This window comes from Lissotriton vulgaris, chromosome 11 (assembly GCF_964263255.1).
Source record: "Lissotriton vulgaris chromosome 11, aLisVul1.2, whole genome shotgun sequence".
NCBI classification, from domain to species: Eukaryota; Metazoa; Chordata; class Amphibia; order Caudata; family Salamandridae; genus Lissotriton; species Lissotriton vulgaris.
The window spans coordinates 706,864,387-706,933,875 of record NC_141699.1 but is presented as its reverse complement, the minus strand read 5'-3'; the positions used below and the strand labels follow the sequence as shown (position 1 = coordinate 706,933,875).

The window sequence follows — 69,489 nt, the reverse complement described above, 5'->3', positions numbered from 1 at the left end:
CTCCCTCTACGCCGGAACCAGCGCCAAACTCCAGAAGAGACTCCAGCGGATCCAGAACCCCTCAGCACGACTCATCCTGGACATCCCCCGTCGCAGCCACATCTCCGGACACCTGAGAGACCTGCACTGGCTCCCGGTCAACAAGAGAATCACCTTCCGACTCCTCACCCACGCACACAAAGCCCTACACAACCAAGGCCCAAGATACCTCAACAGCCGCCTCAACTTCTACCTTCCCAAACGCCATCTTCGATCGACCGGCCACGCCCTCGCCGCCGTCCCCCGCATCCGAAGAGCCACCACAGGGGGACGGTCCTTCTCCTACCTCGCCGCCAAGACATGGAACTCCCTCCCGACCCACCTCCGCCTGACCCAGGACCACCTTGCCTTCAGGAAGCAACTCAAGACCTGGCTGTTCGAGCAGTAGCGGACCCCCCTCCCCCAGCGCCTTGAGACCCTCTGGGTGAGTAGTGCGCTATATAAATGCTTTGATTGATTGATTGATTGAGAGCCCCATGAGGGGCATGAGACCTCCTTTCTATTAAAGGATGGCCTCTCGATATATATGACACAGCACCTAGATGGCTGCAGTGCAATGATTCCACCTAGAGGAGAGAGAAAAAGAGCCAAAAGGTTGAAAAGCATATGCAACAGGATTTAAAATTGGGAACTCAGATCCACAGTGTAAGTACAGTAGTTCAATGTTGAGTGCACTCAGAAATAATGGTGTAAGACTAAAGGACTATTAAGTGAGACGAAAGTTTATTAAAGCAAGATGACTGAGCAGGCACTCTTATTTAAAACTCAGCAACACATAATGGCACATTCGAATAATGCCATGGTCTTTAAAATCAATGTCTAATAGAGTGTGGTTTAGTCATCAGACATGTTCACGTGGTATGTTCGCCGTCATGTGGTGTAGCACAGAGCACGTTGAGGTGCAGTATCAACCTACACCAAGGTGAGCAGAACAATATCCCTTGGGCAAATAGGAGGGTTCCAGAGAAACTGATAGACACCTTGATGGAAGGGAAAGAAAAGGGTGACCAAGGCCATATCTTAGAAAATACACAGGCAGAATTCACAAAAATTAGTATGTAATGGTCAGTGACTATCTGGATTTGTGGTCCAAAAAAGCACACTCTAGGAGTGGGTGCGTTGTTTCTCAGGAAGTTGTGCAGCATTGTTATGCACAAACATTCTTAAAATGATGCTGTATGGATAAGGATAGTAATGACCCCAGTTATTATAGATCGCAGCAAGAAAGCGCATGTTTGGCAGTGAAAAGTATTTAATGGGTGTGGTCACCAACAGTATCGGAAATTAAATAGAGACGACAACCACATGCTTGCCAAGGAGTTGTAAACCCTATGAGAGGTATTAGCCTTCCTCACAAATGCATACCAGTCACTAATACATATGCCCTCTTGTGGCGGCAGGGACCTAAGTCGCCAACATGCTACTGCACAGGTGTAAACTTGCTAAGTAGTGCTAGCTGCTAAAGAAACTAACCATTATCAGAAATGGGGTGACCCAAAAAGTCAAAGACCTGGGTATTTAACGCTATTCAAATACAATGGTCTTCAACCATTATTTTCACTAGAATCAAATAAATCAATACATACTAAAAAATTCACTTAGTTATGGGATATGTCTCACAGATCAACCCTGTACATTCAATGTATTATAATTCATACGGAATAAAGAAAAAGCAACAGCAATCATTACAAATTCAAGGGCAATTTTAATTCATTGCATTTATCACTATCTCTCGGTAAGAGAGTTTTTTTTCGGTTGCCCAAAGCTAGCGTGCATAAGATAAGAAATGTAAAGTGCTTAATAGAAAGGAAGGAGGAAAAAGGACATACAAATATATTTACAAATTTATATACACAATCCATCGATTGACACAATACAATGTTTTTTTGTGTGACCTGACCTGTGATATAGGTTCTATACACAATTTTCATTAAATGGAGACATTGCTTCCAAAATTATATTGCACCAAGCCGCCTACAAACAGGTGATAACCATTTGGTTCGCGGGAATGGTACATTGGCCACACAAAGAAATTGTGACTAATTGACTCAACTGCAAGGGAACAACCTGGACAAAACTGCATTGTAGGGGAGGGCTGCTGCCAGGAGGCTGCACAGGTATGCACCGGAAGGGAGCCAAATCTGAATTGCATATAAAGCTTTCTGTCCTGCGGGATCGTAATAGCCTCCAGATAATGTTCATAGACGCCTAACAGTTTAAATTCCATGAAATCCAATGTAAGGCGGCCCGAAGACGAGTAACAAACAGAAGTCTGAGCCACCCAATTCCAATATTGTTTCTTAATCAGATCTTTACTAAGCAATAATGCTGGGTCTTTTATGTCCCATGTTCTCTCCAGCCCTATCGTAGAAAAAAGGACTTCACCTTAGAGAGACAATCACATTTTTTGAAACAGTCAAGAGCACTAAATTCAGCAAGTGCAGCAGCATATGGGAGCAACTGGATTTTAAATGCAACCAAAAGAGAAGAGGGCGTAGCATAGCTTTGGCCACAATTGAGGATCGACCCATATCCAGTCTTAGTGGGTGAAGAGAGGTACTCTGGGAAAGTGAGCATAAAGCTCTCAAAAATGTATTCTCAGTCGCAAGAAGACCATCCAGTTTTTTGAAGCCCCAAAGTTCGGCACGTGCAGTCACTTAAAGCACCTACCTGGAAGCTGATCGTGTTCCCCTTTAAAGTTAAAACCTGGGTTGCCACCTGCACAGTGAAAGTCAGACCTTCAACTTCAAACAGCCAGTCTGTCTTTCCCCAATGTGCTGCCTCCAGGGCAGGCACAGCTTAGTGGCTGCATTAGTGGAAGCACGTTCATTATGAGTGATCACACTGTCCTGGTCTGTGCCTCTGCACACTCAGTTAAAGGTGCCCTGTGGCAACGGCTAGGGCAGTGCATCCAATCTATAATCTGTGCCTTTTATTTGACTTCAAGAAAACAAATGTGATTATGTCAACTCTCTTTGCAAAAATGTGCAAACTAATCTTATGATATATCGTTACATACCTCAGTGGTCTGTGAAGTGGTGGTTCAAACAGTTTAACCTGATGAAGTTAAATTGGTGTTAGTAAAAATGTTTAAAAACATATACTTTTCCTCTTTTTAAATGGTGTATTCTGTTTTTTGTAACATCTCTACACCTCCAGCCACCATTTTAAATGAGTGACATAGATTTTGCTTTGCAAGGCTGATTTGTTTGGCAGTAACCGGAAAAAAAGTTGAGCTGCAATGTATTATTTTCACATAGAAATCACCTTTCTACGCCCCCTCCCCCCGCAGAACCTGAATCAGTCGGTCTTAAGGTTCTTCTGTGAATGGGCTGTGCAGTGAGAGCCCTCTTCCTTGTCTATAGTCAGATAGTAGCGCAATTCTTTCTCTGCTTCCTGACGATTTCCTGTCATTTGTTCAATTTAATATCTCTGACCCACTTATTGAGTCTTCAAGGAGGTGCCAAGGTGCCGAGTGCCTTCCGCAAGTTTCTCTCTATACACGGCTGTTCCAGAAGTGAATCATGCCTCCCACAGAGCTAGATCGACTTTGTTTGTGTCGATACATAACGTTTTCACAGTGTCCCTTGCCGGACATGGTAGACTTGGGAACCAAAAGCATACCTGGCAAAAATTCTCAAACCATGCCCGCTCTTTCCTCCCCCCTCTGTGTTCCAATCAATTAATTTTCTCTCCCCCCCCCTTCCTTTCTGTCTATGTACTCCCTCTTTGATTGCTCTCCATCCCTCTTTCTCTCTCTGTCTTGAAGCCCCTGTTCCTTCTGCCGTTATCCTTAGGGAGGTGGGGAAAGTGATAGAAACCGCAGCAGCAGCCCTGGGCTTTCCAAAATGTCCTCCGGTGGCTTAAACCTTCCATAATGGAATAAAAGCCCTGCCTGGCCCTGTTTGTGAGGTTGTATTGTATCCACGCTGTGCAGAACCAGAGACAATGCATGCGCCCTCCTCCTTTGTGACAACGAAGACATGAGATGATGGGAATGGGTGGATCATTCCCCGTGTGTTTAAAAATGCAAGTATTCAAAATATTATTATCATCAAGCCAACAATTCACTACTCTGTATTAATATCAGACCACATCTCACTATTTGGGTCGTGTTCTGGACAGTGGTCGAAGTGCGGGGGGGGGGGGGGGTAAGGGAACTGTGGGCGGAGAATCAGATGGCAGAAATTGCCCAAGGATTGGATAAGTGGGCGGAGCCAGAGGTGTGGCCAGAATGCGCAAACATCCCAATTTCTAGCGTCTGTTTGGCATTTCACTGCCCAGTTTAATCAACCAATGGATACACATTATTATTTACAGTTATAATGAGTTATTGATATTAAAATACATTCACAAAGTGGGATATGCTTCTAATCCCAGACTGTCCCAAATACAATAAAATGTGAAAGCACAAGCCATTTGTCTCAGAGCCATGGAGTTTCTGTCATCAGCACTTCTCTCTTTCTGCACAATAGCAGTTCAAACATGAATGGCAAAATATCCTAGTTAGCAAATTTAGTCAACACTGTGGCATAATTGTGTCCCCCTTTGCTGCATAATTAATTCCAGTGGCCCCACAGCTGGCAGCACATGTTTAAAGTGCTTGTGTATGAAGCAGGGAGACTGTGAAGTTTGCGAACTTAGTTTGCTGTGTGTGCAAATCCTGCATTGCCATCCCTGGTGAGTTGCAGCTACCACTGCTGAAACAAGGCCAATTAAAGTACCTATAGTGGAGGTAGACTGGCCTCAAGGGCAGGGCCGGCCTTAGCACTGGTGGCGCCCTGTGCATTAATGTTTGTTAGTGCCCTCCAATGACCATCTCTGCCATGGATTCCCTCACTACCACACTTTAACATTGCCTCTCAAGTCTCCATAACCACACTCTCTCGGATGCATTTAATTTGATTTACAAGGCCACTCATACCATTGTTGGGTGTCAGAGCACTTTACATCGCACACATTACACAGAGACAATCAATATGTGTGTAAATCACTGTATAGAAAATGTTACATAAGACTAAGGACTACAAGGTGTAGGAGTCACATGACAACCATACTAGTAGGCTGTATGGTTTAATAGTGGTCTGGAGAAACACAAATTAAGAATTTAAAACGTAATACCATGGTTGGGGGTTCTCTTTAATATTCAGAATTGGTTACTGTCCAAAAGAACACTTTTTGCAACATTAGGATAATCAAAGACTGGGGGAAAAACATAACGCTATAATTTATACCTTGCAGTTTGTATGTGGCTTTTAGATGACAGTTAATAGGTCACTGTTCTATGTTAGGTTTTTTTGATTTCAAGAAGATTTTATTGAGAGAGATAATGATCCAAGTAATAAAAACCAAATACAAAAGAGGTGATACAATCTGACATAAGTAAAAAAGAAAGGGATAATATACATCACTCAAGAAGTAGGTAAAATAGATGTAACTAAATTGAAAGAGTCAATCAATGCAAATTTGAGAATATGAACCAATATAGGCTGTCAGTGATCAAAAGCAAAACGCATCACTCTCTAAATTGAGGATGGGGACAAGGGAGGAAGTAGAAAAAAAGAAAGAAAAAAGGAAAGACAGGAGAAAGACCAAGCATAAAGAAAGAAAGGGAAGAGAGGACAGGAAAGCTGAAGGAAGAGAAAAAAAGAAGGATTCCCACATGAGCGACCCACTGTACCAGAAAGAAACAAACAACAATTAGACAGACGAATCAACAGGGAATTGAGGTACTAACCCTTTCGAGGAGAGTTCCATAAAGTCATCCAAGGGTTTCCAAACCCCTTTAGAGATGGAAGGCGATAGGTGTGCTAGATCAACTGAGGTGTGGGCACTGCGTAAGAAGGAAACCCAAGCCCACCACGTATGGTAAGAGACAGACGAAAAGGATTTCCATTCCATAAGAATGATTTTAACCGCTACAGTTAAGAGAAGATCTAACAGTTGTAGGTCTATCGGGTCTAAAGGAAGAGGAGTAGGAGCAGCCAAGGGGCCTAGTAAGACTATAGGAAAGGAAAGTTGGAGATCAATATTAAAAATAAGGGATAAATGTTGCTGAATAAGGTCCCAGAAAGATTTAAGTAAGGAGCAATGATAAAACATATGTGGAAAATCACCACACACCAAGCCGCAGCTCCAACAAAGGTCGTCGTCTTTAAGGTTGAGCGAATTAAGACGCGCAGGCGTCCAATGGAGGAGATTGATCGAGAAAAATTTAGATTGCATTAGGGAAGGAGCTATTTTATTACGGAGGGCCAATTTACCAATGGATTGCCAAGCTTCGGATGAGATATGATCTGTGATGTTGTGATCAAAATGGCGCGACCATTTTTGTTGTGCAACCGTCTGATCAGGAAGCGAAGTGGAAGACAAAAACTTATACATTTTGGATGCAACATGGCCAGCTTTGAGCCAAATGTGGAAAAGCGAAGTGGTGGAGGAGGAGGGATGAAGACGAGTTTTAGAAACAGCAACCTTGATTTTAAGAAAGGTATAGAAGTCAAGATTTGTTAAAGAGTGTTCATGTGCCAAGGTAGAAAAAGGTAACGGATCACCAGAAACACTATATAAATGTTGGACAAGAGAGATTCCCTTTGCAGCCCAGTAGGACATGAGGGCAGGCGAAATAGTAATCTTGATTTTGGAATTTCTCCAGATAGAAGACCACCTAGTTTTATGTAAAGGAATTGCCATCTTTCTATCTACTTTCTTAATTGCAGTAATTGTATCAATAATGATAGAGCGGGAAAACAGAATATGCAAAGTGGACGTAGTACAGAAAGAGGCAAGTGGTAAAGGTGATGCTAATTCCTGTTCTATGAGTATCCAAGAGGGGACATGACGAGTTGGAGGAGAGAACCAAAAAGCACCTTGAGAGGCCAAGAAAGCAATCTGGTATCTCTCCCAGTCCGGAAAGTTACATCCACCCATATCACAAGGTCGACGTAAATATTTATATGCTAAACGAGCCCGTTTACCATTCCATAAAAACTTAGAAGTAAGAGCATCAATTTCTCGAAAAAAGGAATCAGACAATTTAAGCGGCAACATGGATGAGACGAAATTGATAACCGGCGTGATCATCATTTTAAGGGTTTGTAAACGACCCCACCAAGAAATATGTTTTGGAGACCATGTATCCAGAAGACGACGTACTTTGGTAATAGTCTGAGATTCATTATAAACAACGGTGGCATGCAGAGTAGAACAGAAATAAATTCCCAGATATTTGAGATGTGAAGACTGCCATTTAAAACCAGCCAAACCCATATGAGCAGGAAAGCAATAGGCATTTAAAGGGAACATCTCCGTCTTATCTTTGTTTAGAGTATATCCCGATACTGTTGAGAACAAGGAAATGGTGTCAGAAATAGCAGGGATGGCCAAGGCGATATCATCTGAAAAAATGAGAACATCGTCAGCGTATGCGGCAGTCTTGAGACAGTGAGAACCAAAAGAGAAACCCTTAATATTAGGATGTAAATCAATCAACCGAAGAAGAGGATCAATAGATAGTAAAAATAAGAGTGGGGATAGGGGACACCCCTGTCTTGTGCCCTGACAAAGATTAAAAAATGAAGACGTAGCGCCATTGACTCTAATGTTAGCCTTAGGTTGGGAATATAAAGACATTACCATATTAATGAAAGAATCTCCAAGGTTATGAGCACAGAGGACAGCTCGAAGGAATGGCCAAGAAACCTTATCGAAGGCCTTTTCTGCATCAAGGGCCAAGGCGGCGGCCGGAAGTTGGGACCGTTTGGCAGCGCCGATAATATGACAGAAAGTGCGGATATTGTCCCTTGCCAGACGGCCCTTAACAAAGCCAGTTTGGGAGGGATGTACAAGGAGGGGAATAAACGATTCTAAACGCTTAGCCAGGATTTTAGCAAAAATCTTTGCTTCCATGTTTAGGAGCGAAATAGGCCGGAAGTTTTTAGGATCCGAATGGTCCTTCCCTTCTTTCGGAATCACAACTATGGTGGCTTCAGCAGCCGTGTTCTATGTTAGGTTTTTAACTTATAAACTGCAAGTAACAAATTAATCTCTCTGACAAAAGCAGCAGCCCACTGATCTATTTATATTATGTGCACTTTGTGGTCTGCATGGTACATGTTCTTTGCAGCAGGCACATTAACCCTCTGAGCTACCTTTCAAGGAGTCAAAATTTCCACTAGACAAAATTCCGATCTCTCTCTAGGAGGAACATTAATCACCAGAGTCATAATGACATTTTTATTGTTGCCGAAAATTGCTAGAGGCCAGGAAGGAAGCAGTAAGTGCTTTTAAAACCATAATATTCTTCCTAACATATTGCCTCCACCCAAAGTCAGCACCCTGTGCAGTCACACCGGTTGCACCGCCCTAGAGGTGGCCCTTCTCAAGGGTCCTGTGACCTCAGTGACAGAGTCACTGTTGTTCTAGGGTGTGCTGCTTCATAGGCCTGCCCGCAAGACTGGAGGTGAACTTCAGTATGTATTGTGGTGGACAAGCCTTGAAGGTTAACCTACACTTGTCATGCTAGGGTCCACCTGCTGGTGCTAAGACACCAGGGCTTCTAAGGTCTTGCAAAGCCTTCTAAGCTCTAGCACGGGATTGTGCTCTCTCAAGAGAGTGCTCTGGTGGGCTGGGTATTAAGGCTGAACCTGGTTCCCCAGTGCCAATTTCAGCAGCTCTGGCCATTGCGCCACATCCTCAACCCCCCTGAACACCATACTGCTCAACTGAGAAAGACTCACAATGCCTTTAACTACAACCCAATTGTTGCCGGCTATAAACACCTGGATGCGGCTCAATTTAAACTATGCACTAGACAAGAGCAATATGCGGCCTACAGTTACAAGTAACAAGATCCTGGAAAAAAACACGCATAGGGAATGCAAAATTTAGCAAACCATGTGAAATGTAAGCAGGAACAACATGGTTACCTTATCGCTTTTACACTCACTATTCAGCAATCAGTGAGTGCTTTTGCCTGAAAGGTTAAGGACATGACTACAGGGCAGTGAATGGACCCATTTTAATGTCCATTGTTTATACCCTTACAAAACGTAAGCAGTATGGTAAAAAGATCACATCCCTGGACACATTTTGTTTTCCAATCCACACATTGCAGTACCTCCAGGATTGGTGCACTAGTTGTAATCCAAGGGAAAACAAAGACAAGAAAACAAATATAGCGCTTCACTGGCAAACTCTGTAAAAGTGGCGCTAATGTGTTTTGGTGGGAATAAAATCAATCTAGCCAGTTTACTACCACTCTGTCTTACATTATTTGGATATTTTTCATATTTTTAACCTGTTATTATCGATGCTGCACTTTGGAATTAAAATGTCAGAAAAATACGACATTTCTTGCAAAAGTGTTTTTCTTTTTTGGATCCATTTCACAGGGGAGCAAATAAAAGAAAGGAGAGGAAAGCAGAGTGGAAACCCCGTCTTGAAGTCACTTTTTTTAAAGGGAAGAACTGCTGGACAGAAAGAGAGGGAAGAAGGGAAGAAGGAAAGAGTGGGGGGCAGCTGAAGAGGCAGAGCAGAAATGGACATTGCCTTTGTCTTTTCTGGGCAAGAAAGAAACGACAGAGCCCTTCTCAGGCCCGGACTGGCCATAGCGGGCACCGGGCAATACCCTGGTGCGCTGCACGGGTGTGGGCCAGTTTGGGTCCCTGGGGGCCGTTTTTGTTACAGGGCCGTTTTTGCAGCATAGCTGCAAAATCGGCCCTGTATCAAAATCGGCCGAAAACCGACCCTGGCAAAGAGCTCAGCGGCACCTCCAACTGCACCCGAGTGGGGGGCAAGCCGAGAACTTTGCCAGGGCCGGTTGTGGTTCCCAGTCCAGCCCTGGTCCTTCTACTTCTCGCCCCGCCCGTCATGAACACCAAGCTTTATTTATAGGCAATGGCGATTTCTTCAGTCCAAGGACGCATTTTCAAAATGAAAAAGTAGGGGAACGGAATCCTTGGAATTAAAGAAGGAGGGGCACGCCGTGCCCTGCCGATCACACCCACTTCGTCCACTAGTTATGGAGCTTATTCATATTAACATTTTTTCGCAGAGAGCTACATAAAAGATAAATCATAGATAGATAACAAATAAGGGATTGAACAAGAAGCCTCAAAGTCAAAGTAATGTTCAGAGAATACTTCAGCGCTCATTTCGAGACGCCCATACAAATTACTGTTAATTCCCTGTGTGTGGAATTTCATTACCAGGAAAGAATGGGGTTATACGTTGTGGCAAAATAGTAGGAATTGGTGATTCTTGCATCTTTTTCTTCTTTACTTCTTGACTCTCTTTTTACACTGGAAGTTAGTGCACTTGCAAGCAGAAAACTCAAGAACTTCAGGTAAATGGCAGAAGTCCGGCCATACAACCTTCTCAGACGTTGCCTGATAAAAAACAGTGCTTTATTGGATAAACGGGCTGATGTCACAAGTGTGACCATATTAAGAACCCATTGACACTAATTGACTTCAATGTTCTGGCTTGTCCGGTTCATTACAATAGGCCAACTCAGTCATAATAGGTTCCGTCTTTATTGGTATAAGTGAGGAAATGCAAGCAGTGGGACGTCTGCTGTTTCCCACATATTCTGGAACTCTCTTTCACAATATTATTGGAAATTTCTGTTTTTTGATCCAATGTTTTGCATTTGCAGGTCACTCGATATAAGAATAAGTGATAGCATTTAAATCACCCAGGCCTCAATTGGGTGTCTAGCTTTAAGCATTATCTTGGGTTGACAGGTTGGTTTCTTTAGGTGCTGTTAGGTCAACTCCATGGAGGAGTGTGGCTCAATGGTTAGAGCGGCAGACCCTGATGCAGAGTTTTGGCCAGGGACCAGGGTTCGATTCCTGCCTCAGCGGGGTCTCTGGCTCAATTTCCTCGGACCTGTTAATTCTCGCCTCGGTGCCTAGTCTAATCACGGGCCCCATGCTGCAACTCTGGGCAATAGCTTGCTTAGCATCCACACCGGCCCCAACAGCGCTAAGGATGCCTGGCTTCACCCTGGGGGTGCCCAGGAGTGGACACTTCACAGGGAAAGTCAGGAGGGGTTCCACAGCAGTATGAGTATCAGCGCCAGGAAGCCGAATAGGCGACACCGCAAGGTGACGTCTGGTGACAGTGCGCTCTATAAGTACCATGACATTTACATTTACTCTGGTGCAAATACTGCTGCTGCTCACAAACCGAATCTTGGAATCTACCAAATTCCAAGATTTTCTTTGGGCTCTCCACTGTTTTTATGAAGTATAAATGCAGAAAGTAGGACATTTACTTTACCAAGTGAATTTACCTAGAGTACCCTTCTCCAGAATCACATTGCATTTTGTATAAGACAGAATTTGTAGAGGTGGAAAACCCCATATCCAAAAGCTATACCTTTTTGGGTACTTTTGAAAAAGACTTAGCTTTCATTCATCTCCAGTTTTTTTGTTGAGTGAATCATGATAATTACATTGTATATCATGGTTATTTATTGCTTTGGTTTTTCTGAGCTTTTGGATAAACATAAACTACAAACACCATTTAAGTGACAGAAAAAAACTTTTGGACTTACCAGTATACTATTTTTGAAGCTTTGTATTTTATGCAAAAAGATGAAAACTATGTTATTCCATTCTCTTTTCCTCACTCGTATTCACCAATGTTTTTATCTCAACAATTAGTTTATTTGGCTGGCCCTACAGAAAGCTCAAAAAATTACCTCCGCCGAATTCTGAAATTTGTTAATTCCTTGATACTTTAGAGCTTCCTCGGGGCTCCCATTCATTCCACACCTGCTTCCTTCACATTTGCAACTAGGTATAAATTACGTAAAATAGGACATGCCTGTATTGTTAAGCTAAGGGAAAATCCAAGCCGTCCCAGCTATTTTCTTTGGCACAGCTCCTTCCACTCAAAATGATTCTCTGACAAAGTGAGATGCATTAAACAAAGAAAGAATTGGATGTCTGTGCCCCTGCAAAGAGCCAGATGCTGTCTGGATGTTTTTTGATTATTTTCTTAGGCTAAGGAAAAATTCTAACAATGCCTAACTCCTTGCTGGGGCACAGAGGTCCGTGTCTGTGTCCCATACAGAAACTGGGATATTTTGATTTTTTCTAACCCTCACCTGGTTCTTTTTTGGGGTTCAGGCACACACTTTGCTGCTCTCACAATGCTTCTTTTACGTTAAAAAAAATGTAGTAAGTAAAAGCATGGTGTCAATACAAAGTACAAGTACAGGTCAAGAAGGAAACATTAACAATCAAGTGAAACAATATGTCAAAAGCAATAAAAACTAAGTAAAACTAAAAATGGGCATTAAAGTAAAACAGAGAGTATACAATGGTCATAAATATAAAACAGTGCAATAGTGGGAAGGTAAAATAGAGTAATAAAGAAATAAGGAACATCAAGGGTGATTAAGGGGGTTTAAGGACTTCTTGTTGGGCAGGCCGCAAATGAAAGGAGCGTTTAGCACAAATATCAAGGTAAAGCGTAAATGGAAGCCATAATTCCATACATTTTGTTACCATATGAATAGGGAAAACAAAAGCAGTATCCAATCTATGATTGTGACAGACACTGTACCACCATGCTTTAAAGGAAATATTAGAAAAATCTTTCCAATTGGCTGTAATCTGCTGAAACGCAACAGCCAGCAACAAATTAATAATTCTAACATTAAGTGATACATCCTCCCGCAAGAGGAAAGACTACCCAGGAAAATGTGAGTGTAAGAGAAAGGAATGTGAGTGTGAAAAATGTCATTAATTTGGGACCAGACCTGTATCCAGAAATCATGATCAACCTTACATGAGAATAACATATGAAATAGAGTAGCGTGTGGGGAAGAGCAAGTCCAGCAGAGGTCCAGAGTTGTGGAAAATCTCTTAATAAGGTCAGACGGTGTGAGGAGAAGTCTATTATAAATGAAAAATAGGGATTGTGTCAGGGTTGCTGCTCTGGATGATTTGTGAATTTTGGTCCAAATCTTAGTCCATAAAGACGTCGACCAAGATGTGGCAAAGTCACATTCCCAACGTTCTTCCACTTTAGTTTTAGACCTAATGGATTCTGTGAGATGAAGGTACTTGTAGATAGCAGAAGCTTTAGATGTGATTCTCAAGAAGGAATGAAGTTGTGAGGTAGAGGTAAGAGGTGTGGAGGGAGCACAAGATTGCGAGAGTCGAAACAATGGACAATACCGCCTCCTTAAGTAAAAGGTATTTGCGGGCAAAGGAGACAGGCAAGTCAAAAGATTGGCAGAGCGTTAAAAAAGGTATGAATGTATAGTTAGAGAATAATTGAGATACCCATATTAACCCTTTTTGCCTCCATGACTTCCAGTAAAAGGATTTATTATTAATGAAAATGTGTAGATTATGCCAAATGGTGGAACTAAGGAAATCAGCCACTGTGATAATGGGAGGAGGGGTAGAAGATAAAAGCAATTTGGTGGTGAATCTGTGCAAGGGAGAGGAAATTGAAGGTGGTTTGCGGGAGAAAGATAAATATTCAGCAAAAGAAAATGGGGAGAGTGAAAGACGCACAACCGTGACCCATAGAGGGGAAGGATCGGCAGGATCCTGTTACCAAAAAGAAGCTTGTTGCAAAAGAAATGCTTTCTGGTAGGCCGGAAAATCTGGAAAATTAACTCCGCCTTCTAATTTTGGTCGTATTAGTCTGCTAAGAGACATCCGAGACTTCTTACCATTCCAAAGAAAGGAGGATAGGATGGAGTTAATTTTCTTGAAAATTTTTCAGGGGATGGGCACTGGGATGTTGGAAATCGTGTAGAGAATTATAGGGGACAACATCATCTTGATGGTGTTGAGGCGACCCCACCAAGACAAATAAAGAGGATGCCATCTGGATGTTAAATCAGATATTTTCTGGATGCATTTGTTTAGGCATAAAGAAACTGTGTCTGAAATTGAGGGGGTAACGTGTAATCCTAAGTACTTAATGTGGGAAGAGCTCCAAATAAAGTTGGAAGCACTAAAAACAGGTTTGAAAGTAAACTTTGTTAAGGGCAGGATTTCACATTTGTCGTTGTTAAGTTTATAACCGGAAATTAGGGAATATTCACATACTACATCAAGAAAAGCAGGTATGGATTCACAAGGGTTTGATATAAAAAGTAAAATATTGTCAGCGTAAGCAGCCAGTTTGATATGAGAGTGCAAGGTTTGAAAGCCATGAATGCTAGGATGCTGACGAACTTTGGAGAGGAATCGCTCTAAAGCTAAGTTAAAAAGGAACGGGGACAGAGGGCATCCTAGACGGACACCTCTTCCTAGGTCAAAAAAGGAGGAAACTAAACCATTGGCGCAGACTGCTGAACATGGATTAGAGTAGAGGAGGGAAATTAAAGAGATACATTTAAGACCATAACTAAACCATTCGAGGGCCTCAAAGAAATAGGCCCATTCGACCCTATCAAAAGCCTTCTCGGCATCCAATGCAATCGCTGCGAGAGAGTGTTGTAAACGCGAGGACTTCGATAGGACATTGAGCAAAAGTCTGGTGTTGTCAGTGATAAAGCGTCCTTTAACGAAACCAGACTGTTCCACACCCAACAGGTCAGGTAACAGGATGTCTAGTCTCGCTGCAAGTGACTTGGCAAAAATCTTATAGTCAATGTTAACTAGAGAGATGGGCCTGTAATTTTTGCAATGTTTAGCATCCTTCCCCTCCATAGGAATAAGGCATATGTGAGCGTCAGAAAAGGAACCAGAGGATCTACCCAGAGTAACAAATGTGCCTAATAGGGAGTGCAATTTTGTTATCAGTAGTTTTGAGAAATGCAAATAAAATTCAACTGTGAAACCGTATGGTCCTGGGGCCTTATCTTTTTTGAGGTGTTGGAGTGCGGTGAGTAACTCGTGCTGGGATACATCTGATTCTAAGGAGGTGAGATCAAGGGGAAAGCGTTGGGGTTTGTGAATACTGGAAAATAAATGGGATAGGGATTGGAGGGAAGGCTGGGTGTCAGAGGAATAAAGATTGTTATAAAAAAGAGAAAATTCAGTTAAAATATCAACATCTTTGTGTTTTAGATCAGAATTATTGTCGTAAATAGATTCAATATTCAACTTATTATGCTTAACTTTCAAATAATTAGCTAAAATTCTCCCAGCTTTATTCCTACCCCCATAAAATTTTGCACTGGACTTCAGTAGATATAGGGATGCGTCTTCCGTAGACTGTTTGTTAAATTGCATCTTAGCATCAACAAGGGCTGTCAAACTATCTTGAGAGTGCGATGTATAATAAGTGTGTTCCAGTCTCTTGATCTTCTGAAGAAGATCAACCGTAAACTTTCGGGCAATTTTCCGTTTTGTGGCAACGTATCTAATTACAAAGTCTCTTGCTGACGTTTTGAAAGCATCCCAAATGGTATGCTTGGGTATGGAATGAGTATCGTTAGTCTAAAAAAACTCGGTAAAAAAGTCAGTAAAAGAGGCAGTGAACTTAGGATCTAAGAGAAGAGTGTTATTGAAATGCCATCTCCTAGGCCCAGCAACTTTAGGAAGAATATCAATATTAATGAAAACAGGAGCATGATCTGACAATAAAATGGGGCCAATTTCAGCGTTAGTGAGAGTTTGGGCAATGTTATGGGAGACAAAAATATAATCAATCCTCGACTGGGTGTGATGGGAGGTTGAGTAAAAAGTAAATTCTTTTGTCATCGGATTACAAAGGGGTCAAGCATCAATGAGCTTATGTTGCGAGATAGCCTGAGCAAAAAGTTTGTGAGATCTATTTGGAATGAATGAAACTTTGGCATTTCTATCAAGAAAGGGGTCAAGGGGCTGATTGCAGTCTCCCGTAATATAAAATTGTCATCCACAAATTTGGTAGATAACTGCAATCGCATAGCAGAGTTTTTAGCCAATAAGGTAGCAAAGATCTATTCCGCCTTCCCCAATCAAGCTAGCGAAAGCCCTGAACTCAAGGTGACAATCAAGGTGAGGGGGAATCAATGGCTGACCACATTTATCACTCCGCCAACTGAGGCACTTATCCAAATCTGTGGATCCATAAAGTCGGGATCTCCTAGGGACCCCACCACTCCCAAACGGCTGATGGGCAGTCTGCCAGTACTGGAGCCTTACATCCGTCATCTACTGGACTCCTCTTTTGAGACCCAGACAGTACCTATTGCCTGGAAATGGGCGGTGGTACTCCCCTTGCAGAAAAAGCCCAACATCAGTTTTGAAAAACTTGAAAATCTCCGTCCCATCTCTCTCCTGCCATATATGGCGAAGGTCGCAGAGAAAATAGCGAACCTTCAACTGATGAATTTTGTGGAGGAGGCTTCCCTGCTCCACGATTCTCAGTTTGGCTTCCGCCCTCGCCATTCGACGGAGTCAGCACTCCTCATGGCAGTAGAGGCTTTATGACAGGGTGTGGATGAGGGCCAGACTATGGCCCTGATCCTTCTGGACATAAGTGCAGCATTCGGCACTGTAGCACACTCCATCTTGCTACAGTGTCTGAATGAAGGAGGGGTATCAGGAGCTGCGCTTGGATGGATCCAGTCCTTCCTGGCAAACAGATGTTTTCAAGTCCGTCTGGGAGACTGTTACTCCAGGGAGATCAGTTTGGGCCACGGCATGCCACAGGGCTCGTCCCTGAGCCCAACCTTGTTTAATCTTTATGTCTCCCCGCTGGCGGCAATTGTAGAAAGACATGGTTTGCGCCTAGTGTCCTATGCCGACGACCCGCAGTTGGTCATCTCCCTCTCACGTATGCCTGGTCTTGTGGCGGACATCTTCAGAGATTATATGCAAGAACTTGCAACCTGGATGTCCGCCAACTGTTTGAAGCTAAACGGTAGCAAGACCGAGGTACTCGTGGTAGGAAGAGAGCCGTCTGTCTGGTCGTCGGCATGGTGGCCTTCCTGCCTGGGAGAAACCCCAGCCCCCTGCCAGGAAGCAAGAAATCTTGGAGTGTGGCTGGACGTTGACCTGGCCTTTGGCCCCCAGATTGGCCGGGTGGTAGGGGTATGCTTCGGCGTCCTGAAAACCTTAAGGAAGGTCTTAGACCTCCTACCCATTACAGCGCACCGAACGCTGGTGCATGCCTTAGTCACATCGTGCCTAGATTATGGCAACTTGCTGTATCTGGGGGCCACGGGGAAAGACATAGGCCGCCTTCAGGTGCTGCAAAATGCAGCCGCTCGTTTAGACCTGAGGCTCCCAAAGAGATCTCCCTCTAAAGCAGCGCTCCAGGTATTACACTGGCTCCCTGTTAAAAGAAGGGTGGAGTTTAAGGCTCTCACTACGTGTCACCGCATTCTGAGCGGCAAATCCTCTGCTCCGCAACGGAATTTGGTGACTCGCTACGAGCCTACGCGGGATCTTCGAATCTCCCGTACAGGACTACTGAAGGTCCCTAAAATAAAGAAGGCCCGAATGGGGGGCAGGTCTTTTAGATATCTGGCTGCCAAGCAATGGAATACCCTCCCTTTGGAGTTACGCTTGGAGCCTTCGGAGTCCATCTTCAGAAAAAAACGTAAAAGTCACTTATATGGGAGGTAGGCAACCATGAGGGCGGCTGGGACTGTTTACTCCACTTATCATAGCGCGGGGACACGCTGGTGCGCGTAACCAGGCACTTTATAAACTGCCCTAATAATAATAATAATAATGTGCCTGGACATTCCGTGCAAAAAAGTAGGGTCCCCACCAGTAGGGGCAGATATTAAGAAGAGAGAGTGGAACATCTCTTAAAAATAGTTTGACATGTATCCATCTACCTTCGGTATCAGATTCTTGGGCTAGAACAGAATAGGAAAGGGTCTTGCAACACAAAATCGCAACCCCATTGCGTTTACCATCACAAGGAGAGTAATAAACTTCACCTACCCAGCCCCTCTTGAGCTTGGCCGATTCTACATCTGAAAGATGAGTTTCTTGCAAAAAGGCAAAATCAACATTGCACTTACCTAGATGAGATAAAATTCTTTGTCTCTTGATAGGAGAATTAACACCCTTAACATTCCATGTGACGGACTGAAACCAGAGAAGCAGGCAGTTCTCTTCGGTCGAATAGGGAAACAATTGTTTTCACCGGGAGGACAAGACGAAAGCGCCCCTGGTTTCCACTTCTTTTAAACAGAAAAAGACGCTCTTTAACGAGCAGTATCGCCAAGCGCACCACGTTTATCTGCAGGACTTTTAAACCGAAGTCAGTCATACAAAAGTGTGAAGGAAAACTGATGTCAACTCACTTATCCTTAAGCGCACATTTCTACAACTGAACGTACAGGGAGTTTATCCAAACAAGAATTTAAAGGGTGATCGTTCTTGACCCCAGATACACGACAGACAAAAGATAGAGTCTTGATAAAGGTGGTCCAAAACTATTTCAACCACCGAAACGCGTCGATGCATTTTCAAGTACAATTCCGAGACTCGGATACCTGTGTTGATACAATATAAAAACTGTGCACAGCACATGGGTATCACATTGAGTTTGAATGTACACCTAGTACTGTAACAATTGGATGTCGTACTGTTGTCTGTTCCCCTTTCCTTGTATCAATATTGCTGGTCGATTTTGATCTCCATGTATGTCAAAAAAACGTTTTAACAATTTTTCCTCCAATTTATTTGTTTTTATTTGTGTACAGTGGCGCTCTTGCCCACTTGTGTTTCTTAATATATTTTGTAATATTAATAAATTGTGTACAATTTTCTTAACTTTATTGTCCTAATTGATTTGTTAATTACGCTGTTTTATTGAATATCTCATTCAAGGGAACTGCTTCTCAGTACAACTTTTACAATATACAATATAATACTCACAATGATGAACAAATCGGACAAATTCAGAAAAGAAACCCGTAAGAAGAGGACTAATAACAGATGAAAAATTATGAAAGAGAAAGAAGAGGAAAAAGAGCAATTGACTAGAACACGCTGCAATAGAAAAAAAGTGAAGAAATGAAGAGAAGAGGAGAAGAGAGAAATAAGAAGAAGTGAGTAAATATTAGGAGATAAAAACCTGGGGCCTCATTTATGAAAGCCTTGCGCCACCGATGCGTCACTTTTTCCCATGTTAAAAGTGACGCACCAGCGGCGCAAGGCCTTCATAAATAAGGCCCCTGGAGAGCAGATAATGAGAAGAATAAGGCGGGAGAGAAAAAAGCAGAGACAACGAGAAGAATGAAGAAATAATTACACCTATTGGAAAGAAAAGAGAGAAATGAAGGGAAAGAAGATAAAGGACAAATGTTAAGTAAAATGTGTAGAACGATTGAAGGGTAAACATACCTACAAAGGAGAAAGACGAGGGAACACAGTCAGGAACAAAACCAAAGGTGAAGGGAGGGAGGGGTGGAACCACATGGAGCAGGCGGGACATCCAGGGTCAGCGAGGCGTCCAACCGGGAAAACATCACGGAATGAGGTTCTCAATCTATGAAAAATATAAGGAAATCATGAGTGCAGAAAGCCACATAAAAAAGCGAAAAAAGAAGAAAAAGGAGAAGAGGAGGTCAACTTTGACCAAATACATTGGGTCAAAAAGAAAGAAACAAGAGAAACGAGAACTAGAACCCAGTAACATGAGAAATGCATGTATTGTATACAAACATAGAAAACAATTCTAAAACTAGAATAACGTAGTTAAAGAATGAAATTAGAGAAGGCAACATATAAACCAAAAGAATCAGGTAGGGAAAGAAGAGGAAGGACCAGAAAGGTCCATGTCGGACGGTCGGCAAGAATTCAGGAAGCTTTGAAGGCATACAGGATCCTCAAAGGTTGTAATTTTATTATTGTAGGTGACCTTGAAAAGACACGGGTGAAAGAGTCCGTATCTGGCTCAGATGGATCGAAGGTCAGCTCGCATATCTAGAAAAGCTTTGCGTCGGTTCGCCGTGGCTCTAGCATAGTCCTGCGTGAAGAACAAAGAAGATCCTGACCAAGTAAGGCAAGGAGATGCTCTGGTCGCTGACAAAACTTTTAAGAGATCTGTATATTCTAAGAAATACATAATAACACCTCTTGGTCTCGTCGCAGTGGAAGTTGAGGAAGGAGCTCGACCAAGTCTGTGTGCACGTTGGATATTGAGCACAGTGTCCTCTGGTAGATGGAGAAGTCTGGTAAGGAAGGATTTAAAAAAGGCAATAGGGTCGTTACCCTCGCATCCCTCCACCAGGCCGTAGATACACCAATGATTGTGTCTGTTGCGGTTTTCAAGATCTTCCACTTGCTTTTGAAGAGAGGAGACTTGCGAATGTAAGTGAGAAACTTTGGAGGATGATACTTGAAGAGAAGAAACACTCCGTTCCACTGTCATAACTCTTGCATCCATTTGCAACCAGTTATCAGTCAAGACTTGTAATTTAGCGTTGGTTTCCTCCATAAAGGGGTGAAGGGTCCTTATTTCTTCCAACAAAAGCTCCATAGATATGGGCGATATGGATTTAGGCGGCGAAGGAGGGTCTTTCTTTAATCTTTAGTGGTAGTCTTCCCCGAGTTTGTCACAGGCGGTTCCATCATGGACTGCGTGCTGTTGGTGAGAGGCAATTGAGAGGCCTCAAATTTAGCAAACTCAGAAAATAATTTGGAGTTTTTAATAAGACTGTTCTTCGAGTTCTTGGTAACGGAGTTCGCCGTGTTCCTCCCCATATGGTATAAGTAAACACTGAGGAGAAAGTATTGATAATAGTATAATGAGAAGCGCTGATAGCATCAGTGGAATATGAAAATCAGTAGGTAGGTATGAGGAGAAGCTTAGGTCCACAGTGTAACAGGTTAAAAAGACAGGAACACCTTGTTCAATGCCAGGGCGAAGAAGCGCTGAAAAAACATACTAAAAGCTAAGCAAACAGCGTGTGGTAATAGAAGAGCCTCAAATGTTAAAAGCAGAAAATCAAGCACCAGGGAGGAAGAAACGTCACAGCCATTCCAGGAAAAAAGCAGGCATGCTTAGTAATCTTGAGGAAACTTGAAAAGTCAGGGTAGACCTTAAAATGGCCGCCAATCATGGGGAGAGGTAAAGCTTCAGAATATAATATAAAGCCACAAGTCATTGAAATAAAGCATCCAATTGCTGAAAATGGCCCACCTGATGCAAAGAAATCGTAGTGGAGGGCATTCTTGAAGAGTGGACCAAGGCAGGAGCAAGCCGTCGTCAAGGAAATAATTTGCGCGAAGTGCACTCCGAAAAACAAAATGTCGGCCACGGCCGCCAGGGAGCCGCGACCAGACCAGCCGCCGTCCAAATGAAGGGTTTATGGCTACGGAGGACCTCCGAAAGGTATGTGTGGCATGCTCAAGGCTTTCCGATGTGATAATCCGACATCTCCGAAACGGAAGGGAGACGCAAACTGGGAGTTCTCGCCGGTGTGGACGGAGTGCTCACTCCAGCGCCGCCATACTCACCGGGCGCCAAGACACGCCCCCTCTCTCACAATGCTTCTCACTTGATAAGAACGATTGTGAGAGGAAGGAGCTCTGTGTCTGTGCCCCATTACTTTGATGGGTGTCCTTTGGGGTTTCCCAAGTTGCGCGGCTGCGACCCTTATCTTGCCCCTTGCAAGCCCCCGCACAATTTGTGTGGCCCCTAACATCAAAAGTGGAAAAGTCAGTGTCAAGAACAAAGTTGTGGCTCGCCCTTTTGGGCAGCAGGTCTCCAATAACCTTGTTTTCGGCCCATTTGTTTTTACTATACTAATAATTAATATTGGCCTATAATACACACTTATGGGCAGATTCTGATGTAAGTTGTAGTTGCCTCCAACCAACATCATGGCGGAATCAGGACGACAGACCTCCGGTCAGCGGTCCCGACCGAATATTTACAATGCTACCTCACATGTGCTGTCGCATACTCACATTTCCCTAAGGGAGCTTGTTCTGCGGCCTTAAACCAACCGGTGCCTGCCATATGGTGCTGGGATGAACATGGGGCACAATAGGTGCCCTTGGCCCCTGCTAGAGGCCCCAAAACTCGCTTTCCCACAGAGTTTCCATGTCAGAAAACACAGCAAGGAAAGCCTAGTACTTTCTAATATCAGGGATCGCCAGGCTGCCATTAAGTACCCATCTCTGCATTTTATGGAGGGCTATCCTGGTGTTACCTCCATCCCATAAGAGCTTATGTAGTTCGCTATCTACTTTTTGGAAGAAATCAAATAGTATTTTCTACAGCGTATTCTACAGGGCATGTAGCAGACAAGGCAAGGTCATCATTTTGAACAAAATCGCCCGTCCCATCAGGGACCCTGGCAGCCGTCTCCAGTGTGTCACGTGTCTGCGCAATCTGTCTAGGAGCTGGAATTCGAACAACTTCGGCCCGATATTGAAGAATTTATTTCTGTGGCTAGCATTCCTAAATTCACATCCAGTAATGAATAAATGAAATCAAGAGCCCTCAAACACTGGTGATAACCCTTCCAGTTACGGTCTCTTGTAGAAGCAGTGCTGCAAAAGTTTGAAGATCAAGGAGTCATAGCAAAAGTGTCAGATCCCACTCCTATGAGTGTCACCCATGGTAGAACCGGCACAACCAAAGAAACATGAAGGGATTTGACTGTTCATAGACTTGAAACCCCTAAAAAAAGGTCATTAAAAAAGAGACTTCTCACACTGACCATAAAGGACCTCATCTGCATCCTAAACGGTGCCCAATGGTTCTTGGGATTAGATCACAATGCTGGCTACTGTCAACTGCAATTTGGCCAGAAAAGCAGATGCATAACACTATTCTTAACACATATTGAGCTCGGAGGTGAAAAAAGATGAACTATGGAACATTGTCAGCCACCAAAATATTCATGAACGTCATCAAGGAAGCACTGCCTAGACTGGACGGCGTACTAAACATTAGCAATGCCAATCGGATTTTTGCCAGTAGAATTGTGCAACACTATCAGATGAGGGCAGCCTTAAAAAGGATAACTGATTTTGGGCTCACCCTACACCAGAAAATGTACACACTTCTAAAGAACCAGATCCAGGTCTATGGGTATGTGTTCCCCTGTGCAAGGTTAAAAGTCTATCCACAGAGGACAGACAACTTCAAGAACACTGTGCCTCCACAAAATGCATCAGACGTGGAGTTTCTTTTGAACTGTGTACTACTGCAGCAGTTTTCTCCCCATTCCAGCCACCCTATCTAAACTGTTGCGTAATCTGAGTAGATCTAAATGCCATTGGGAATGGGAGATGTACAGCAACATGCAGTTCAACTAATCAAAGACTCTCTGCTAAGAGGCATATATAAGAAGTACTTCAATCCGGCTTGAAACATAGAACTTATTTTGGAGGTACTCAATGGGGCATGGAGGCCCATTCCTTTAGCCTGAAGAGCTCTGCTGGAGACATGGCAGAGATATTCACAACCTGTAAAATGGCCACTGGCAGTCAAGTGCGACTGCACATATTTTTACTTGAACTTGTATAAGCAACACTTCAGAGTGGTCATGGGACACAAAGCCCTTTCTACCTTTGTTTGCAGGGACTGTCCCACATTCACCACCCTAAATTAAACAAGCATTGACAAAGCTAATGGGTCCGACATTGGCAGGTGCAATAGTTTCATTAAGTTTTTTACTTTTATTATCTAAAACATCTGCCTCAAAAGTTTAAAAAAATTAAAAAGAAACCGTACTGCCAAAAAGTGGGAGTCATGTGCTTACAATAAATATATTCATTCATAAAATAACCATTGCATATGATTTTAGTGGAAGGGAACAGATGCAGGTGGCATACTTATGGAAACCCTTCGTAGTATTATTTGCTTTGAATTAATATAAAACAGAGGCATAATTTAAATACACAAATATAAAAGGACACGAAATGGAAAGAAAATAACGAGAACTGCAATCATGTTTATGATAAAGTATTAACACCACCAGCCTTTGGGAGAAAAATATTCTTACTTTAGAAAACAGCCCAAAGCAATGCTAGAAACGCCAGTAAAATAAGGTTTGCCTTTTCTTTTTCTGTTTATAATTCCTGTTAAAGTGATGAAAAGGATTCCCTTCTTGAATACAAAATGCTGAATGTACATTCACTTGCATAAGTGCTTATAATACATTTCAATTCCCCATAGAAATGAACTCCGTCTATAAGACACTGGTAATGTGTGAAAAACTCATTCAGGGACATCTTAAGGGGCGGGGTTAACAAAGAAAAGAAAAATCTCCAAGGCAGCAGTGTGACAAACTGATTCCATAGCAACCGATGAAAAAACGAATGGGTACAACTTTTTAATAAAGAAGACAATCCTGAACAGTGTTGCCTTTGTTTCAAGTTCTCCATAAACCAATGTTTAAAAGTTAAAGCATTATTAGCTTTCGAATGTACTTAACTCCCTGCTACATAAAGGCCCTGATTTATATCTCCTTGATCAGGCTTTTGTTCCACGGGGGAGACAGATTAAATTCCTCTGTAGCCCTGCTGGAGCTCCCGAACTTGAATTTATACATGATCGCCAAGCTAGCAGTCATTTGTAAAGCATTGTCCTGAACCACTATCCTGGTGATTCCTGTTAATGCAAACCTCTTTTTGGTCAGGGTTGTTTCGGCATGATGCAAGCCTGCACGTATTCAGGGCCGGACTGGAAACTGAAACAGGCCCTGGCAAACTGCTCAGCCGGCCCTCCCTTCCCAGGGGGAGGGGTTGGGGGTGCGACCATGCTCTTATGCTGCAAAAACGGCCTTGTAACAAAAACGGCCCCCAGGGGCCCAAAACCAGCCCCCACCCATGCGGCTCACCAGGGGATTGCCGGGTGCCCGCAACGGCCAGTCCGGGCCTGCGCATATTCTTTTTTATTTTCAAACGGAAAATCCCCAAACTGGATTTTCTTTTTTTGGGGGGGGGGGGGAAACCTTTATTGTTACATCAACCAGTTACAAATATGGGCCTACAACCACCAGGGCCAGCCGCTAATCAGTTTAAGCACAGCAAGTCAATTAGGACACAACTCTGCAGCCCGGGAAGCGAAAGTACCACAAATTCGGTTAAATCTGGCTATTAAGCATACCATGCGAATGACAGGATTATAAAGGCTCCATTTTACAATATAAAATAGAAGGATCAGGTGCCATACAATATCACAGAGTCGCATAAAGGGCGGGCAAAATAGTAGGACTTCCACAGTTAGATCGATCTCATTTAGGACAGTGGCGCTAAGGCATACAATTCAGGATAAACAAGCATATAATCACAGGTCGCGCCAGTTAAACGCCCGCCCAGTAATACTGAAATACCGTGAAAAGTATAGGCACAGATAAGAAAAAATCAATAATTGACAGAAGAGTGGACCCACTACGCTGACCCGAAAAAGGAAGAAGCGAAAGAAAAGGCAAAAGGAAGGATACGAAAGAGAAAAAAGGCCATAAAAACAATAAAGGCAAAACAAAAAATCAGTTCCGACCAAAAGTTTCCAGAGTGGGAACAGCAGTTAAGTGTTCCGCTGGTAGCGAAACCAAAGATTCCGACCATATAGTCGATACGCAGATCTCAGCATGTTCAATCAGTTCCACTCCTGTAGGGGCAGGCACTGCTCCATGCACCGGGTCATGAATGCACCACTGGGGTGCCTGTCGGGAGTAGAGCTGGCCGCCGGGTCACGGGCAACGAGTCAGGGTCCGGTCCAGATCCTCTAATTCCATCCGCTGCCGACATCAGTGTCCAGACCTGGGCCTCCATAGTCACCTGAAGTGCCTCGAGAGCTGCCAGCACTAATCGCAATGACGGGCCGCATTTAGCCCGCTCCGCCGGATTTCGCATAGCATCAGGCATAGTGATCCCCTCGGAGAGTCGCCCTCCCCGGGGGAAGATTAGTCGGAGCAGGAATAAACCGTGAGGGACAGACCGTCAACATGCGTTCGTGCGCGCCAAGTCTCCAACCCAAAGGCACCGGCGATGCAAGCGCTAGGCCTCCGGGTCAGGGACCCCCGCCACACCGCCTCGGGCGTCACTCGTCTCCTCACCTTCGATACGGGACCAGGCAGCAGATCGGCAGCAAAGCAATCCAAAAGACGTTGAAAGTTCCATGGACCGGACCCTGCCACCCTCGCCGGTCAGCTGTTGTTCAACTAGGACCCGGCTGGACCAGCACTCGAGACCCCGGCTTCCAGACTGGGTTAGGCCTCAAGTCAAACCTCGACATTACTCCACTCCGTTGTGTGCAGAACTTACCTGCCGTGAGGGCAACGGCGTATCCAGTACCGTCCAGCCCCGTGAGGGGAACGGCTGACCGGCAGAGCTGAACTCTTCCACCGGGGTCACAGAACCACAACCCCCAGGTGCCCCGGCGGCCGAGTCGCGTCCCTGACGCTACCTTCGTGCCTGGAGGCGCCTGAAAAGCAGGGAGCGCCGAGCGCTCAGGGGGGCGTTGTGTGCAGAACTTACCTGCCGTGAGGGCAACGGCGTATCCAGTACCGTCCAACGCCGTGAGGGGAACGGCTGACCGGCAGAGCTGAACTCTTCCACCGGGGTCACAGAACCACAACCCCCAGGTGCCCCGGCGGCCGAGTCGCGTCCCTGACGCTACCTTCGCGCCTGGAGGCGCCTGAAAAGCAGGGAGCGCCGAGCGCTCAGGGAGGCGTTGTGTGCAGAACTTACCTGCTGTGAGGGCAACGGCGTATCCAGTACCGTCCAGCGCCGTGAGGGGAACGGCTGACCGGCAGAGCTGAACTCTTCCACCGGGGTCACAGAACCACAACCCCCAGGTGCCCCGGTGGCCGAGTCGCGTCCCTGACGCTACCTTCGCGCCTGGAGGCGCCTGAAAAGCAGGGAGCGCCGAGCGCTCAGGGGGGCGTTGTGCGCAGAACTTACCTGCCGTGAGGGCAACGGCGTATCCAGTACCGTCCAGCGCCGTGAGGGGAATGGCTGACCGGCAGAGCTGAACTCTTCCACCGGGGTCACAGAACCACAACCCCCAGGTGCCCCGGCGGCCGAGTCGCGTCCCTGATGCTACCTTCGCGCCTGGAGGCGCCTGAAAAGCAGGGAGCGCTGAGCGCTCAGGGGGGCGTTGTGCGCAGAACTTACCTGCCATGAAGGCAACGGCGTATCCAGTACCGTCCAGCGCCATGAGGGGAACGGCTGACCGGCAGAGCTGAACTCTTCCACCGGGGTCACAGAACCACAACCCCCAGGTGCCCCGGCGGCCGAGTCGCGTCCCTGATGCTACCTTCGCGCCTGGAGGCACCTGAAAAGCAGAGAGCGCCGAGCGCTCAGGGGGGCATTGTGCGCAGAACTTACCGGCTGTGAGGGCAACGGCGTATCCAGTACCGTCCAGCGCCGTAAGGGGAACGGCTGACCGGCAGAGCTGAACTCTTCCACCGGGGTCACAGAACCACAAGCCCCAGGTGCCCCGGCGGCCGAGTCGCGTCCCTGACGCTACCTTCGCGCCTGGAGGCGCCTGAAAAGCAAGGATCGCCGAGCGCTCAGGGGGGCGTTGTGCGCAGTACTTGCCTGCCGTGAGGGCAACGGCGTATCCAGTACCGTCCAGCGCCATGAGGGGAACGGCTGACCGGCAGAGCTGAACTCTTCCACCGGGGTCACAGAACCACAACCCCCAGGTGCCCCGGCGGCCGAGTCGCGTCCCTGACGCTACCTTCGCTTCTGGAGGCACCTGAAAAGCAGGGAGCGCCGAGCGCTCAGGGGGGCGTTGTGCGCAGAACTTACCTGCTGTGAGGGCAACGGCGTATCCAGTACCGTCCAGTGCCGTGAGGGGAACGGCTGACCGGCAGAGCTGAACTCTCCACCGGGGTCACAGAACCACAACCCCCAGGTGCCCCGGCGGCCGAGTCGCGTCCCTGATGCTACCTTCGCCCCTGGAGGCGCCTGAAAAGCAGGGAACACCTCACGCAACGCGAGTCGCGCGCGGGAGCGCCCGGGGCGAAGCCCGGGCAAAGGGCGGGCCCTCTGGAGCCCTCAGAGGCCTGAGGAGACTGGACTGGGCCAGGGACTTTATATTGTCTTCTGGACTTCTAACGTGCTATGAGCATGAAAGACATTTTATTCATTTATATTTTGTTATCTTCGTTTGTTATGAGTGCTTAGACTTAAGGGTACTTGAGTGGAAGCTTAACATCTTCACTGTGTATAATGTCTAAATCCAAATCTGACAAAGTGATGGCGGGACCTGCTACTTTAGACAATTTCCTGGTTAGGAAAGTAAATCAGATTAATAATGAGAGACGTGTATCTCTGGGGAAAGGCACTGTGATAGGGGAAACACTATCTGAAAATTCCCCAATTAGTCTGATCCAAGATTGTGTAACTAACACGAGTGATGTCATCTCTACTGATTCTCCAGCGCCCATTTTAGTGAATGCGGAGGTTCATTCTGACTCATTGGCGCTGTCAAGTTCCGATATTGGTGTGCTGAATGAGACCCAACCTGAAACCAGGCCCCTGCGAACTTGTAGAACACTGTCTCAAAGGGAGAATGGGAAACATAACAACTCTAAGTCTAAAAAAAAGGATAGTAAGGCAATTACCAGTCCTGCTATAACTACCCCTTTTGTATTCACGGGCACCAATGGTAATGGTAATGGTGATGGTAATGGTAATGGTGCAAACTTAAATCCTGATTTCCTTGCTTCACTTATAAAAAACCTAGAAGTTTCTTTAACAGCAAAAATGGAGGAGCTTATTAAACCATTAACCATTACGATAGATATCCTAGCCAAGGAAGTGACTAGGCTGGGTGGTCTGTTATCGTCACAGAAGATTGTAACATCTAGTGGAAATGTACACTCTTGGGGGAATGGGGGAGAAATTGTTGAAGTTATTGATACACGAAACAAGGGGAGGGGGAATATTGCTGTCGCAGTGGCCTCAGGGCCTGAAACACCTATACGACTGGATATCCCTGTGTCAACTGCCTCGCAGCAACAATTATCTACAAACCCCCAAAGCAGTAGAGCTCCCAGACCCCCGAGGTACAACCGCTATCTTAATTTACCACCAGATTGTGCTCCGTTTGTGGTAGTACTGACTAATGTGCCCCCTTGTGGCACTCATCCCACATCTCCCTTTGATGAATCTCAAACCTCTTTGAAAAATAAGACAGTGTCATGGCTTAACAAAAACTGTGGGTTTCCCATCTCATATTGTGATCAGATAATGACAGTTAGGCGTGTAAACTAGATGGGGCCGTCTAAAAAGACTGGGTCGGGGGATTGTATAGTTGTAAATTTCAAACACCCCCAGCATGTGGCAACTGTCCTTTTGAGAGCTTCTGCACTGGTATATAATATGAACAGTATCTGTGTACGCCCCCTGGGTTACTTTTATGCGCATCTGTGCAAACCTCCACCACAACATAGTCTAACCAGGCGAGGGCTTGAACCTTATACTCCTGTGCAAGAGATTCCATTCCTTTATAACATCATTAATCCATGTGGGTCAGGTGGACCAAATGGAACTTATAACAGGAGCCCCAGCTCAGAACACTATCAATATGGGTCAAACTTAAACACACAGAATAGGTATGAAGTGTTATCCGGCCTTGAGATGTGTGATTGACGGGGGGCACCTGCAGCTCAGGATACTAGGGCTACAGGTGAATCTACAAATTCAGATAACCCGGTGGACAAAATGCCAGGATGTCTTGCTGTCTCTTGGACTATTGCTGGTCTTGCGGCCAAAATGTCTGATGCAAATTGGGTAATTTACATTAGGCAATTTTCAATGATCTGTTTACAAGAGACCTGGGAGGTAGGCTGTAACCTCTTCTTAGAAGGGTATAAGGCCTTCTTTGTGCCAGCCTTGCCATCATTGCGGGGTAGGCCCAAGGGGGGCCTTGTAATTTTCGTTTCCATATTAATACCCTGTGAAGTACGAAGAATTGAAGCACATCATACAGGTGTAATGGGCTTAACTCTAACTGGAGGTAATGTCCTTGTGGGCCTGGTGAATTTTTACAATGCCGCTTATGATAGTGCAGGTAGGAATCACATTCATATATTGAATTCTTTTGTCTCTAATTTTATGAAAAATGTGGGTCATAACCTCATGATTATGGGGGATTTTAATCTGCATCCTTGTATTGATCCATTGCACAAGTGTTTATCAGAAATGACTTGTGTACGTGCTGTCTGTCTCCATATGGAGCGCACTAAGGAGGGGGAATTGTGCAATGACCTACTGAATGACTTTGACCTCTCTCTGGCTATGTCACTAAAGGACCCGCTATATTGCTTTGATACCCCAACCTTTAAAGGGCATGGAAGGGGTACCTTTATAGACCATATACTTGTATCGCGGACGATGCAAACTTTTTTAGATTCTTTTTGCATTGTTCCTAGCAAATTTAGCGACCATAACCCCCTGACAATCTGTTTAAAATGTCCATGGGTAAAAAAAGGTAATAAGATCATTAATCATGGTAGATTGGGCACAACAGATGGGAGAAGGCGGTTAAAATGGTCTATGGTCTCTGCGGATATCTTTTATAAGAATATCTCTGAAGGGTGTGCAGAGGATATTAAAGTCTGTACTGATGTGGGGGGTGAACCTAGGTTGGTTCTAGAGGCTTATCAAAATATTTCGGAGCAGGTGTCAGCGCTTCTATCTGTCCCTAATAAAACCCAGGTCAATATAGGCCCGAGATGGTTTAGCCACGACTGTACTATAGCTGCTCGCAAACTGAGGCTTGCACTGTCAGCTTCCCCGAGGAATCGGGAGGTCGTAAAACTCTGTAGAAAGGAATACAAGGCTATTACTGCCGCCCGTAAGGAGTTTTTGAGGAAAGAGGTCTGGGAGGAACTGCTTGACCCCTCTACCCTGAACAGCAGCACCAAATTCTGGGCACTGGTTAAAAAACCTTTTTTGACCGAGGACCCTGGAGATGGACTTGTCTGTTGTATAACTAGAGAGGAATGGGAAAGTCATTTTAAAAGTCTGTACTACTCTGAGGGTTCTGGAACCGTGGTTGTTGCCCCCCATGATAGGGACAGCACTATTATTTTTGACAAAAGTGAGGTCTTGGCTGCCATAATGGGTCTCACTGCAAATAAAGCTCCAGGACCTGACGGAATACCACCAGATCTTTACAAATCTGATCCAGCTTTCTGGGCTCCCATTCTGGTTGCTGTATTTAATACTGCGGCCATAGTGGGTTGTCCGGGAACGTGGGGTCTGTCAACTATAGTCCCTGTCTTCAAGAAAGGAGATAGGGGTAGTGCTCTTTGTTACCGACCAATATCCCTAATTGATTCAATGGTTAAGATTATGGGGAGAGCCATACTTCAACGCCTAACAAGCTGGTCGAATGAAAATAACACCATGTCGATTTCTCAATATGGCTTTTGTGAAGGGCGCTCTACTATAACTCAGTGTCTCAACCTGTTTCTTATTCTGAATAAATATACCGTTGTACAGAAAGGAGTAATTCACCTTGCCTTCATGGATCTGTCCTCAGCCTTCGACTGTGTTAACAGGGGGAGGCTGTGGCAGACCATGAAGGATAAAGGTATTGATAGGGGGACCGTGGAGTTCCTAGCGGATCTGCATAATGACACAAGAGCCAACGTGAGGTTTTCATCGACTGGGGAAACCACAGGAAGTTTTAGCATTAATAAAGGAGTACGTCAGGGGTGTATCTTGGCCCCTTTTCTTTTTAATTTTTATATAAATGATTTAGAGGCTGAACTACAAGATGTTAAATCAGATTGTCCTAGAGCTGGTGCGAGGGGTATTCCTTTACTTTTATATGCCGACGATGCGGTTTTAATTTCACGAACAGAAAAAGGTCTCCAGGCACTTTTGAATGCTTTTAATAATTTTATGCCTGATAGGGACCTTATGGTCAACAACTCTAAATCTTATATAATGCATGTTGGCCTTCAACCTAAAAAGAAGTTCAATTTTAAACTGAATGATGTTTTGATCCCCGTCACCCAGACGTTCTCATATTTGGGTGTTTTATTTGATACGAAGCTTAGTTAGGCCCCACAGTTGGCCAAGAAGAAGGGGGAAATGACTAGAGTAAATGCCTCCATCTTCAACTTTGCTTCCAAACTGGGGAAAAAGCCATATGTGGCTATGATGAAATTATATAATGCTAAATCCATAGCCACAGCAGTATATGGAAGCGAGATATGGGGCTATACAAATGGTGAACAACTACAAATAGTTGAAAATAATTTCTTAAAGCGTCTGTTATGTGTCCCAGGTAGCACACTGAATTTAGCTGTACATGAAGAGCTTGGTTGTCTGTATCTATCTGATATTGTTAAATTGAAACCACTGTTATGCTGGGTAAAATTATGGTTAAGTGATGAAATTCCTTTAACGCACCAGATAGTGGAAGATCTTGTATCGCTCGATCATGCAATGTGTGTACCTTGGCTTAAATATTTGAAGTCCCAATTTTTGAAGCTTGGCCGCCTGAACCTGTTTGACAACCCGAGGGATATAGTTAAGGGTGATGTTGCAGCAATTAAGAGAGCTTTTTTCATGGATTGTAATGCCTTAAGAGATGAAGTTGAGCTCACGAAACCCAATGTTAGAAAGTATATAATGCTGAGAACTTGTGATTCTATGGAAATGTACCTAACATGCTCCTTTACCTCCCATGAGAAATTTTTGCTGACCCGGTTCAGGTTCAACATCTTTCATCATCTTTTAATTAGACCTAAGTCGGACATTTTTAAGAAACCTGCAGCTCCCTGTGGCTGCGACGGGAAGTCTCCACAGGATATGCTGCATTTTATATTTTTATGTGCATTTTATGAATATCCCCGTAGGCGGTATCTTGTTACTCTTTTAAAGAAATTAAATTTTAATCAAATCAGGCCCGCCCTTATGTACTTACAGCTGCTGCACTCTAATAGTGTCCTCCAGGTGCTAGAATTTTTAAAACTAACTATGAGACTAAGAAAATGTTTAGATGAGTAATTGTGAATCATCTGCAGCCCAATGCACTAATGCACTTTTTTTGTATGTGGGCACTACTTGCACTTTTTCTTGTACTGATTTTGTCTATGCACTCTTTTAAGTAACATATGTGTTGTATGTAATCTAGATTGACTTTGTAATTATTGTAATGTTTTTACTATGAACTGTTTAATGCTGTGTACTTTTATGGATTGCAATATATCCGAAATAAAGTCAATTTGATTTGATTTTTGATTACTCCACTCCACAATGTAGGAAAAGTCTCGGGATTGCTCCATCGGACTGCAGATTAGTTCATAGACACGGATATAGGGCGGAATATCAGGATAGAGGACAGGATCTTTGAGCGAAAGACGGAGGTCAACGGAGCCGGGAGACTATGCGGCCATCTTGCTTGCTGTCGTAGCTCCTACCCCCTGGATTTTCTTTTTTGAAAATAAAAAAAGTAATGCTCCCTTCACCATTGAAGTCATCTCGCGTGGTAGGGGGAGGATTATTGGGATTTTGCAGTCCCTCACCTCAAGAGTTTGCCTGGCGGTAATGCACTGTAAAAAAATGCCTATATGTCCGCCCATTCTGATTGGGCGAGTGGACATGTAGCCATTTCTCTGACAGCCCTTACTCCGTCAGCCCATCAGACTGGTTTGGCTATGGCGGTGATGAAGTAGTTACCGCCATAACCAAAGGAATGGTCCACCCACATTTAAATTGGGCGGGCAAAACTTCATTTTGGTTGTTTGTATACACTGTTGCTGTTGCAATGGAGTATACATGCTGCCAGCATTTAAATCAGGCTCAAAGTCTTGAAAAGGCTTCTACTGTATGCTATGCCGGCATGCACAGATGACTAGAATAGTAATTCTCCTTCTGAAACAAATCCTCCCACCAGGAGCTACTGGTAGTAAATAAACCCCAGCCCCTCTCCCTGACCATAAGATATATCATGAAATGAAATAGCTGTCTTTCCTCCCTGTCTGCCTTACATAAAAGATACTGTTCTGACAAGGAAATGTAGAAATTTCTTTATGAGAATGTTATTATTCTTTTATTCATTGAGAGCAATGCATGGGATGGCTGGCGCTGCTTTCGAATGCAGAATGAGAATCTGTTTCAAAGCAACTCCTGCCACCTTGTTTGTGACTCTGGCCGTCTCTTGAGTAATGATCATCCTGTTGCAGTCTGAGAAGCTGTGGTGGGGCCCTCGCAAAAATAAATAAACAAAAAAAAGAAAGTGTGCTTTTGTAAAAAGGCACTTTGACCCACAAATGGAGAATGTGCACATTGTGCTAAATAAAAATGCAGTTGCTCAGTGGAGCCAATGGTTGAAGTGGGCTCCCCCATTGCCCCATGTTGTATGATCTGGCTGCCCAAACTAAAAAGTGAATGACAAGTGAACAGACCAAGGGATGAGGAGGGAAGAGTGTAATACATCATTTTTTGTCCTAAAAAATAAAAGTCTAACGAGACAGTACATGTGGTTTCAGAGGCCAGGCCTAACAATGGATACACCATTAAAAAAAATATAGTTTTGCATTTTCATACAAACTAAGATGTGGCGGTGGAGCAGACTTTGGGGAATATTTACTAAGAAGTGATGGAGTGCAAAGTTAGTCTTCCTGGCACTCCGCCTCTTCTGAAATATTTACTACAATATGGTGCAGCCCTGTGTTTCACACTGCGCTGGCGCTAAATTTAGCAGCCTAGCGCCAGCGCAGACACCTTTGCACCCATAGTGCAAGGGTGTATGCGCTGAGGGGAAGGTTGTTTATGTAAGCAAACAAAAGAAGGAGTACCACCACAGGACCTGTCATGGTCTCAAAAAAATGTGGGGAGAGAGAGTATACAAAAGAGAGATGCTCTTTTGTTAGAAGACCCCTCACTCACCTACCTGGTTAGTGACATGCTTCATCATCGGGGTCCCACCCGGACAGCCGAATGCCGTCCGGGTGTGCTGCGACACCTGACTACAGTGGAGCGGGTTATTTTTCGTGAATGTGAGTGAAAAAAAAGTGGATTAAAAATTGGCCAAATATAACGCTATGGAAAAAACTTAATTCTAGAGGACCGGGACAATGTTAAAAAAAGGTTTTCGATACTTGCGTAGGTTAGATTGACAGTCAGTATCTGTGTAAAGTGAAGGATAAAAAGGTCTACATGTTTCAACCTGTATTGTGATTTCCCAGGTTTTCGTCAGGACCAAGTGTGAGTGACCTGGGCGGTATACACACGCTAAGGTGTACCCAACCCTCGGCCTCAGTGACCTAACTGTGTACTTACAGTTGGTGTCATTTTGTCCAAGATTTGGGAAAGGCAAAAACCTTTGAAGTCAAAAACACAATCACAGACATACAGATTACGTGCCTGCAAAGTGGTGTCTGGGTGGTTGAGTGCTCCATGCTCTCCCCGTATGGTGCTCTGCATGAGCAGGATGAATATATACTATAGTAGTAGTGACTAAATCTTTTAACGAGAGACAGAGGAGTGGTCAAAAGAATGCACATTTTTTATTTTTGTGACAGATTACATCACCAAAGAATTTGTGAGAAGACCACTCATAGGTTTTTGTGCACAAGGGCAAAAATGTCCCGGTATACTGCAGTGTCAATCAACTCACACGAGATTAATATTAAAGAAACAGTGAGTATAATTAAACACACCACTTTCATTCCTCAATTAAAAGTGGGTGATTACGCTCTCATAACAGTCGTGTGGGCGTAACCGGTATTGCATGCATGCTATCTGACAAAGCATTGTCATGTGAGGTACCGAAAGAACAAGAGGACATAATACAAGGGTACTGTGCTTACTCAAAATCGAGTGTTCAGTGCCTAATGAGAGTTGGGGTCATTCCGCTAACACCTAAAGCACGATCTGGTAAGGTGGAGAGAAAAGGGAAGGAAAGGCATTTAAGCACCCCAGTTAAGGATGTCCTGCTCAGGATATCCAAAATGGCGGGCAAAGTCTGATTATGAAGGAAAGGGGCCCCCTCGCATTTAGATGGAATACTCACTGTGCCAGGGAAGTAGCATCTGCCAATTCGCCTAATCGCCGACCACCGCTCACCATGGACATTGCACCGGAGAGGCCCCGCAACTAAATGCAGGTCTCTCCCGGGTGGGCGTGGCCACGTAGTCACTTGGTCAACGTGACAGCGTCATGGAGAGCGTTCCCAGGGCAACACAAATAAACAGTGTTAGTGCTGGGTGCCCAGAGGACAGCCTGGAGAAATGTATAGCTTTACCAACGATATGGGCCACAAATGTAGATGTATTCGAACAAAAAACAATAAACAATAAATCAACCTTAGGTCGATTAAGAGGTGTGTAGGGATTGCAGTACTCAGTAGTAGGCACATGGTACGTGTGGGTGCGTGCTACAGAGAGTTGCCATAGCAGCATGAATACGCAGTACTAAGGTCACGTGGGCTATGGAAGACGTCACCGTGAGTGTTATTAAAGCAACGTGAAAGGGCCACAATTTAAAAATGCCCAAAAGTAAGATATAGTTGGGCAAGACGGGGTAAACCATCCTACAGAATCCTACTGATTGAATCGTGACCATGCGGGGACATGAACCTTAACCTCCAATCTTAATTCAGATAGAAAGTGCGAGTGACCGGCATCCCAGTGGGAACTAAAAATGGAATGTCAGTTGTTTGTTGTTAGCCTCACTTGTGCTAGGGTATTGTCAACCGAGGTTGGTGGAAGTGGTATATTGGCAATAATCTTACGCTGATTTCAGTTTATGTTGCTCAAACGTTGAGCGTTTGAAGCGCTTAAACTACAAACTTTTTGGAAATTAAATTCATTTTGGAAGGACTGAGTTCCAAGGAATATTGTCATTTAATCCAACCTTGTGGGTTGAGAGCTGTAAATCCATTGTTGCTCCTTTTCAAAAAGGCGTTGTTGGATTCTGGACCCTGTTTTGATCTGTTCGATATTGTCATTGGTGGTATGTTTTTTCTCAAGAAAGTGCTTGGTGAGCTTCGTTGTGATTTTTCTGCACCTGCTTGTGCTCCGATGCTCGCAGATCCTCTGTTTAATTTTCCTGCATGTCATCCCCACGTATGACAGATTGCATGGACATTTGATCAAGTAGACTACATTGGTGCTGTTACAGTTAGTGTGGACCAGCTGTTGCCACACTTTTCCCGGTTCCAATGAGAGTGTTTTGGTGTTGCTGGTTAGATGACAAACACTGCAGTTACCACCTTGGAAATGGCCTACGACATTTGGAAGGCCCTTTACCATGGTGACCGATTGTGTTATTTCTTGTTTTCCTTCCCTTGGGCGTGTGTTTACCAGGGTGTCTTTTAGGCTGTGTGATCTTTTGAAAGAGAAGAGTGGTTTCTCCCAATGAAGGTTCACTGTGTTGAGGATGGACCAATGTTTGTTGATCAACCTGGTCACCTGGTTGGACGCTGTGTTATAAGTGGTCAAGCATGTTAGTGGTATTTCTTTCTCTTCACGCATCTTGTCCTCCAGAAGTGCTTCTCTAGGTTGGTGTTGTGCTCTTTTTTGGCATTTGTTAAGGATCCGCTCAGGGTAGCCTCTGTTGGTGAGTTTTTTAGTGAGGGTCATAGCTTGATTTTGATAATCGGTGATTTTACTGCAGTTGCGGCGTAGTCTCAAATATTGACCATATAGTAGGTTCTCTCTCAGAGGTCTCGGGTGGAAGCTTTCAAACCTTAGTAAGTTGTTCCTTGCACTCTTTTTGTGGTAGGCTTTTGTCTCTAGATGACCGTTCTCTTTTGTGATGGTAGCATCCAGAAATACCATTTTGCCTGGGTCAATGGTGTTCGTGAACCTCAGATTGTGGTCACAGGTATTGATCCATCTTGTGAACTCCTTAAGTATATCCAATGGTCCTTGCCAGATGGCAAGGACATCATCAATATACCTTTTCCAGAATACAATGTAGGATAGAGAAAGGGTTTTGATCGCTCAATATGAATCTTTTTTCGAATTCAAACACATAGAGCCCTGCCACGCTTGGGGCAAAAGTGCTCCCCATTGAAGTGCCCCCGTTTGGAGGTACAGTGCACCTTCGAATTCAACATAGTTCTTTTTTAGTGCCAGTCTGGCACATTCGAGGAAGAAAGTGTTTTGGTGTGTTGTATGTCCAGGTGGTTTCATTGAGAGCTTCTGCAAGCACTGCCAGGGTATCATCTTGCGGGATGCTGGTGTACAAGCTTTCAATATCAAAGGTGACCAGAATGGTGTTCTCATCCACTGTAATGTCTTTTTAGTAATTTGAGAAGACATTTGGTGTCTTGCAAATAGGTTGTGGTCTTCTGCACAAGTGTTTTGAAGAAGAAATCACAGAAACGTGACAAGGGTTCTAGTAGGGAATCGATCCCGGAAACAATTGGTCTACCAGGAGGGAGGGTCTTGTCTTTGTGCATTTTTGGCAGTGTATAGAAGTACAGGATCTTGCCCTCACTGTTACAAAGAAAGTCAGCTTCTTGTTTAGTAATATGTCCAGCAGTTTCTGCAAGATCCACAAGGTTCTTAATTTCTGATCTTAGGTCCTTCGTGGGATCAGACTGTAACGTCTATAGTTCCAGTTGTCTGACAGCAGTCTCTGGCATTCCACACGGTAGGCGGCCTTGTCCAGGACCGCCACCCCGCCACCCTTGTCTGCCGGTTTTATAATGATGGTATCGCAGGATTTTAGATTCCTCAGAGCAATACTTTCTTCTCTGCTCATATTCTGAAATGGAGGATTGATAGGCAGATTCTCAATGTCATTGAATACAGCTTGCTCGAATGTTGCTATCTCAACCGGAACTGTGTGTGGTGGCGGTGTGAATGTTGATTTTATTTTGCAATCCAGTCTCATTAGGGTCTCCTCAAAAAAGGCTTTTAGTCTTAGTTTCCTGAAAAAAACTAGCCAATTCTCAATGGAGTTGGAATTTATCAAGACGCGCTGTTGGTACGAAGCCTAAGACCTTATTAAGGACCTTTGCTTCCATGGTTGAAAGAGGTCTCGTGGCTAAGTTAGTGACTAGGTTCTGCTGTTCTGCTGTTGCTCGTTCCTGCCTGTGCCTTGCTCCGGGTGTAACTGCCTACCGGGTCCTCTTCCTCCCAATGTACTTGGTTTGTGGGCTTCCTACATCCTCTCCCTCTTCTGCCCCGGCCTAAAAAAGGTGGCCTGAAGGTGTTAGGTGGGAAAAGGGGCTGTGGAAACGGTGGTTGCTATCCGTACATGGGATAGTTTTGTTGTGGGTTGTAAGGGGCTTGGAAGCCCGGCGGTGGATGCGTATTGTACATTGGCTAATTATTCTGTGCCCTGTTTCTTCCTCTTTGTCTTTGCCGTCCTCTTCCTGTGCTTGAGCCACTGCTCCCATCTGATGTGTTGCTGGAGGCGTCTGAATCATTATCAGGTCTTGTTGGTGGGGTGTAATTTGGATCAGAATATGGGTATGTTTTCACAAAGGAGAAACGCTTGAGATCCTTTTGGAATTTCTGTTCTTTTTGTTGAGTGAGGTTGTCTCTGTATTTGTTGATTTCTTTATTTAGTTCGTCCAATCTTTTTTTAATCCTGTAAGCGTTGTTTTTATATGTTTTTCTGTTAGTTGAATTTCAACCATTATTGCCTCAGACAGGCTTAGGGCATTCTTGATGATCAGCACAATCCAGTCGTGAGTGCAGTGCCATGCGATCTGGGCCCAATCTTTCCTGAAGACAGGGTCATCCAGAAAGATTTGTGGGGCATTGGTGACTAATAAGCCTTTAGGTGCCATGTTGTAACTTATGTATTCCTTAAGGATGGTACCATGTAATATTGCTCTTTTTTCAGTAATTTGGGAAATTTATGTCCAGGAAGGTGTCACATAAACAATCTTTAAATGGCGTTTTGTAACTTCTATATGTGCTGCTTAATGCAGCATACATAGAAATTGCAAAACACAATCTTTTTTAAATGATTGCTTATGTGCGCGAAGGAACACCTTCCTGCACATAAAAAATCAATGGCGTTTTTGCTGTTTCTATGTGTGCTGCACAATGCAGCACAAAAGGAAACCTCAAAAACTAGGAGAAATTAAACATTTCTCCTAGTTTTGCCAGGTTAAAACTAGGTTTTCCTTAATTTTGGTGCTGCCTCCTATTTATGCCACACCTGTAAACAGGGGGCGACGGCAAAATCAATAGGAAAATCAATTGAAGCTCAACCATGATAAAACCGAGCTAATCCTCACTGCCGGATTTGCTAATCCTTCGTACTCCAACTTTGGGCCTTCTACCCTGGGCAACCCTCCTCTTCCTGTTAGCTCTGCCAAAAGTTTGGGTGTAGTGGTAAGCAATGACATATTGATGAAGGCCCAGATCAGCACAGTGGTTTCTGCTGGGTTTTTCCTACTAGGTAGAATCAAGAAGCTCAGCAGATTTCTGTCTTGGGAAGCTATGACCTTAGTGATCTTGGCCTTGGTCATTTCCCGACTAGACTATGCCAATTCACTCTATCTAGGCAACCCGTTTTACCAACTTAGACGCCTCCAGCTAGTCCAGAATCAGGCTGCTAGACTGATCTTTCACCAACCTAAATGGCATTGTGTCAGATCGCTGATGAAAAACCTCCATTGGCTCCCTGTGGTTGTGCATGGCTTGTTTAAGATGGGATGCACAATTTTCAAAGCTCTTCACGGCAACAGCCCAGCCTTCATCTCGTCCATGATTCCACACTATGCCCCCACACGTAATCTATGATCTTCCCATCTGAATCTATTAGTCACTCCTACTTTTAAATGCAAGAAACATGGTGGCTTTCGATTAGCAGTCTTAGCTCCTCAGTTCTGGAACTCGCTCCCTGTGGAGCTGAGGTCGGTCACCTCTTATGCACCTTTCAGAAAACAGCTGAAGATATGGTTGTTTTCCCAGGCATATGACAATTAGGCTTCCCCAATGATGCTGCCTTACTTCCACTCCAGCGCCAAGAAACGTTTGCAGAACGTGCGCTTGATAAGTACCTTATAACATAACATACTGCTGTGGAACTCCCACCGCAACACCCCTTGCTCTCCCCTTTCACGCTAAGTATAGCATGGAAGGGTGCCTTATTTACAAGGCAGCATTAAGCCACGTTAAGTGTCTTAACTCTGCCTTTTAAATAAGGTGAAGCTCCTATTGCCACTACAACGTTCTGAAAAGTGATGTTGTGGTGGCGATAGGGGCTTGTAAATTTGCCCCTTTATATCTTGGCACCTGATGCAAAGACAATCATCCCTCCCATCATAGAACTTTAAGGTAACCAGTGTTAAAGATCGTGTCAAATATGTTCTACAAGCAGCTTGCCCCAATTTTTGGAAGATATGTCTCAGACTTATCAGAGTTCACTCCAGCACAACCTTTGTGCAGGCGCTGTTGCAGGTGCACAACAAGATCAGTTGTGTCAAAATTGGGATTGTGACAAGCGGCTGCAAAATTGTCCTCCTCTAGTTCCTGTGAAACTGTGAAGTCCAACTTGCAATATAAGGTCATCGGGATATCCCAAATGAAAGCGATGCTGAGAGAAACTGTATGGTTCCAGGCATAGACACTGGTGGAACACATCATATGAGAATGACAACTGTGGTAAACAACCAGTTGTGCTGAGCACGCACTGCTTCTCACTCAAAAAAGGCACACGTTAAACGCTAGAAGAAAGTTATCGCAGGCATCTGTCCATTACCGGCTGTTAGAAACTGGGTTGGAATATATGCTGTTACTGAGCAGACCATTACTTCGCAAGTTTTTACTACGATGTTTTTACATTGCAAATATCATTACTACTCAAGATTTAACTGCGCATGCTTTTAGTACGCAAATACATTTAAAAGTACTAAATATGCATTTACTTCGCAGTACATTACTAAGTAGGCAACTTCTATGCATTTTTGACTCTTTTACCCTTACCCTCATACACTACATTACCCTACACTAACCAAGCACCACTATACTACCCTAAAACACTTCCCTACTCTACACAAACACCACAACACTACCCTAAAGCCAAATACACTACTCTACACTACATAAACACAACCCTAGAACCTAAAAGACAACCCCCTGCGCGACCACTACCCTAAACCCAAATACACTTCTCTACACTACAAAAACACAACCCTAAAACCTAAAAGACAACCCCCTGCATGACCCTAAAAACGACACCGCCCCAGTTACCTCTCTCTTCTCGCGGTCCCACGCTTCACTGTGCTTCCTCTCTTCTCCTGCTTCAGGCGTGGTCAGAGCTGCATGTCGTTTTTTGGAAACGGAAGCGCCTCCTTTTCCAAACAACGATGTGAATAGTCAGCAAAGTAATTGACTTTGAGATTATGCTAAGCAAAAAATGCTTAGTAATGGTAAGTCACAGTAGTGGCTGCGATGTAATGGTAGATTACCATTCCCAAATTTACCTGTGCTCACCCTCTTGTAGCTTGGCACAGAGCAGTGAGGCTTGACTTGAAGGAAATGTGTAAAGTATTTGTGCAACACTTCAAACAGTAAAAACAGTGAAAATACCACAGACAAAGAACCCAAGCCAGATTGAGAAAAATAGAATACATTTTAATAAAGAATACAAATGGGACGCATTACAACGCAAACATTTACAACGCATTCTTTTACAACTGGGTTTTTACATCGCAGCATCCATTACAACGCATGATTTTACAACACATGTCATCACAACGCATTTTTAAAAACTGCATTTACAACGCTTTCCATTACAGCGCATACCATTACAACGCATACCATTACAATGCATAATACATTTAGGGTAACAGTGGGGTACGATTTGCATGGTATAGGGGTAAAATTACTATTCCCACTCCAGTAAGTGAACAGTAGGGTAAATGTTGGAAAGTGTAGAGGTAAAAAGTACTAATCCCACTCCAGTGAGTGCAACAGTAGCGTAAGTGTTGAATAATGTAGGGGCAAAAATGTACCCCCAAACCCACCCTAAAACAAAAAAAAAACTCCATTAATTACCTTATAATGCGTTGAAATGGCATACATTGTATATTAGGGTTCCCTGTTTTCCGTTTTTACTGATTTTTATAGATAAATACAGACAGAAAACACTGTCTCTCCTGTCTGCATTTATTTCTAAAAGCGGAAAAATATTGATATTTTAGCTTCATTTGAGGGATTCACCATGCTGAGATTAATGAATTTCAGGCCAGTAGCTATACATTAATGACAGCATGAAGAGCTACAAAACTCAATGAGTTGTACTTAAATTACTGCGTATCTCAACATGTGTATATGTTATTACACAATTTTTTTAATGTGGGTTTATTATTTCATTATTTTTGGCTGTGTAATGTGCTAAAACTTGACAGGCATCAAAGTGTGAGTACACGTTTATCCACTAAATACATGCAGAAATATACAAATTATCACCTCGTCTGTTTATAAAATACAAAATAAATATGGATAAATACCAATAAGATGGCCCAAAAAGAAATATGGATAAATACAGACGGAAGTGTCAAAAAACAAATGCCAGAATACCGGGAGCCCTAGTTGTGATGGTATGCATTATAATACCATGCGTTGTAGTGACTCGTGTTGTAATTCCTGCGTTGTAAATGCAGTTGTGTTGTAATACCCGTGTTGTAAAGGTAGTGTGTTGTAATGACTGCGTTGTAATGGTTGTTTCCCAAATAAAAACAAGATCAAAATATTACCAGGGAAACTGGAGCTATTGAATGTTTAAGTTTTACGGTGAAATAGAATCAAAAAGCACTCAGGGTCAACAAGGGAAATCTGGTCACACTGGACAAAACCACAAGTTCAAGGCAACTGCGATGGATCGCGGGTCAGCTACAGGGACCATGTTAGCCCCGTTGATCAAAGCACCTTAAATGCAGAATGCAGAGAGTTGCATGGATATGAGGCAAAGCAGCATCAAGCAATCGAAGAGATGTGACGGTACTGAGATGTAGAGAGGACATGGTGCGAGGCCGTGTTGCATTGGAGTCGAGGATCCAACCAACAGGGATTGTAATATGAACTCCGGGCACCAAGGATATGGAGCGCAGTTAGCGATGTATCGGTTCGGAAAAGGTGTGATGCGGGAATCATCGTCCAGCTGCCGTCAATGAGGGATGCAATTATCTGAATCAGAGATGCGTGTTGTCATCAGTGATACATTGGTTCCAAAGGCTGCAAGGGTGATGCAGACCTCCAGTGCCAGGCCCAATCCATGCAAACACAAGGAGATGATGGACGGAGCGCTGAAACTTTTCAGACACTTAACCTCAGTCACAGATCTGGGTTGAATCCATCATCGATCTTTAGATCATTTTGCCACCCAGTTCAGACCCAGCCATATGCATATCAGTCTTGACCCTGTTCCTTATGGGAACAGACCAGCCCGAACTGCCAAGCCAGGTCCCTGGACCGTAAGTAAGCATCCTTGGGTCGGTTTCAGGGTAACACCCCTCGTCAGCTAGGTTAGGTTGAAACAAGTGGCAAAGTGAGCAAGGGACCAACGTCTGGGCATACCCTGCCAAAGTCCATGCAGCAGTGGCAATGTATTTTTCTGCTCGAAGATGCACCGCTCAATTGAGGAAATGCCTTGGTTCAGCTTAAGGATGTGCCGCTCAGCAGAGAAGCTGCGTCAGTTCGGCTGGTAGGCACCTTAAGCCCACTTCCAAGGATTCAGGACTGGGGTGACACCACCTGGCAGGATAGACTCACAAGTGGCAGAGTTTAGGTACACATGCAAGGTTGCTGGAAGGCTGTTATGTCCCTGAGGCTTCAGATTAGGAGGCCAGTCTACTAACCGCTGGAGTCACTCTTGGTTCAAGTGATGCAAGTCCAGTCCTTCTCACCCAAGCAAGGAGGGCAGCAGGCAGCATGTCAACACTGCAGGCCAGCAGTTCTCCCAGAACAGCAGTCCAGCACAGTGACGGTCCTTCATCAGCACAGCAGTCCTTCTTCCTGGCAGGGTATCTACAGGTCCAGCCATGTACTGAAGTGGTGGTGTCTGAGGTCTAGTACTTACACTCAATGGTGCCTTTGAAGTGGAGGAGACTTCAAGTACAAGCCTGTGAAGTGCGCAGCTGTTCTGGCTTGTAAGCCAAGGCTCCAGACGAACTGCAGGGGGTTAGGTAGTCCTTTGTGTGGGGACAGGACGCAGACTATTCAGGTGTAAGTGAGGTTCGGTCCAGCTTCTTCCTCCCATCCTGTCAGGATAGCCCACTTAGTCACCCCTAAGCTCCCATTGTGTGTGGCTCTCTAGGTGGAATATACAAACCCCGACGGTCAACTACACCCAGTCATGTGACCATAAACAGGCTGCAGGCACCAAGGACCTTATTTATGAATAGGTGTTGCATCGCTGGGGTGAAACAGCGATGCAACACTTTTCAGTGCGCCATCCTTGCAACACCGTCGATGCGCTGTATTTACTGTCCGGCGCTCCATGTCACAAGGATTTACAGATAAGTCAAGAATCTTGACGTATCTGTCGGCGCAAAAATGGCGCATTGCTTGAGTGTGTCTGGAAACAGACGCAACTCCAGCAGTGTGTCATTTTACATTGAGCAAGCCCCATGTGAAAAAGCCTGTGTCACCCCTGATGCCAGCTTCAAGCAGGCGTAAGAATTTGATGGAGTGACGCCATAGAAGTGACGCAGTGAAATCTCATAGATTTCACAATTCCACTTCTACAAGGCTTTTCTGTGTCAGAACACCCACCCTGCATACATTATACCTGTCTCTTGATAAGTGTAGTGTAGGGGTTTACAAAGTGATGCATCTGCCTAGATGCGTCACTTTGTAATTATGGTGCAGGGAGGCAAATTTTTACCTGCTGCATCATCGCGAAAAGTGATGCACCAGCAGACTAAGCTTAGACAAGAAAATGCCAACTTTCTAAAAGTCGTATTTTCAGAATCATAATTTAAAATCCAACTTCATCATAAATTAGGATTTTAAATTAGGATTCCAGAAACACTTAATAGGAACCAGTTATATCTCCACATTTGGAAATTATGCTTAAAATTTTGAACGGTAATCCCAATGTTATCCTATTGGAGATATCGGCCTTGCAACAGTGAACAAGAATTTGCAATGCAATCGGTCTCGCACTTGTGGGTTTCAGCTATTGGCATTGTAAACGACAATGCCTTTTAGTTATGTGTTGGTTTTTAAAACAGATCAATAAAAGGCTTTGTCATTTACAATGCCAATGGCTTAAACTCTCGCAAATGCGAGACTTATTGCATTGCAAATGCTTGTTATTTTCTATGAACCATCTTATGATGACAATGGACTTACAGCTAGATTCATCAAAGAAAAATGCGCTCGCAAAGGGCCAGATTCTGAGAATCTGGCCCTTTGCGAGTGCAATTTTTGCATTTGGGATTCATCATCCCAAATGCAAAATTCGCTAATAAAGAATTCGCACATTTGCGAGGAATTGCATTTAAGGAATCTCTATTTGAGATTCCTTAAATGCAATTCATGAAACATTTCAAAATTGCGAAATCGCAATTTTGGGCCGCTATTTACCACAAGGTCAAACCTTGTGGTAAATAGCGAAAACTTTCTAAGTTGCATGTTAAACACACACATGTCCATTGGACATGTGTGTGCGCAACACCAATGTAGGTTACATTTCAGGGGTGCTACAGGGTGTCCTTTGGACACCCCTGGCACCCTTGAAATCGCATCCTTATTTGCCTTTGGCCCATAAGAATGAATGGGGAGTTATTCCTTATTTGCGATTAGCAATTTGCTAATCGCAAATAAGGAATGTGTAGGAATCACAATTTATTTCGCAATTCCTACATGAATCCCGTTTTGCAAGTCCTTAATAGCGATTCCTTAATAATCGCTATTAAGGACTCGCAAAACGGGACTATGATGAATCTGGTGTAAATTGCAATAATACATTTTAAACTTCTTCTGAGCTCCTTACACAACCAAACTTTCATAATAGGCAGTAGCTGTATCTAATGGTGATAGTATCACTACCAGCTCGAGGCCTTTGCACCCTTCAGTGACAGCCACCTTCCAATCATGCATCTTCTGCATTTATTAAGGTCTCTGGAGCTGAGCTCGTGCAGTAAGCCATGATCACATTTTATTTCTCTTTTGTTGCTGCTGATCCTGCTTTTACCCTACCTGCGCCTATCAAGGATTGCATTCCTGTATTAAATCTATTCCAATACTGCAGTGCCTCATCAGTCTACCATGGAAAACATGCATGTGCTACATTAAGTCTATTATCCCCACACATACAACCCACAAGAAGGGCTGCAATCCCATTCTGTATCACAACCCCCAATTAATTACCAAGCTCACTGATAGAAAGTCTTCTTCTATGTCCACATTTTACAAATCAGCACCTTCTCCCTGCTATTCTGAACCAATCAGTGCACAAAATCCTTTGATCTTTTGTCTTTTTGGGAGTTGGTTTCGAATTGATGCAATTCAGGCATTCACAAACTTCCATTCTGAGGTCACTGTGACTTCTAAGATGTACTCGAAATTGGCAAGATAAAATTGCACAAAAAAGTCCATGGACCTTCAGCAATCCCCCACAGTTTCAATACTACACTAGACTAGTCTTGCTTAAAAACTGCTCCTATTCAGCAGTATATGCCGACACATGTATACACACAGCCTCAATTCAAGCGTATATCACATCTTCACAGATCCTCAAACTTGGTCAGCTCTTCCATTTGCAGTACCTGTTCAGTAAATGCACCGGATATTTGTAGCACCGACCGCTAGCTTCGAAACTATGGGCTCCCTTGCACTTAGGGGCAGATTTATGAGGCCCTTGCGCCACGTTTACGCCGCTGTTGCGTCATGCAAGGTGGCGTAAACATGGCGCATCCCTACAAACGATTTACAACGTGACGCATCTAGGCAGATGCGTCACGTTGTAAAGCCCTGCGCCTCTTGTGGGCGTTCCGGCGCAGGGTGGGCGTTCCGGGGCAGGTGCGCCTCGCAAAAGTGGCTGAGTGAAATCTATGAGATTTCACTCAGTCACTTTTAAGCCAATGCTGCGTCAAAAGCCTGCGCCTGCTTGAAGCAGGCGTAGGTCTTGACGCAGCATTGTTAAAATGGGGCACCCCCGAGCCTTGCTGGAGCTGCGGCGCGCTTGCGACGCAGCTCCAGCAATGCACCACATTTCCGGCACAGATGCGTCACGCATCTGTGCCGTTTTTGCACCATGGTGCGCCGCATTATAAATGCGGCGCACCATGGCTGGCGGAGCTGTGGCGCACTGTGGCGCATGTTAACTGGCGCATCCCTGGGGATGCGCCAGTTAACATAAATCTGCCCCTTAGTGTTTTACCAATTAAGCACTGTATACAAAACACCCTTATCACACTGCACAGTTTTACTAATTCCTTTGTGCACGTCTTCATTTGCTGTTCTATCCCATTGCATTCAGATCAAGGAACTATCCCGGACCGCATCCACCTTTAGCTGATCAAACCGTTAGCACTCAATTCCAATTTTCTCGGTTGTCTACACACATTTTCAGCTGCATACTATTTGCTGGAGATTATTTCTCCCATTCAATTATCACCTCTCCTTTTCTGTAAAACGCCCTGAATGGGTGGTATTCAACTGGCTTCCCTGCCATATTTCCTCTTTCAACTTATTTAACACATTTCAATCAGGTTTCGAACAATCTTCCAGTAAAACTTGATTCTGATCATTTTCTCAAATCCAAACACTACTCGACATTTCTTTTGCTTTCCACCGAGTCGATTCTCCTGCAATACTAGCAAACATTTCTTCTCCAGACATACCAGGAAATGCACTAAAATAGTTCTCCTGTTGAATCTCAAATTAAAACAGTCTCCTCTGAATGCACCAACGATGGTCTGAATTTTTACCCATAGGTTGCCTTCCCCTATATGGATTATTACGCTCAACTGTCACGCATCTTGCACCCAGGGGATGAGCCAGGCATTCTTCAAATGTCTTTGCAACCTACTGTAAAACTTGTGCTATTATCGGGTATCATTTCAGTGCCGCACACATCCAGTGGCGTAGCAAGCTCAGGTGGTGGCCAGTGCAGAAAATGACAACATTGAAAAAATATGTGTTTAAAACACATATTTTTTCCATGTTGTCGCCCCTCTCACTGATTACACTTGTCACCCCCGGCTTGAGAAAAATTACAAAAATATGTGTTTAAAACACATATTTTTGTCTCCACCCCCCAAGTGATTGAGAGAGCGCAATTTGAATAAAAACATATATGCGAGCCATATTTACAAGCACATTGTATAACGTAGGAATGAAATGCATATCGTAACATGAAGTTGACACTTATAGCATAAAGCTAACCGAGATAATCAAAAGTAATATAGGAAATGTAACTGTATTCACTTTAGAACATGTATTAGATTTAGAAGGCCCGTATACGTAGTGGGCTAATGTAGAAATGTGTAGAAATGCTTGCGAAATGTAGAACGTGCAAAGTAGAATTCATGTACGTGAGTAACTTTAAATGGAGAAACGGTGTGAAATGTAACATGGAGAAATGTGCAGAGAACATACATGGCGAAGTAACCAATGAGAATATAAAAGTTATACTCTACGTAATTATATTCTATGTACAATATATTCACTTATACGTAAAGGTTTTGCTAAATGCGATTGTATATAAATGTGTGTTAAAGGTTATACTGTGTAGAAGGCTTCTTGTAAGAATGTTAGAAGGGTTTAGGTCATTTGTGATTTTAACCTGACTGACCAAGAGTTCGCAGGAGGGTAGTCCGCTGTTTGTAATTTAGTGGGATCACAGGAGTTGTGAATAGCCTTGCTGTGAACGTGAGAGCCAAGGAGTCTAGTTCTTGTTAGATTTAAGGTGACAATGCCGGACAAAGTTTATGGCCTAAACGTGAGAGGAGACGCTTGGAATTTGAGTCTTGTTTTGAAATGACCATTCACAGGACCAAGAAAGGTTATATACATAGCCATAAAGATTAAAGTTCTACTAAGGTTATAAACTTTTTGATCTGAAAGTGTCAATGAAGTCATCAATGAGAAGATGAAGATGGCGTCTAAAGAAGAAAGGTCAACTTAACGGACGGCGAAAGAGACGAAGCAAGGAAAAAGCTAGAAGATGACCTCACGGGGAAAGTCCGTGGTGGGCGTCGAAGGGGCGTTCCACCCACACTGTGATTGTGTATTTTAGGGACAGCACCCCGGGGAGAAGATAGCGAAGGCGAAGGAAAAGAAACAGCTCAGAGCGAAGGGCGAAGGGTAGATGACTTGAGCAGATGCGCTGAGAGAGATCAGAGCGCAAGAGAGCAGTAGGCCGAGGACCCTTAGAGAACGGATGGGTAGGCAGAAAGGGTACTGCTTCTTAAACTTAAGTTACCTTTAGAGGCTAAGAGAGTTTGAACTTCTTTGGGAGTCAAACTGCTGACACCTTTTTAGGTTAGGAACTTGCGAAGTAGGGATGTCACTTAGTATAGAGTAGGGACAGATTTAACTTGATATTTTTCTCTTTCTGTAGATGACGCAAAGGAACCACTTCATATCGAAGCTTTTAATTTGTTGATTCTGGAATTGATTTTGTATTCTTTTGTATACTTTTTGAGATTTATCCTGAAAGGATTGTATACGCATTTAATCTTGACTTTTATATAAAACTTTCAAAACTTCACCAGTTGTAAGTGGTTCTTCAGAGTGGCGTCAGTTTATGGGGTTTATCTAACCTATGCGGGATTTGTCTTTTACTCAATGACAGATAAAAACCGGTCCAAAATTGTCGAATGAGATAAGTTATTAAATTGATTATAAATTGATATTAAAATCTCATTCCCCGCAGTTGGTAGCAGAGAAAGATGGTTTTCTTCTTGAGGAAGACAACCTAGGTCAGGTTTAGTTTACCCCAAGGTCCCTAGTCATCGACGACCAGAAGAAGAATCCCAGCCGAAGACGGTGCTGACGGCGTGTCGAGAGAAAAGCAGCAGAGTCGGTCGAGAGTGAGTATAAGGGTCATGCGTTGTAAGATTGCGGTATTTTATGTTGTTCCTGTGTTGTAATGTCAAGCGGAGTTGAATGCCTGTAGTGTGATTGAGGGAAGGCTGTGAGCGCGCGCAACCGGATGAAATCTTAAGCTCCAGGGAAGGACTTAAGTGGTTCGGGTGTATCGAACACCCAGAGTAATTTGTCTACCATTGAAAGGGGGTCATGAGGTACCATTGATCGCCCGACAGACCGATGATAGGGGGAGCGTAAGAGTGAGTGTATGAGTAACGGACGCTGGTCGTACGTTTACTGTGTGTAAGTAACCTATCAGTTGAGGCGATCGTCTGACCGTAAGAGGGAAGACGTTTCGTCAGTTGAGGTGACAATTACAGTTAGACTGTGGCCGTACAGTCAGAGAAAAGTGATCGCTTGGACGGAAGTAGTAATTTTTCAGTGTATGAATGAAACGCATGCGAAATCGTGAGACGAGTTGAGAAAGAAGGAGAACTGCTGCAGAGGGAACGAGTGACGTCAGCATAGAACCGCGCTGAGATTGGTTAGGTTGTCATACGTCAGCGAAGAGCCGCGCTGAGATTGGTCGGTCAGCGTAGAGTCGCACTGGGATAGGCCGATTTAGCGAGAGCCGCGTAGGGATTGGTTGGTTTATCATTGGGACATAAACAAGGAAGAGAAAGAGGAAAATAGTAGAGTAGCGAAAATGAAGTGTTTTAAGAGTTTAAGAGCAATCTTTAGGAGGAATAGAAGGAACTTATATGCCGGAGAAGAAGCTCCACCAGAAGGCACACCAGCTTATCATATGGCAGTAAATGTAGGCTTACACTCGATACTATGGATCTCCGAGTGGAATAGGCTAACTGAAGGGAATAAGGAACTGACTTTTCCAAGATTCGGAACGTTTAAGCTAGACGTGTTGAACGAACTGAAAGCGGTAATGCTTGCAACGAGACCTCTACCGAGGCCAACACAGTTTGAAGCCCTTAGTGCATGGTTTAGAGCAGCACACGAAAAGAGCGTAAAGAGGCGCCAAGAAAGAGTGAGACGATCAGTAAAGGCAGTGCAGGATGCTAAATGGGATGAGGAAGCCAAAAAGTGGAGAGTACAAAAGATAGAAGCAGACAAACTGTACCCGATGCTAGAAGTTACGGGAGAAAAGAAACCTCTAGAGGAAGATGAGGAAAGCGAGACGGAGGAGGATCTGATAGAGAGGCTATTAACGGATAGACCACCTCCGTACAGCGGAGGGGCCGCAAGTCCCATATTACAACAAGAGGACGGAGCTAGATGGGGGGAATATAAATCGATCCCAGTAACGGAGTGGGATACCAAGAAAGATGAGGAAGTACCTCAATCTAGTTCCGAACAGAGAGTAGTGGGAAGACTAGTGGTCCAGAAGGTGCCAGAAACGCAACATGCAAGGTCCTACCAAATGCCAGACGCTTTACAGGTACCTGTTACCATAGGCCCTATTGTGTCAATCTACAACCCAGAAGGGGTCCAGCAGGAGGAACAGGCACGATGGGACAGGGAAAGAGCAGAGATGGAGAATAGGAATACCATGATGAATCCTCAGAGACAGATACTAGCACCGATGAGTCGGAGTACCCCATTAGATGCCGCAACAGGTCCCTGGGTAGAACAAGGGGGTCAAAGAGGGCCAATGGACTTAAGGGGACCAAAACCGAAATCCCATAAGGAATTAAGGGAATACCTGAAAGAATGGGATACTGCCGAAGAGATCCGGAATAAGAGTTTAGAAACAGGAGCAGAGTGGAGAGACCAGGATAACAAGATCCTCTCTCATTGTGGAGCTGGCGAAAGCAGCCCGGAGTGGGAGAGAGGGAGCCAGGAAAGCAGAGGAAATAATTGTCCTACTATCAGCGGCAATAGGCAAATGTGCAACGACAGGAGTGCAGGGTGTGGCGAAGTGCCTCGCGTCACCTTTAGTGAGGGGGAACGAAGGACGCAGGAGTACCGAAATACTTTCAGATGCACTCACCATACCCCGGGTGAAACAGTGCAGCATTGGAATCACGGGAACATGGAGAGTCGTGAAGGGTCTCGCCATGCATCCGGTGATCGCGAGCGAAGTCACGAGAATATAGGGAGTCGCGAAACGTCTCGCCATACTTCTGGTGATCAGGATCGAGATCGCGGGAGCATGGAGGGCCATGAAGGACCTTATCGTTTATTGAGCGACACCAGACAGCAAGCGAGTTACAGTGGTTTTGAACAGAACGGTGGATCCTATCTCGTATCTGGAGAAACCGAGCCGAAAAGGCGCAGTGTAGGGATGGGGGATGGAGTAATGTTCCACCACACCCCACGGGAAGATGGAAAGGCTTGGGATCTAGAGAGGTGGGAACAAAGAGATGGAAGGAAAACTCCTCATAACTCACCCGTGTTTAGGCGTAGGGAGCATAGTGGGGGTGAGAGGGGTATGAGCGAACCACCTAGGACTGACATACTGAGAGCTGAAATAAAAGCAAGACGGATTGATGTAATGAGCTTAAAATCAGACTTGGATGAAATAATTGACGGCACAGTGGCTATAGAGAGGCTAGAGCTGTACGCACCAGATGAAATATTGTTCTTATCCAAAGATGTTACTCGGAAAGCAAGGGCAGCTCATGAAAAACTATCCGAATTAGCAGAAAAGTATATGATAGATATGTCACGGACTAAAGCTTTACAGCCCAATCATAGGTTAAATTGCACAGATCAAGATCTAGATGAACGTAGAACAATTGGACTAAGAGTACACATAAGGGAACTAGTCATGTGTATTAGAATATGGAGAGATCTGGATAGATGGGAGGAAAAATGGTCTAAGAGGGGATCTGTCAGAAGAAGTACAATTGTGAAGTCCCAGGATACACACCTAATGCGAATGGAAGCTTTCCCTTTGCGAGAAATCGCGAACGGAAACTACGTTCATGTACCTTGGAGTAGGGGGGATTTAGCGGCATTCACTAACTCTTTCCCCAAGTTAAGAGAAAACCCTGTAGAGTGGTACAAGCAGGTAGAGAGGTTCGTGAAGATCTCTAAGGTGCTGTGGATCGATTTGAACACCTTGTTCGATATCGTAGTACCCGGAGATTTGTGGACGGCATGCAAGCTTAATGTTGAATGGCCCACTTGTGAACCTCCGAGAGATACCCAGACGAATGGTCCATCAGTTAGAGTCATGGAAAAATACGAGAGGGTAATAACATGGCTAAAAGAGAAAGTGCCAGTACAAGACATAGACTGGGTTAAGATAGATCGAACAACTCAGGAGCCTAAAGAAACGGTTCACGAGTTCTATGAGAGGTTACTGAAAGCATTTAAACAATACAGTGGGTTGGATGTAATGGATCCCAAGGACATAGGACAGTTTGTGTCGAAGTTCGTTCTAGGATTAAGACCAGACATAAGCCTGATGATACAACAGCATTTGATCTGTTGGCAGAACAAACCTTTAGATGAGATTCTGAGGTATGCAAGGTACTGTAGCGATGAAATAGATTCAAAGGCAAAGAAACTCAAGGAAAAGCTAATGCTGGTACAAATGCAAGCAGCTGGAAAGGGTGGACAGCGGCAACAGGGAACAGGAACGCAAGCAAAGAAACAGAATAATCAGAGCAGAGATGAGGAGGAAAGACCAAGACCGAGAATGGATATTGCGACACTGAAAAAGACAACGAGGTGCCATCAGTGTAATGAGGTGGGACATTGGCGACGCGAGTGTCCTTACAATGTTGAAACAGGGGAATTAGAACAAGAGGAGGAAGAGGTACAGAACAACGTGGTTAAGGGAGCCGCAGTCCCGAAGGGAAAGTTTATCAAAGGGGGGACTCAGACTCCTCGAGCCCCGTTTCCTCAACCACCTCGCATTACAAATGGAGGGAAAACCTATAGACAAATGCCATTGTTTGTAGGAGGAGAGGAATGCTACTACGTTGATCCTCTTACAGGGCAACGAGTGAATAGGGAGGAAGACTGTACTCTAGGAGCAGCCCTGGAAGTAGATCAGAGAGGACCATACGTAGAGGCTGAAGTAGCTGGATGTCCTACAACCTTTTTGGTGGATACGGGGGCCACTCGATCCACGTTGAGATCAGCGGTAGTCCCAGGTTTGCCAATATCGGGAGAGACAATTCAGGTGGTAGGAGTCGCAAACAAGAGGATGACGAATCCTCTGACCGAACCAGTGTCAGTAAAGATAGGGAATTACAGTGACGAACATCAGTTTGTGATCTGTGATTCTAGCCCTGTGTGTTTGCTAGGAAGAGATCTGTTGTGTAAACTGAATTGCACAATACATTGCACACCTGAAGGAGTAGAAGTGCAGACCAATGATGAGGATGCCGATTTTGAGGTTGTAAACTTGCAGGAGTGCGTGGAACTATATCCTACCTTAACAGTAGAGGAACTTCCACAGGATTTGAGGGAGAAAGTGTCAGCTGAGGTGTGGGATTTTACTGGAGAGGAAATAGGATTGATTAAAGGAGTAGAACCAGTAAAGATCTTGGTAAGACTCAATGCCGAATATCCAAGAACACCACAATACAAGTTGACACCAGAGACGATTGCAAGAATAAAGCCTGTGATCGAATCCATGATTAAACAGGGAATACTGAAGGAGATCGTGGGAAGTCCATGTAACTCCCCGATTATGGGTTTGCAGAAGCCTAGTGGAAAATACAGAATAGTGCAGGATCTTCGAAAGATTAATAATATTGTTGTCTCATGTTGTCCAGTGGTACCGAATCCATCAGTGATATTATTTCAGATACCGTTCCAAGCTGAATGGTTTACCGTGATAGACTTGTGCCAGGCTGTCTTTTCGATTCCTTTAGATGAAGAGAGTCAGTATCTTTTTGCTTTTAAGCTGGAAGATCGCGTTTTAACATGGTGTCGTATCCCTCAGGGGTATACAGAAAGCCCATCGATCTTTAACCAGCTATTAAAAAGAAATCTTGAAAGTCTAGTACTGCCCAAGAACTCGGTTCTAGTCCAGTACATAGACGACCTCCTAGTTGCGTCAGAAACTGAGGAAGCTTGCAGAGTAGACACCATAACCTTACTGAATCACTTGGCCGAGAACGGACACAAGGTGTCTCCAAGTAAATTGCAGTATTGTAAGACTGAAGTGCAATACTTGGGCCATAGGATTGAAAAGGGAAAGTGGAAGGTGTCTCCAGACAGAATAGAGGCGATCATGAAAATGAACGCGCCTACGACACAAAGAGAAGTCAGGATGTTTCTAGGCATGGTCGGTTATTGTCGGCAGTGGATAGCTAACTTCTCACTGAAGGCAAAACCGTTATTACAACTGATGCACAAAGGAGTAAGTGATCCGGTACCATGGGACAAAGATTGTTTGATGGCGTTTTTGCAGCTGAGGGAGGACTTATGTCGCGCCCCGGCTTTAGGAATGCCTGATTACACAAAACCATTTTTGCTTTACTGCTGCGAAAGAGAGGGATGCGCGTTAGCAGTTTTAGCTCAGATACATGGAGATGCGCGTAGGCCAGTTGCGTATTTTTCGGCTACATTAGATCCAGTAGCCGCAGCGTTGCCCGGATGTCTCAAATCCGTAGCTGCAACGGGTGTCAGCATTGAACGTTCTGAAAGCGTGGTAATGGGACATCAGTTAGTGGTGTACGTACCACATTCTGTAGAATTGTTAATGACCAGGACTAAGACTCAGCATCTGACAAATAGCAGGCTCACACGCTACGAGCAAGTCATACTGGCTGCCGAGAATGTGACCCTAAAAAGATGCTCCGTCTTGAATCCTGCAACTTTGATGCCACTTCCACATGAGATCGATGACAAAATTTGTACAGATCATGATTGCCTTGATGTGACTGAACTATGCACCAAACCGAGACCCGATATCGTAGATGAGCCATTGACTGACCCCGATGAAATTTTCTTTGTTGATGGTTCATGTGTAAGAGACGATATCGGTCAACTGAGAGCAGCTTATGCAGTTTGCACAATTACGAGAGTAATAGAAGCCGCTTGCCTGGAAGGAGTACACTCCGCTCAGGTAGCTGAAATTGTTGCTTTGACGCGTGCTTGTCTAGCAGGCGACAAACTTCGAGTCACTATATACACCGATAGCCAGTATGGTTTCGGGGTAGTTCATGATTACGGGCAGTTATGGTCTCAAAGAGGTTACATGACCTCCTCGGGTTCTCCCATTAGGAATGGAGAATTCGTGAGACTCTTGTTAGAGGCATTGCAAGGTCCAGCAGCCATTGCAGTTGTCAAATGTGCTGCGCATACAAAAAATGTAGATTTTGTGTCACAAGGTAACCGCTATGCGGATGAGGTAGCGCGTTACTGCGCAGAGCAGGGATATTCTCACACTAATGTAAAAGTGGGGGGAATCCAAGAAAGAACGGAATTGACGATGTTGTTAGATACTGTAGATACGTGGGATGAGCTAAAGAGTGTTCAGGAAAATGCACCAGATGATGAGAAAAAGAGTTGGGAAACAGCGGGTTGTACTAGAAGTGAGATGAACTTTTGGATCTCTGCCGATGGGAGGGCAGTTTTACCAAATGAACTTGTTAGTCCAATGGCAAGGAAATTGCATGGATCAGCACACATAGGTAGAGATGCTATGGTGAGAGTGTTCAGACAAACGTGGTTTAACCCGAAGTTTAGAGTAGCGGCAGAAGCAGTGTGTCAGCGATGTGCGATCTGTCAGCAACTAAACGTGGGAAAGAGAACACCAGTCACATTGAGCCACATTGGGAGGTCTGGGGGGCCTTTCAATAGAATGCAGCTTGACTTCATAGAAATGCCTAAATGCAATAGACTCTTATACGTTTTAGTGATTGTTTGCATATTTTCTAGATGGGTTGAGGCTTACCCTACACGTAGGTGCGATACACTTACAGTAGCAAAATTGTTACTTAGAGAGTTAATACCGAGGTTTGGGGTGCCATCCTCTTTGGAATCGGACAGAGGAACTCATTTTAACAGCGAAATAGTGAAGATGCTATGTTCAGCTTTGAGTATCAATCAGAAATTACATTGCAGCTATCGACCAGAAGCTTCAGGGATTGTAGAGCAAATCAACAGTACAATCAAGTCCAGACTTGCCAAAGTTTGTTCATCAACATCCCTGAGTTGGCCAGACGCACTTCCAGTGGTTCTTATGAGCATACGTAGCACACCAGATAGGAAAACAGCTCTCTCTCCTCATGAAGTGCTAATGGGGAGAGCCATGAGATTGCCATCGGTTCCGACTGCAGCCCTAGTGAACATCACAGACGATTTGATCTTGGACTACTGTAAGGGACTATCTGATGCCGTTAATTCTGTGTCCCTCCAGGTCCGGGCTGCAGAGGTTCCATCAGCACAAGATTTGTGCCATGACCTGAGTCCGGGGGACTGGGTCCTGGTGAAAAAACACGTCAGGAAGAACTGCTTAGACGTGCGCTGGAGAGGACCGTTTCAAGTCATACTTGTGACGAATACTGCAGTAAAGTGTGGAGGCCTGCCAAACTGGATACATGCCTCACACACCCGAAGAGTGCCAACACCTCTAGAAGAAACAGCTTCTCTCTCGGATGAGAATCCAGCGGAAAGCGGAAAGGCCATAGAGGGGGAAAGCCAAGCTGTGGAGGTGAGCGAAGAGGCTGAGATTGAGACGGAACAGGTCGACGAAGGTCAGGACACCAGTGGGACCGAAGTCGCCTCAGGAGAAGAGAGTAATTGGGAGATCGCATCAGATACTGAACAAGCAGAGAGTGAACAAGAGACAAGTCCAAGAACAAGGAGCGGGAGGACAAGGAGTGATGAAGCTAGTTGGCCGGAGAGAAGGAGAAGGCCAAGCTTAAAAGCAGATCAAGAAAGAGCTCTTGTCCCGATCGCTGAAGAATCGGATCAGGAAGAGGAAACTACAGATTCGGGAACTGAGAGTCCAAGAAGATCGAGAAGGGTACGTGTGCCCTGCAGAAGGTACGCCACCCCAGAGTGGATTTATCTAGCAGATGTCTTGGGGACAGAAATCTGGGAGAGTGAAGAAAGTGAAAGTAATCGATCACGATCCATTTGTGGCAGTGGAAATATGGATGTTGACGCCTGGACTCGAGACTGAGGGGTTACTGACTTTCACACTTCCCATACCCCCATATTTGAGTCAAATTCAAGATCTAGTGCTAAATAGATTACAATTTCCGACTTTTGGTCATCAAATTCCAGAGGAAGAAGAAAAAGTCATCCGTTTTGAATTATTGGAAATAGTTGTGAAAGCTGCAGGTGCGAGAATAATTGTTGATGCATAAAAAAACTTTTGTATATAAGCTATAAAGAAGAAGATAACCTAGCGCCGAGTGGAAAGAAGAATAAAATTAGGGATTACATTTAGAGGACGGAGAAGGGTTAGGGTTGTCTGTTGCTAAAAGAGAAAAAGACATTGTTGCGAAAAAGAGACTTTTGTTGATAAAGAGCACTTTACAGACTGAGAAAGCAAATAAAGCAAACAAAGACTGGAAAAGAAAAACTTTTTCGCAAAAGAAGGAGCTACGCTGTTTGATAACATGGAGAACGGCAACCCAAACCGAAAAGCTAGATGCATAGTAGGTACACTAATAGCAGTAGTAATTTCTCTCATAATTACAGTAGTGACAATATCATACATAATAGGACATGAAAGCGATAAAGAAACAGCAGATGTAAAGCCTGTAACGACTTTGAGACCTGCTCTTGTGGAGAAGAAGGAGGAGAGCAATGTAATACGTGAAAAGGCGTTACTGACAGATGAAGCTCGTAGGTTACACATAGACGAGTCACAGGGAAACTTTAGGTCAAACGCATATGCTAAACTATTGTACGAGTATATCGATGCCATGGAGGCCAAAGATTGCTATGTTTGTATGCAATTGCCGGCTTCTGTAGACGAAGGCATTAGATATCATCATCTCCCACTGACTTATGGGATAACATGTAGTTTACTGCTTAGTATATTTTATGGTAGGGAAGGATTTGAGTACTACTTTTCAAATTATGATTCGGTACTGCCTGAAGTTCCGAATTATAAACAAATGAATAAGTGGAACTATTACAAAAAGGAGGATAGACTAGCCAAATTCTTTCTTCCTTGGGATACACTAGATACTTCATATGCACGCAGAAATAATCTAACTTGCAAAGTGTCAGAGGTTGAGAAAAAGTTCATAGGACAAGTAGATGACCGATACAGAAGGCAGAAGATTCTAAAGATGTCAGGACAATGGAAAACAGATTGGACCGAAGAAGAGAAGGCACATAAAAAGAAAGGTAGCAATGGTCCAATAGCTTTGGATAGAACGCAAAAAGGGAAGTTATGTTTAACTCGAAGCAAGACATATTATGAGAGTGTATTTGTAGGTGAAGTGAATTGCGAACATGCTTTTAGATTAGAGTACTATACGAAAGATTTCATGAAAGGGATGCAAGCTATTCCGAATGTGTATTTTGTATGTGGAAGAAATGCCTATGTAAAACTACCTGACAATTGGTATGGTTCGTGTTACTTGGCAATTGTCTTCCCCAAAATATATCATGCAAAGGATTTAGCGATTATAGAAGGAAAGGCTTCGACGAGAGCGAAAAGGGAAGTAGGAGATGCAGAAGTAGTAGGAGACATATTTGGAGCGATGTTTCCTTTGTTAGGTTTAATACTTAATGATGTTAAGATCAGGAGACTAGCTACAGTTGTAGATAGATTATCTGCAAGTACTGCAAGGTCATTAATGCTAGTAGAAGGTGAGATGCAGTCGATTAGAGCAATGGTTCTTCAGAACCGACTTGCTTTAGATGTACTGCTAGCAAAAGAAGGCGGAGTTTGTAAGGCTTTGAAGGTTCAGGAATGTTGTACTTATATTCCTGATAATTCAAAACCACTTGAGAAAGTCATACAGAACATTACACAGATACATAAAGAAATCGAAGATGTATCAAAAATAAATGTTTGGGAAAAAGTAGGTCATGGAGTAGGAAAGGTTGGGAGTTGGTTTGCCAACCTTGGTAAAAGCATAGTATGGTACATATTAAAACCTGTATTGATAGTATTAATTTGCATAATCAGATTATTAGGATTAGTGAAACTGTATAAATGGTATAGGTCGAACCGGTTACAAAGATCCATGAGAGAGCAAGAAAGGAGATTAGCTGCGTTACAAGATCAACAGTACAAAAGCTTAAGAGCTCTCGAAACGATGAAAAGAGGGAATGTTGTAACTAGTTCTGTATAAGGGTGCTATTCAAATTGCATTTAGTGATGACTCCCAGAAGTCATCAAAGGGGGGAACTGAGAGAGCGCAATTTGAATAAAAACATATATGCGAGCCATATTTACAAGCACATTGTATAACGTAGGAATGGAATGCATATCGTAACATGAAGTTGACACTTATAGCATAAAGCTAACCGAGATAATCAAAAGTAATATAGGAAATGTAACTGTATTCACTTTAGAACATGTATTAGATTTAGAAGGCCCGTATACGTAGTGGGCTAATGTAGAAATGTGTAGAAATGCTTACGAAATGTAGAACGTGCAAAGTAGAATTCATGTACGTGAGTAACTTTAAATGGAGAAACGGTGTGAAATGTAACATGGAGAAATGTGCAGAGAACATACATGGCGAAGTAACCAATGAGAATATAAAAGTTATACTCTACGTAATTATATTCTATGTACAATATATTCACTTATACGTAAAGGTTTTGCTAAATGCGATTGTATATAAATGTGTGTTAAAGGTTATACTGTGTAGAAGGCTTCTTGTAAGAATGTTAGAAGGGTTTAGGTCATTTGTGATTTTAACCTGACTGACCAAGAGTTCGCAGGAGGGTAGTCCGCTGTTTGTAATTTAGTGGGCTCACAGGAGTCGTGAATAGCCTTGCTGTGAACGTGAGAGCCAAGGAGTCTAGTTCTTGTTAGATTTAAGGTGACAATGCCGGACAAAGTTTATGGCCTAAACGTGAGAGGAGACGCTTGGAATTTGAGTCTTGTTTTGAAATGACCATTCACAGGACCAAGAAAGGTTATATACATAGCCATAAAGATTAAAGTTCTACTAAGGTTATAAACTTTTTGATCTGAAAGTGTCAATGAAGTCATCAATGAGAAGATGAAGATGGCGTCTAAAGAAGAAAGGTCAACTTAACGGACGGCGAAAGAGACGAAGCAAGGAAAAAGCTAGAAGATGACCTCACGGAGAAAGTCCGTGGTGGGCGTCGAAGGGGCGTTCCACCCACACTGTGATTGTGTATTTTAGGGACAGCACCCCGGGGAGAAGATAGCGAAGGCGAAGGAAAAGGAACAGCTCAGAGCGAAGGGCGAAGGGTAGATGACTTGAGCAGATGCGCTGAGAGAGATCAGAGCGCAAGAGAGCAGTAGGCCGAGGACCCTTAGAGAACGGATGGGTAGGCAGAAAGGGTACTGCTTCTTAAACTTAAGTTACCTTTAGAGGCTAAGAGAGTTTGAACTTCTTTGGGAGTCAAACTGCTGACACCTTTTTAGGTTAGGAACTTGCGAAGTAGGGATGTCACTTAGTATAGAGTAGGGACAGATTTAACTTGATATTTTTCTCTTTCTGTAGATGACGCAAAGGAACCACTTCATATCGAAGCTTTTAATTTGTTGATTCTGGAATTGATTTTGTATTCTTTTGTATACTTTTTGAGATTTATCCTGAAAGGATTGTATACGCATTTAATCTTGACTTTTATATAAAACTTTCAAAACTTCACCAGTTGTAAGTGGTTCTTCAGAGTGGCGTCAGTTTATGGGGTTTATCTAACCTATGCGGGATTTGTCTTTTACTCAATGACAGATAAAAACCGGTCCAAAATTGTCGAATGAGATAAGTTATTAAATTGATTATAAATTGATATTAAAATCTCATTCCCCGCAGGATGATACCCGGGGTGGCCCACACCCACCGCACCGCTCTTCCTACGCCACTGCACACATCCCACTGGTGTGCTCTGCCAAACTATAAACACTGTATTGTTTTTGCTATCCTCTGAAAGGCCGTGCCAGCGAATGCAGTGGTAATAGGAAAACCACATCACAATAATGTCTTACTCCGATAGCCTTCACATAACTGTAACTGCATTTTGTCCCCGAATAATACTCCCCAGAGAAAATCACAAATTCTGCAATTTTTCTGATCCAAAGAACGATTTTTGATTGAATGGGCAGTGCCAAATAAATTTTATATGATCACTATGTATCAATCAATCAATCAATCTGTGAACTTTATTTGGTTTCAGCACATAAAACCATAAAAGTTTCCGAATGTGTACCAAACACCTTACTCAAGTTAAGTTCAAATTGATTTTAGAAGTTCATTTACAGAACTATGTTTTTCATAAGGTCCAAGTGATCAAAGTCTAGGAAAACAACACCGTTCATCAGATCTATTTTATTTTACACACCCCATTCAATGAAAACTTTTGGGATCAATAATATTACAAAACTGGTGATTTTCTCTGAATATGTATTATTTGGGTACCGATTGCAGTGACAGCTAGTTCGCCGCAATGCTAACAGAGTAAGACATCATTCTACTATCTGGTCTTTAAATGGGGTGGGCCCTAGAAACAGACTTTGAAACTGAGCCCTACTGTGCCCTCTATTCAAGTCCTTCACTTTACAGAACACACACACACAGATACATTTCTAAACAATAACTGCCTTTTTTTCAGATGTTATCCGTCAGTAGTTTTTCTTTCATGCAATGTGACATTTGTCTAGCATTTACCGTGAAATGAGTCGCATCTATTCTGTGGATGAGTTCAAGTTGTGGGGATTCATGACGGCCACATCTGACAGCTCCGTACCGAAGTCTGAATGGAATGCATTTTTTTAACAGTGGGCCCGATTCACAGAATGAGCTTAAGACTCAATCCTAAACTTACTACTGTTTTGGTATTCACAGATTGCACTTACTACTTTTGATATTCACAGAATGAACTTACTACTTTTGGCATTCACAGAATGCACTTACTACTTTTGGTATTCACAGAATGAACTTACTCATTTCGGTATTCACAGAAGTTAGGACTCCCAACTTTAGGACTCCTAAATGCCTTCTGTGAATACCGAAAGTCTTAAAATTAGGATTTTTCTCAATTTAGTAGTAGTAAAGTTAGGACTCCTAACTTTAGGACTCCTAAATGCCTTCTGTGAATACTGAAAGTCCTAAAATTACGATTTTTCTCAATTTAGTAGTAGTAAAGTTAGGACTCCTAACTTTACTACTACTAAATTGAGAAAAATCCTAATTTTAAGACTTTTGGTATTCACAGAAGGCATTTAGGCGTCCTAAAGTTAGTAGTCCTAACTTTACTACTACTAAATTGAGAAAAATTGTAATTTTAGGACTTTCGGTATTCACAGAAGGCATTTAGGAGTCCTAAAGTTAGGAGTCCTAACTTTACTACTACTAAATTGAGAAAAATCCTAATTTTAAGACTTTCGGTATTCACAGAAGACATTTAGAAGTCCTAAAGGTAGGAGTCCTAACTTCTGTGAATATCGAAATGAGTAAGTTCATTCTGTGAATACCAAAAGTAGTAAGTGCATTCTGTGAATGCCAAAAGTAGTAAGTTCATTCTGTGAATACCAAAAGTAGTAAGTGCAATCTGTGAATACCAAAACAGTAGTAAGTTTAGGATTGAGTCTTAAGTTCATTCTGTGAATCGGGCTCAGTGTGTGCTAGTGGGCCAGAAAGGTTTTTAGACTGCAAGCAAATCCAACCATTGGCCTCTCTGCGGAGCACAAGAGTGATGGCTACATCTGTGACAATTGGGATTCTCTAAGAACGTGTGTCAAGGTGCTTCACAGCTGTCGGAATATTAACAGTGCTAAGATGAAGAAAATGCAGTGCTTATAGGAGAGTGGGTTGTGTGTATGGGGATCAAGTGGAGATGATGAATGAAGTATGTGCAAATGGAGACAGTGAAAAGACGCTGCTGAAGAGGAAAAAGGACACAAGATGTGCGGCGGGAGCATTTCGGAATGATTTGGAGAGAAAACTGGGCAAACGTGTCTAACACTGGGCGAGTTGTATAAGAAAGTCGAGTGAAGGGGAGAACTGAGTGACCAAAAGCCACAATAATATTTAAGAGTCTATTTTCAGAAATGAGACATATCCAACTCAGGTCACTCATAAAAAAATTAATGCTACTTGTACAGGTGATACTGCTAACATGCACTGGCAAAACCAATAGTTTTGTCTGGCCTGTTTCCGCTGTCCAGTTAAACTTCAGTCACTGGCGGGACTCAGGTAGTCAGGCCCTTAACCCTAGATAATTTCACCAGCAAAATACCATTTCTCTAATTAACGTTACGGAGATATACCTTCTTTGTAGTGGTCACCATAACTCGCCACTCATGTCATAATCACACACTTGCTCCGAGTAAAAAGTATCATGCACATTCCCTCTACAGAAAAGCACTGGACAGAAAAGACGGGACCGCAATCTGATGTTGTTTCGTTCAAGTGTGATACCATTCTAGTCATGGATAACTCAGGAAGATGATATACCTGGTGTGCCTCCCGCCTGTTGACGGCCTTCTTAATCCTCAGTGGGTGACTTTTGCTTGACCATCTAAGAAAGCGAGGTTACGGCCTGAGGGGGCCAAAAGACCCCGATAACCCCGTGCAAATGGGACCAGTATTGGTGAGGAGACTTCCAACAACAGAAACCACCCAGCCCGTATACATCGTAAACAGCTATGAGCTTCCTGTAACTCCCTCAGCCCTGCGTGTTTATTTTCTTCATAGGTCGGTATTGTTACGTAGCCAACAGTAAGAGCTTCACATAAAACAACTTTAGCATTCTAAGCTCAACCATGTGAGCGGAGGATGAAAATATCAAGGTAACAGAGAAATATGCTAATACATTAGATGGCATTAATGAAATAGTACACAAGAATATATTACTCATCCTTCTTTGTGAAAGAAAACATAATTTAACCAAGTAACAGAACTGTGGCAACACAGTCATGCAGGGAACGCAGCTGAAAATGTTGGAAGCCGCTGAACTACTGACAATAGGCGCAGGGAGCCATTGTTAAAGTTAATGCGCAGCATTTTGCCGCTGTTAAAAAGAAAAATATTTGGAATGCAATAGGTCTCGCATTTAAATGCGAGACCTACGGCATTGTATTCAAAGTGTCGGCCATTGTCCCGGCTGCTTTAAAAGTGAATGTGCACAATGCGCGCTGAATGTAAGCGAAGCACGTCGTAGTGTTTGCAGTAGGAGAAAATCATTAAAGAAAATAGAACACATACCGTGTAACAACCAAGTAAAGGGGCCAGTAGCCACGGGAAGTTACAAATGATGACACAGCTGTACTAAGGAGGGACTAGCAAGCCAATTTACCAATCAGAAGCCAGCATTTAAAAAGGACAAAGACACAAGCCAATGAAAAATATGGGCGGGGGAGTGGGCGTGGCTTCTCTCCCGTACTGAACTACCACAGATTAATTCATAGCATCGCTTGCACGTTGGCTCATACACATACAGAGCCACCCACAGAGCCACCCACACAGACCCACCCACACACACACACAGAGCCACCCTCACACAGACAGAGCCACCCACAAATAGAGCCGCCTACAAAAAAAGCTACCCCCACAGAGCCCCACACACACACACAGAGTCCCACACACACACACAGCCCCCCACACCTACACACACAGAGCTCCCCCCACACACACACAGAGCCCCCCCACACACACACACAGAGCTACCCTCACACAGACAGAGCGACCCACACAGAGCCACCTACAAACAAACCTACCCACACAGAGCCCCACACACAGAGCCCCACACACACACACACAGAGCCCCCCAGACACACACAGAGCCCTCGACACACACAGAGCCCCCACCCCCCCACACACACACAGAGCCACACACAGGGAACAGAGGCCAGAAAAAACAGATCACAACGAGGGAACAGAGGCAGTCGAGCACAAGCAGGGAACAGAGGGCAGAAAAACAGATCACAACGAGTAACATGGCGGCCGGCCTGAGGAGCGTGGGAGGGAGGGAGATGGGCTGCCACGGAGCGGGAGGGAGCCAGTGGGACAACCATCTAGCACAGAAGCACCTCAACCCCCAAGTTCATCTCACCGCACTGGACTCGCCTACTACTGTACTGTTAACAGTAGCAGGTAGACATCATGCCTGCTACCTACCCGGGGCACTCTTCAGAAGGAAGTACGCCTTTCTAACCACCTCTAGCATTTGGAGCCCCTTTTCCAAATGCCTCTGACACTGCTGTGAGAGCCCCCTCCTGCTGCACAGGGGAGCACACTGCAAGACAGCCCCCCCTGTATCCCCGAATATAGGGGCAGGAGTCATACCTGCCGCCACAGCTGGTTTACATATCTTATTACAAAGACCCCCCCCCCCCCATCCGACTGCCCCCGGTAGCTGGCAGGGGGCTAATGACCCCAGGGAAGAGACCTCTGTAATATGTGCAACGCCTTCTGCTCCCCGTCTCTGCTGTGGTGCAATACACCTTCAAAGATCCCCCCAAGCCGAGCACTTTGTTTCTGCTGAGCAAGATAGCGCCTCTCAGAAGAGCCTTCTGCTCCCTGGCCCAGCCCCCAACCACACCTGACGCAGGAATTCCGTGCATCGTGAACACACTCAGATATAGCGCCGCATGCACGAATATAGCACCGCACAGACACGCAAATGTAGCGCCGCGTGAAGGCATAAAGCACCACAGTCACTCAAATAAAGCGCCACGTGAAGGAATAAAGCACCGCGTGAAGGAATAAATCACTGCGCGGTCACTCAAATACAGCGCCGCGTGAAGGAATAATGCGCGGCACAGACTCTTAAATAAAGCGCCTCGTGAAGGAATAAAGCGCCGCACAAACACTCAAATAATGCGCCTCGTGAAGGAATAAAGCGCCGCACAGACACTCAAATATAGCGCTGCGTGAAGGAATAAAGTGCCGCACAGATACTAAAAAATAATGATGCGTGAAGGAATAAAGCGCCGCGCAGACACTCAAATACAGCGCCGCGCACCCCCAAATAAATACATCTGCCGTGCTCGGCTAAACGGGGCACCAGCGGGGGTGAATTGGTGACGTGGGTGGAGTCCCCACTCACCCGGCGAAACAATAAAAAGCAGACGCAAGGGATACCACCCCTCCCTCCCATACACACACACACCGAGCACACAACCTGCCCAAAAGCATAGAACCCCGACAGCAGACTCTCAAGTACTACAGATGTGAGTGACAGCTATGAGGAAAGTAGACAAGAGAGAGGGGGGTGGGGGAGTGGCACAGGCGGAGGGTGGTTAGAGGGAGGGGAAGAGAATAGGGAGAAGGGAGACGGAGATAGAGGCGGAGAGTGCAGAAGAGGATTTGGGGTGTTGGGCTTTCCAAAGGTTGAACAAAAAGTGTACACATACAAGGACGCTTTCATATTAAGAACTGCAGCTAAATATTAAAGAGGAAGAAGTTCAGACTACTAGAGCCTTGGATGCGCCGAACTATACATACAGGCTGGGTTTTTACAAAACGGTATTTCTTCCAATAACAAACTAACCCTTGAAAAGCTAATTACGTGGTGTACTAAAACAAAAAATGTGCGCTGTATATAACTCAGTGGTGGCTGCAGCCCTCATGTTTCTCAGTCCTTCTGCCCTAAAGGGGCAGGGACATCCCGTTGTCATTTGTTATCAAGTCTTCTGGCAGGTGACCCTTTGGGCCACGTCCTTCTGAGCTTCAACAATCACTGAATGTCTTTTTACAAAAATTCATTAGTCAACCAATACGGTTTCCCACATAGTCATGGTCTGGATTTCTAGCCGTGGGTGATGCTGTACCCAAAGCTTGCGACCATCGCTCTTTATCTCACAACCCCGCACACTATCATTTTACCCAATCCTTACCTTAATGCGTTCCCGGCATTGCGATGGAGTCCGCTCGTAGCTCAGTTCGGCTAGGGCTCGGGACACCCGCTCATACATAGCGGGGCCAGGAGCCTTGCTGGCAAATAGGGTGCCTGAGCCCTCCAGTTGCTGGTAGTGCGCCTCCACCAATCGCTCGCTGCCCCATACGGTTTCTGCTGGGGTCCAGGACATGCCGCGACAAGTGGCCGAAGTGGAAAAGGAGACTGAGGGTGACGAGGCAAGCCCCAGACCACCGGCACATCCCTCTAGAGGCGACAAATGGCTTGGGGTAGAAGGCGCCGACAACAATGGGCGTCCATCGCTGAGCCCGGGTGAAGTAGGGGACATAGCCTTGCGCTTCGGAATCTTCAGTGGCGGCGGAGCGGGATCCGATTGCAGATCCGACTCACAGTGCGCAGCCATGTTGCCTCCTCGGAACTAGCGGGAAGTTAAGTCTGAAACTAGAAAACGTACTATCACTAGTAAAATAGTCAGGGAGCCCCATTGCAGACGTTCTGGAGTATTACCCCACATTTCCTAAGAGAACTGCTTCAAATATTAAATAAACAAGCCATCAGGAGGGCAGTGGAACACCACCACGTTTCTCCGAGGCGAGGCAAGAATGCCTCGGAGAAACTAGTGTCATTTTCAGATTCGGGGGCGTGGTTTTCGTTCTCTCCTCTTC

At 44.3% G+C, this 69,489-nt stretch overlaps 1 protein-coding gene across 1 annotated transcript; it reads right to left on the bottom strand.

The window, feature by feature from the left end:
* Nucleotides 1-38,435: 38,435 nt before the first annotated feature.
* Nucleotides 38,436-69,227, bottom strand: LOC147683353 (myb/SANT-like DNA-binding domain-containing protein 2). The gene is made up of 3 exons (XM_086942524.1): nucleotides 68,805-69,227; nucleotides 67,408-67,464; nucleotides 38,436-38,624 (listed from the first exon to the last, which is right to left on the bottom strand). Exons 1-3 carry the CDS (start codon nucleotides 69,225-69,227, stop codon nucleotides 38,436-38,438), a joined length of 669 nt encoding a protein of 222 aa, XP_086798650.1.
* Nucleotides 69,228-69,489: the final 262 nt, after the last annotated feature.

Coding starts and splice junctions, on each gene's coding strand:
- LOC147683353 (XM_086942524.1), bottom strand. CDS start 69,227: ATGGCTGCGCACTGTGAGTCGGATCTGCAATCGGATCCCGCTCCGCCG. Junction 67,465..68,804: donor AATGCCGGGAACGCATTAAG/GTAAGGATTGGG, acceptor GGCTCTTCTGAG/AGGCGCTATCTTGCTCAGCA. Junction 38,625..67,407: donor TTGGGGGGATCTTTGAAGGT/GTATTGCACCAC, acceptor CCTCCATTTCAG/AATATGAGCAGAGAAGAAAG.